Source organism: Papaver somniferum, chromosome 10 (assembly GCF_003573695.1).
Source record: "Papaver somniferum cultivar HN1 chromosome 10, ASM357369v1, whole genome shotgun sequence".
Lineage (NCBI taxonomy): Eukaryota > Viridiplantae > Streptophyta > Magnoliopsida > Ranunculales > Papaveraceae > Papaver > Papaver somniferum.
The window spans coordinates 41,181,159-41,253,247 of record NC_039367.1 but is presented as its reverse complement, the minus strand read 5'-3'; the positions used below and the strand labels follow the sequence as shown (position 1 = coordinate 41,253,247).

Sequence of the window (72,089 nt, the reverse complement as noted above, 5' to 3'; positions counted from 1 at the left end):
AGTTATGGTGAAGATGAATATGGTTGATATGAAAGTGCTCATATGGTTAACCACTTGGTTAACTACTGTTGAACCAACTAGGTGTAGACGTTTAGGAACGGTTACACAAACCTAAATGAACGTGCATTTCATTTGTGTATAACAAGCTAAGTTCGATCTAACGGTTGAAAGATATTAGCTTGAATCTAATCATGTTTTCATATAACGGTGAATATTGAATGCTTTGTTACCAAGGTAGCATTGATTGGAAATCCTGATTTGAAGACTATATAAAGGATAACTCTAGCAACTGGGAAACCTAATCCCCACACCTCCTGTGTGATACTAGTTGTATTAGCTAGAGTCGATTCTCTTTTAACCTTAGGTTTCTATCGAGACCCTGTTGGTTAACGACTTGAAGACTTCATTGGTATTGTTAAGCCAGACCCAACTATTTTCTCTGTAGTTGCGTGATCTGATTTAGTTATTTATATCTTATTGAGTACAATTGTAAAATTGGCTGGAGATTAATTTCTCCGATAGGAAAGATATAAAAGTAGTCACAAACATCTTCCTCTCATCGTTTGTGATTCCGAAATATCTTGTTTCGCTAGTCGATTAAGATTATTGTGAGGTGATTGATAATTCTAGGCTGTTCTTCGGGAATATAAGTCCGGGTTATCGATTGGTTCCTGTTCACCTTGATTTTTCAAAAGACGGAACAAAACTCATAGGTATTTCTGTGGGAGATAGATTTATCTTCCTGTAGACTTTTCTGTGTGATACAAATTTATTTATTAAAGTCTCCGAATTTGGGTCGTAGCAACTCTTAGTTGTGGGTGAGATCAGCTAAGGGAATCAAGTACGTAGTATCCTGCTGGGATCAGAGACGTAAGGAGCGCAACTGTATCTTGGATCAGTGTGAGATTGATTGAGGTTCAACTACAGTCCATACCAAAGTTAGTTTGTAGTAGGCTAGTGTATGTAGCGGCTTAATACAATGTGTGTTCAATCTGGACTAGGTCCCGGGGTTTCTCTGCATTTGCGGTTTCCTCGTTAATATTATCTGTTGTATAATATTATCAGATTTTACTTTTAAGAATTAGCGTATGATTTTACATGATAACAATTAATACATCTTTATTTATTTTACTATCAATCGAATGCCAATGAGGGTGGTGGTTTGCGACCGGCGGACATTCTTCTTTATAATTGGGATAACAGTTGTGATGTTTGTTTGGATGTTACTGGGGTCTCGCCATTTACGGGGGTGGGATGGGGGGGTTTCGTGCCTTTTATCCTAGTTTGACTTTGAGCAATGCCATTGCTTGCAAAAACAAAAAATAATTTGACAAATGCTTAGATCAAGGTTATGTTTTGACACTTTGGCTTTTTCGACGCTCGGTGATCTAGGGGATGACCTGGTGGATTTATTGAGAAGACTGCATAACCATTTGTCTAGATTGGACCTTAAAGAAATGTAATTTCATTTTTCACAGATTAGGGATTGTCATTCAGAAAAGGGTAGAAATACAGTTTGTCGCTAGAAATTCTTCCAGTTTCTCAAGTAACAATTCTGGTTTTATTGATAATTTAATATCTCTCGTTTATCGAATGCCAAAAATCATAAATTTAAAACATCAATTTTATATTTTTAAAAATATTTATTTACTACGTATAATTATTTATTTATTTATTTTTGATAGAAATATTAAAATATATTAACTAGCAAATGTAGTACAACAAGTTTACAATTTCATTTTGCAATGTAGTCAGCAACAAAGTTATGTTTTCTATTTATGTACTTCACCTGAGCTTGGTGTAATTCTTGCAGGATTGTCTTGACTTCTTATAAAGTGTCTTCCGCTGTCCAAGGGGCTTCCTTGCTTACCTTGTTGATGTTGTCTGCCAAAGCTTTGCAATCGGTAACTATGGAAACACTTGACAAAAATGTTCTCTTGTAGCCAAGTTGTTGCCTTTACCAAGGTGAAAAAGCGGGGGTCTAACAACCACACCCAATATTTCGCTTAGCAATCTGTATGGACAAACTCCAATATAATTCCAAGAGAATCAACTAGACAGTCAGACTCAATCAATGGAAATATATCCAAGAGTTATATCTCTATTTCTCAATTCAATCCACAATCAAACAAATAGGAATTTGCGAGCCCGATTGAATATAAAAATTAACTGGGACGGTATCAAACACCAATATCCAAGTGTCAATCAATTTAATCAACAACCAAAGGTTGGATTCATAACTAGTTGAACTTATGCACAACCTTATATAAATAAATATAATACGGAAAAGAAATAACACAGACACCAGAAGTTTTGTTAACGAGGAAACCGCAAATGCAGAAAAGCCCCGGGACCTAGTCCACATTTGAACACCACACTGTATAAAGCCACTACAGACACTAGCCTACTCCAAGTTAACTTCGGACTGGAATGTAGTTGAGCCCTAACCAATCTCACACTGATTAAGGTACATTTGCGCTCCTTACGTCTCTAAATCCCAGCAGGACTCTAACACTTGATTCCCTTAGGTGATCTTACCTACAACTAAGAGTTGCTACGAACTAAAGTCGGAGACTTGATAAACAAATCTGTCTCACATAGAAAAGTCTATTGTATAGATAAATCTGTCTCCCACAGATAAACCTATAAGTTTTGTTCCGTCTTTTGATAAATCAAGGTGAACAGGAACTAATTGATATACCAAACTTATATTCCCGAAGAACAACCTAGAAATATCAATCACCTCACAGTAATCTTAATCGTATGGAAGCGAAACAAGATATTGTGGAATCACAAACGAAGAGACGAAGATGTTTGTGACTACTTTTTATCTTGCCTATCGGAGATTAAATCGCGAGCAAATCTTAGAGAAGATAATACTCAATCACGATAGAAAACAACACGATCAGAACACGCAACTACTGAGAAAATAGTTGGGTCTGGCTTCACAATCCCAATGAAGACATCAAGTCATTAACCTACAGGGTTTCGTGAAAAACCCAAAGTTAAAGGAGAATCGACTCTTGTCGCAACTAGTATCTCACAGGAGGTGTGGGGATTAGATTTCCCAATTGCTAGAGTTCTCCTTTATATAGTCTTCAAATCAGAGTTTTCAACAAATGTTACCTTGGTAACAAAGCATTCAATATTCACCGTTAGATGAAAACCTGATTATACTCAAGCTAATATCTTTCAACCGTTAGATCGAACTTAGCTTGTTACACACAAATGAAAAGTGACTTCATTTAGATATGAGTAACCGTACCTAAACGTGTACACCTTTGTTGGCTCAACAATAGTCAACCGAAGTTAGCCATATGAACACTTTCATATCAACCATATTCATCTTAACCATAACTAGTTCAAAGGACTCAAATGAAATTAGTTCTAGAGTGGTTTAATTGTTTATATTCTCATAGAAGTATAGAAGACATAATTGAAGAAAAATCGATTTTGATTCACATGAATCAATTCATGAACATTATAGCAACGGTTTGCAAAAGATTGCATTCCTTATTATATAAATGTGTTAGTTCATGAACAAACCGATTTTGGAACATAACCTACTCAAGTATGCAAACGGTTACGCATACCTAAGTAGCCGGACTTAGTTTGGGTTCGCCAGTATGCGAACGGGTACGCATACCTTCCAAACTCAGCAAAAATTCCCGGATCCGAACCTCACTCCAGTACGCGTACCGGTATGCGTACAAGGTTCCCAGACTTTCCTTAAACCAACAAGTAAGCATGCGGGTATGCATACTATGGCTCCCGGACTTGGATTACATATATGCAAGTACGCATACTATGATTTATCCAATCATGGTTAAGTGTTTTAAACTCCATTTCAATCATTGAAACATTCTCGGAAGACGACAATAGCTGTCTCACACAAACTATTAGCTTCAAAGCAATTTTCAAGTGATCGAATAATCAATACGAAACATTCCGAGTCTACATCAAATGACTGCCTCACACAAATCATGTAAGATGTTACTAGGCGATTTTCACATGATCATCTTTTGACTTTCATCAAGAATATAAGATGAACTTGGTTAAAGCGAAAGCTTACCAACACATATTTCGAGAAATATGTAAGCGAGTTAAACTCAACTCGAAATATCAAATTTGTATAATTGAAGTCTATATAGCTATACGACTTTTGAGTGATATATGAGTTCAAATCTCTCCCCTTCGTAGTTCTTCGTCTTCAATCGATGAACGCCATTAAGTCTAATGCTCAACTACACTTTCTATCTTAATCCGAGACTTTGCTATAAGTAGACTAGAAAACTTATAGTTTTTTGGCAACTAAACTTGACAACAAGCTTGAGATAGAAACGCTTGCGAGTTCAACCGAGCAGTGCTCTAACAATCTACCCCTTTGTCAATTTTAGTGACAAAACTATCAATACATATGGAATATAAAATAAATAAACTTTGTAGCTCTCAATCCAAATGCTTGATTTCCTTGGTTCTTCAACATTACTCGAAATCTTCATCACTTCCAAGTACTCTAGTGATTCTGAATGTGTTCAACTCAGCATCATATTTGTTGAAGATCCGTAGTTATAACAATGAAAAAACAATTGTTCTCAATCATTATTATACAGTGTCATAGTATTATTACAACATCAAAGTCCAATTGTATTACAACTTTGACAACAATACTGTGGTGATATGTATCACTCCCCCTTAGTCAATACTTCATCTCACATGAAAACCGCCCCCCCTTACATAATGATTCGCAAACCATATGTATTTGTAGTGTGAACTACACATTAATTCTCCCCCTTTTTGTCAATAAAATTGGCAAAGGTACGAAAATTAGTGGGATCCTAATGAAATTTCCATAGAGATACTTCATGACCAAAAGAGAACATATCAACTTTGTTTAGATGCAATCATATAGCCCAAACTAAATGCATTCATCAAGGAGTTAATAAATATACAAGAAAACTCCTACAATATTCCACAGCCGCACTCCCCATAAAGATTAGGCAATTAAGCACAAGTTCAAATAAGAATTCTCCCCCATGAAATGTCATTCCCGGTAGAACAACAAGAGCGACCTTATTTTCACAAGAAAAGAAGGATTTCTTTGGACATTAACAAATCACATGAAACATGAATTTGTATCCAAAATACTTAATTAAATTAAACACAGGAGAACTCATGATTAATTTGTTCGAAAATGCTCAATAAGAGAACTTACGGAGCCACATAGTACTTACACAAGAATGTGGATTAGGGAAAGACCAATACTGCGGAATATTCAAAGATTCATTCTATTTTTCATCAATATTTGCATAGAGACATGTAATAGACTTAATCTTTGTAGACAAAAGTTCATCCTATCTTCCATAAATATTTGCATAATGACATAATAGGTTTAACTTTTGTTTGTCAAAAGTTCATTCAATCTTTTATCAATAATGACATATGAGAGACTTAACTTTTGATGTATATGGGACAATCATAGTTCATGTACGTAAACACACATATCCCATAACAAATTGCAATATATGAAACCATAAAGATTAATACTGCAAAAATCATCTTCCAGATAAACTTTAGAATTTAAATAAAAAAACATTGCAAGATGAAAATCGTTGGAAATAGCTATGTGTACTCAACAATAATGGCTATTCCAAACCCTAGTTATCCTTCTTAAAACACAAGAATAAATTCTCATAATAAGTTTCCTGGACATTAAGACCTCTAAAAACTTCTTTATCGTCCCCGAACTCCTTGTTGTCAACAGCCATAGGAACATAAGGTTCATGAAGAAAGGAGTCAATTCCAACAAACCTTCTAGATTGATGCCGAACCAAGGCCTTCTGAATTTCGAGAGTCCTCAAAACAATAGCCTTTATTTGTTGAATCTTCTTTCTTTTTTCCTTCAACTCTTCAAGAACCCCAGAAAATTTCTGTAGATTAGAAGGAACAACTCTTGGTTTCCTCACATTCCTCTTTTTTGTTTTCAAAGTTGAAGGTACATGAGATTTATATTTTTCCTTCATGATTGATAGCTTAACAATCACATTAACATCTTTTCCATCAGAAGACATAACGCTTGGATTCTCCATACCAGTATGAGATTGTGAGAGGAATTCACAAATCAGACTCAACAAGCATTCTTGTGATAAAAATAGTTATCAGAGAAGACGAATTGAATGTAGTGTCACCGAATCTTTATACATTAAAGGATTCACGTACACACAACTCACAACCCTAAAGAAGCCAGAATTGTCGATTTTAACCCTCTTTTATTGCTCAAACAAAGTAAAGTCCTTTCAATATCAATTAGATATGAAAAGATGGAAGAATTCCAAAAAAGGTGAAAACAAGACCAAAAAGAAGAAATATGAAAAATCCTTTTCTCTTTTCCTAAAGCCTGAAGTGTGGAAACCCTTGTCTCTTTTTGAACCAGGCACATGAGACAAGATACACAACCAACAAATTTAAGTTGTGCTAGGGTGAACAATAATTTGTCCACCATAACCTTCTTGAATGGAATTATTAGAACCCTGTTTCACAGACTTTTTAGACCGAATTCTTTTCTCTAGTGGTCTAATTTTTTCTTTGGAAATTAACTTCTTTGGGGAAGAGATGAGATTACATACCTCAGACGATTTCTGAACAAGTTTGAGCTTCTTTGCTAATCGATTTTCTCTTCGTTGAAGTTTGTTGACATATCTTGTCTTATGTTTGCACTTGAAACATTTGGAGAGTTCATGACCCTTGAGAGTACAATAAGAACATGTCAATGTGGAGGATGGTTCAGACATCATGGTTGTGCAGGCTGCTAGACAAATGGTAGAACCTGAAAGATTAGAAACAGAATTTCCAGTAGACAAAGAGAAGTCCATTTTATCCTCCATATTGGTTGAAGTTTCTCTTGGAAGAATATCGAGCTTGATGTACGTATTGCTACAATTATCAAAATCAATATTTTCACAGAGGAGTGCAACACTTGATTTTTCGTCTTCATTAGAATCATAGTGACCATACATTTCATCAAGAGTTGCAGCAAGACCTTTGTTTCTAGTGTCTTTCCTGCGATTTGGACACTCATTTGCAAAATGACCAAAACCTTTACACTTGAGGCACTGTGGCATATCCTCATCATCTGTATCGTCAGCATCCCTGTTTTTACGAGGAACACGATTATGAGTTTTAACTGATGACTTAGTTTTATCTCTAGTGAACCGTTTACTTCTCTCCAAAAGAAGATCTCTAAACTTTCTTGTGATCAAAAAGACTGACTTGTCAAGATCTTCATCTGATGAATCAGTCTCATAAGGATCATCTTCAGAGATGCCAACATTTTTACTTTTATCAAGTAATCTAGTGTTCTTTTGTGCTATGAAAGCAATATCCTTTCCAGATTTGGATACATGCTGAAAAAGCGGGGGTCTAACAACCACACCCAATATTTCGCTTAGTAATCTGTATGGACAAACTCCAATATACTTTAGAGAGAATCAACTAGATAGTCAGACTCAATCTCAAGAAAAGTATATCTAAGAGTTGTATCTCAATTTCTCAATTCAATCTGCAATCAAACAAATAGGAATTTGCGAGCCCGATTGAATATAAGAGAAAAAACTTGAACGGTACCTAAGACCAATGTTCAAGGATCAATCAATTTCAATCAACAACCAAAGGTTGGATTTACCAATTTATCGACTCAACACACAACCTTTGATATTTCAATTAGATAACAAAATATAATGCGGAAAATAAATAACAAAGACACCAGAGGTTTTGTTAACGAGGAAACCGCAAATGCAGAAAGACCCCGGGACCTAGTCCAGATTTGAACACCATACTGTATTAAGCCGCTACAGACACTAGCCTACTCCAAGTTAACTTCGGACTGGAATGTGGTTTAGCCCTATCCAATCTCACACTGATCAAGGTACAGTTGCGTTCCTTACGCCTCTTGAATCACGCCGGATTTTGCGCACTTGATTCCCTTAGCTGATCTCACCAACAACTAAGAGTTGCTACGACCCAAAGTCGAAGACTTGATAAACAAATTTGTATCACACAAAAAAGTCTATTGTATAGATAAATATGTCTCCCACATATATACCTATGAGTTTTGTTCCGTCTTTTGATAAATCAAGATGAACAGGAACCAATTGGTAAACCGGACTTATATTCCCGAAAAACAGCTTAGAAATATCAATCACCTCACAATAATCTTAATCAATTAACGAAACAAGATATTGTGGAATCACAAACGATGAGACGAAAATGTTTGTGACTACTTTTCAATCTTGCCTATCGGAGAATAAATCTCGAGCAAATCTTAAAGAAGATAGTACTCAATCACGATAGAAAACAGCAAGATCAGAACACACAACTGCAGAAAAAATAGTTGGGTCTGGCTTCACAATCCCAATGAAGTCTTTAAGTCGTTAACCTACAGGGTTTCGTGAAAAACCTAAGGTTAAAGGAGGTGTGGGGATTAGGTTTCCCAGTTGCTAGAGTTCTCCTTTATATAGTCTTGAAATCAGGGTTTGCAATCAATGTTACCTTGGTAACAAAGCATTCAATATCCACCGTTAGATAAAAACCTGATTAGATTCAAGCTAATATCTTTCAACCGTTAGATCGAACTTAGCTTGTTATACACAAATGAAATGTACCGTCATTTAGATAAAGGTAACTGTACCTAAACGTGTACACTTAGTTGGTTCAACAATAGTTAACCAATGGTTAGCCATATGAGCACTTTCATATCAACCTTATTCATCTTTATCATGACTAGTTCTAATGACTCAAATGAAACTAGTTAGAGAGTTGTTCAACTGTTTATATTCTCATAGAAGTATACAAGACACAAAATCGTTTTTGATTCACTTGAATCACTTCATGAACATTATAGCCACGGTTTGCGAAATATTGCATTTATTATTATATAAATGTATTAGTTCATGAATAAACAAAATTTAGAACATAACCTACTCAAGGATGCAAACGGGTACGCATACCTAAGTAGCCGGACTGAGTTTGATTATGCCAGTACGTGTATGGGTACGCATACCACTTTACACTTCCAAACTCCAGCAGAAATTCATGGAACTTGAATTTCCGCCAGTACGCGTACGGGTACGAATACTTGGTTTCCGGACTTCCAACAACCAATCAATACGCGTACGACATACCATGGTTCCCGGTTTTGGACTTTACACAAATGTGAATACACACTATGTTTATATCCAATCATGGTTACATGTTCTAAACCCTCATTTCAATCATTGAAAATTCTTGGAAGACGAGAATATCTGTCTCACGCAAACTATTAGCTTCAAAGCAATTTTCAAGTGATCGAATGATCAATACGAAACATTCTGAGTCTACATCAAATGACTGTCTCACACAAATCATGTAAGATGTTACCAGGCGATTTTCACATGATCAACTTTTGACTTTCGTCAAGAATATAAGATGAACTTGGTTAAAGCGAAAGCTTGCCAACACATATTTCGAGAAATATGTAAGCGAGTTAAAGATAGCTCTCAATCATTGTTATGAAGTGTCATAGTATTATTACACAACATCAAAGTTCAATTATATCACAACTTTGACAATAATACTATGGTGATTTGTATCACTCCCCCTTAGTCAATACTTCATCTCACATGGAAACCACTCCCCCTTACATAATGATCCGTAAATCGTATATATTTGTAGTGTGAACTACACATTAATTCTCCCCTTTTTTGTCAATATAAATTGGCAAAGGTGCGAAAACTAGTGGGATCCTAATGAAATTTCCATAGAGATACTTCATGACCAAAAGAGAACCACATATCAACTTTGTTTAGATGCAATCATATAGCCGAAGCTTAATGCATTCATCAAGGAGTTTATAAAGATACAAGATAACCCCTATAATATTCCACAGCCGCACTCCCCACAAAGATATGGTAATTAAGCACAAGTTCAAATAAGAACTCTTCCCCATAAAACGTCATTCCCGCTAGAACAACAAGAGCGACCTTACTTTCACAACAAAAGAAAGATTTCTTTGGATATTAACAAATCACATGAAATATGAATTTGTATCCAAAATACTCAATTAAATTAACCACAAGAAGACCCATGATTAATTTAATCGAAAATGCTCAACATAAGAAAACTTACGGAGCCCACAGTATTTACACAAGGATGTGGATCATGAAAACCAATATTGCAGAATTTTTAAAGATTCATTCTATTTTTCATCAATATTTGCATAGAGACATGTAATAGACTTAATCTTTATAAACAAAAGTTCATCCTATCTTCCATCAAATTTGCATAATGACATAATAGGCTTAACTTTTGTTTGTCAAAAGTTCATTCAATCTTTTATCAATATTTGCATAATGACATATGAAAGACTTAACTTTTGACCACGTATGGGATAATCATAGTTCACGGACGCAAACACACATATCCCATAACAAGTTGCAATATATGAAACCATAAAGATTAATACTGCAAAATCATCTTCCAAATAAATTTTAGAATTTAAATAAATAAATTTTATAATTTAAATAAATAAATCTAAAAACATTGCAAGATGAAAATTGTTGGAAATAACTATGTCTACTCACAATAATGGCTATTCCACACCCTAGTTATCCTTCTTAAAACACAAGAATAAATTCGCATAAGAAGTTTCCTAGACAAAAAAAATCGACAAGCTAAGAAACAAAGAAAAACTCCTAAACCGTCAAATCCGAACAATAACTGAAATCAAAGACCACTTCCGGAATCTCCATGATTCTTGAGTCCTTTGAGCTTGTGATCGACATCATCCACTGCTTTTTCAGAGAAGATATCCTAATTGAGAAGATCTTTAACATGTGTCTTCATGAGAACAAGGTCTGAATTAACCCTTTTCAAATCAGTTCTCAACACAAAAAGATCCTTCATAGTATCAACGAGTTGCAGTTTTGCTTCCTCAAAGTATTTAAGAAAATCATGAACCACTTCAACAAAAACCATATCCTCATTATCAACATCCTGATGAGTATAGGCATAGTAGCACGAGGCTTTAGGATTTTGATCATCATCTTCTACTAGGGTTCTTTTCTTCCTCCCTTTTGACTCGAAACCAATACCTTTATCAAGAAATCCTCTTGCAAAACCACCAGTGCGGGAAGGTTAAGACATTCTTGACAAACAGACAATAACCTAGAGTACGTGCACGTGACTCAATAGGTTTGGTATTTAAATGGTTTCATAGGGAATGTAACTTTTAGGTTTCTAAAGATAGTTCGTGACAAGTAAGATATGGGTACTCGTACAAACACAATCCGAACCCAACAAAAAAAAAAAACTGAAACAAAAACGTACCTTAAGACTCGATAGTACTTTTGCTACGTGATTTTTTTGGCTTAATAAACTTTATATCTCCACAGAGAAACAATTTAGAGCACAAGAGTAGCAGGAAAATTAATTGCAACGAATACTTCTTTGAAATTAAAACAAAAAGAAAAACGAAAAACTTCTTGAGACCCAAACAATACTTAGGCAGCGCTGTCTAGAGACAATAGTTTAGCTACGGACGATAAGAAGATATCTTGACTAATTAGAAAGCAAATACCAATAAGTATACCTGACCATATCTCACTCAACCAGGATTTTTGTGTATGAGAATTCAACCTTGTGATTTAATTAGCACAAGTATGAGCTATAAGCTCATTAAATGAACGGTGTTCATGGTTGAGTCTCTTTTTCCTTCCACTTCTAGGAAAGAATCCTTTTTGATGTGAAAAATTATCATAAAACTCACTGTCATCAAAATATGAGAATAGTTAGAATCCTTACCAGAAGAGATTTGTGTGGAGGATTTTGACAGCTTGCTGATAAGATCCTTGTATCCTTCAATTATCAAATTAAGGTTGTCCTTCAAGTCTCCACTTTTGCTTCTATCTACATGAATCTTTTTCACATCTTGAACATCATCCTTCTCATTAGGTTGAGGAGGATCTTTCTGAACTCTCCTTGACCAAATTGAATTGGAATTACAATTTGTCTGCACATTCGATGAGCAAGTAGAACTGACTTTCCTGGTAGAGTTCACAGGGTGAGTACTAAAACTGATGGGTTTAGACATCTGAATGTCAGTTGCACCTTGGAGTAGTAAATCTAAGGTGTGTTGAAGACGAACAAGAGAATTGTTATTCAATCTAGACTTTCTTTTCCGTCCAACATGTCCTTTTGAATCGCAAAAGAGACACACTTTCTGATCACATGAGTGATTAGAATGAACAGGAATGCCACCGTTGCTAGGAGATTTCTTCCTTCCGAGTGATGCGAAGTATCCTTGATTAGAGGAAGACCCAAGCACCTCTTTTCCAATAGGAAGGGATTCCGATTTTACTTCTGGAACTGAATCTCTTACAATTGAGACAGAAGCAGTTGGTATAGTGGACTCTTTGGAACATCCTTGAATAGAGAGTTTACTCAAAAGATGTTCAATTTCCAAAGCATCCTTTTTGAGGTTTGCCTCGAGTAAGGCTCGTGATGAGAGAACATCGGCGAATTCCTTGCCAGGAGCCTTTATTTTAGAGTCATGATATTTCACTATACCGAGAAGAACATTGACATTATTTTTCAACCGATTGATTCTATTATCCTAGATTCTAACAAGATTTAGAATCAGTTTACTCTCTTCGGCTGCTTCCCTCTCATCATCAGAGTCAGACTCGTTTGAAAGGTAATCGGGAAAACACTTGTCAGTGCACGTATGTTTCGTTGAAACAATAGTTTCATCTATATTTGAGATTGAAAAATCTTTCTCTTTAATAGATTCCACAGAAACAGAACTTTTATTTTTGGTGATGCGATTTTCAGAGATAACATTATTGTCCATAGATCCAAATCGTTATAAACACAGACTTATAAGGTCTCAAATGTGTTTGCATGCTCCGATACCAATTGACAAAGCGGGGGTCTAACAACCACACCCAATATTTCGCTTCGCAATCTATATAGACAAACTCCAATATACTTTCGAGAGAATCAACTAGACAGTCAGACTCAATCTCAAGAAAAGTATATCCAAGAGTTGTATCTCAATATCTCAATTCAATCTGCAATAAAAAAATAAGAATTTGCGAGCCCGATTGAATATAAGAGAAATAACTTGAACGGTACTAAAGACCAATTTTCAAGGATCAATCAATTTCAATCAACAACCAAAGGTTGGATTTACCAATTGATCGATTCAACGCACAACCTGTGATATTTCAATTATATAAACAAATATAATGCGAAAAAGAAATAACACAGACACCAGAAGTTTTGTTAATGAGGAAACCTCAAATGCAGAAAAACCTGGTACCTAGTCCAGATTTGAACACCACATTGTATTAAACCGCTACAGACACTAGCCTACTCCAAGTTAACTTCGGACTGGAATGTAGTTGAGCCCTAACCGATCTCACACTGATCAAGGTACAGTTCCGCTCCTTACGTCTCTGAATCCCAGCAGGACTCTGCGCACTTGATTCCCTTAGCTGATGTCACCCACAACTAAGAGTTGCTACGACCCAAAGTCGAAGACTTGATAAACAAATCTGTCTCACACAGAAAAGTCTATTGTATAGATAAATCTGTCTCTCACAGATAAACTTATGAGTTTTGTTCCGTATTTTGATAAATCAAGGTGAACAGGAACCAATTGATATACCGGACTTATATTCCCAAAGAACAGCTAGAAATATCAATCACCTCACAATAATCTTAATCGTATGGTAGCGAAACAAGATATTGTGGAATCACAAACGATGAGACGAAGATGTTTGTGACTACTTTTTATCTTGCCTATCGGAGATTAAATCTCGAGCAAAACTTAGAGAAGATAGTACTCAATCACGATAGAAAACAACAATATCAGAACACGCAACTATAGAGCAAATAGTTGGGTCTGGCTTCACAATCCCAATGAAGTATTTAAGTCGTTAACCTACATGGTTTCGTGAAAAACCTAAGGTTAAAGGAGAATCGACTCTAGTCGCAACTAGTATCACACAGGAGGTGTGTGGATTAGGTTTCCCAATTGCTAGAGTTCTCCTTTATATAGTCTTCAGATCAGGGTTTGCAACCAATGTTACCTTGGTAACAAAGCATTCAATATTCACCGTTAGATGAAAACCCGATTAGACTCAAGCTAATATCTTTCAACTGTTAGATTGAACTTAGATTGTTACACACAAATGAGAAGTGACTTCATTTAGATATGAGTAACAGTACCTAAACGTGTACACCTTTGTTAGATCAACAATAGTTAATCGAAGTTAGCCTTATGAACACTTTCATATCAACCTTATTCATCTTAACAATAACTAATTCAAATGACTCAAATGAAACTAGTTCTAGAGTTGTTCAATTGTTTATATTCTCATAGAAGTATCCAAGACACAATTGAAGTATAATCGATTTTGATTCACATGAATCAGTTCATGAACATTATAGCCACGATTTGCAAAAGATTGCATTCCTTATTATATAAATGTATTAGTTCATGAACAAACCGATTTTAGAACATAACCTACTCATCAAGTATGCAAACGGGTACGCATAGCTAAGTAGCCGGACTTAGTTTCGGTTCGCCAGTATTCGCGTACTTTCACTAAACCAACCAGTACGCATACGGGTATGCACACTATGGTTCCCGGACTTGGATTATATATATGCAAGTAAGCATACTATGCTTTGTCCAGTCATGGTTAAGTGTTTTAAAGTCCATTTCAATCATTGAAACATTCCCGGAAGATGAAAATAGCTATCTCACACAAACTATTAGCTTCAGTGCAATTTTCAAGTGATCGAATGATTAATACGAAACATTCCGAGTCTACATCAAATGACTGTCTCACACAAATTATGTAAGATGTTACCAGGCGATTTTCATATGATCATATTTTGACTTTCGTCAAGAATATAAGATGAACTTGGTTAAAGCGAAAGCTTACCAACACATATTTTGAGAAATATGTAAGCGAGTTAAAATCAGCTCGAAATATCAAATGTGTATAAATCGAAAACTATATAGTTATACGACTTTTGTCTCAAGTAGTAGATAGAGTAGAAATAGACTTTCCGAGTGATAGATGAGTTTCAGTCTCCACATACCTTTTGTTGATGAAGTTCGACAAGCTCTCCTTAGTAGTTCTTCGTCTTCAATTGATGAACGTCGTGAAGTCTAAATCTCAACTACACTTTCTATCCTAATCCGAGACTTAGCTATAAGTAGACTAGAAATCAAGATTTATAGTTTTGGCAAACTAAACTTGACAACAAGCTTGAGATAGCAATGCTTGCGAGTTCGACCAAGCAGTTCTCTAACATAAGGAATTTGTTTCCGCATGAAAAGCTGAAGTAGCCCACTCCGAACCCGCCGATATATGCATGAAAGTCTCATGATCCACTGAGAATAGTAAAAAGGTGTAACCCCAGAAGAATCTTATTTTCTAAAAGATGCATCAGTAAAGATTATCCAATATGTGTTTATGTCGGACCAACTATTCCTAACTAAAGTACCCTTCTTCTGGGTAATTTCCTTTTGGACAACTTTAGTAAGAGTAGAGTTTAAGTGTCTATTTATTTGATTCATTAGTTTTGTTGGCTCAGGATTGATTTTTTTCGAAGACTACTGAGCATCTATGTTTCTAGATGAACCATAGGATTGTTGCTATCTTTTCCGCAAATTGTGTTAATTTAGGGTCGGATAACCAACCTCTAATCCAATCATTAATCGAGATTGTGTTACTCCTAGTATTAATTGCTTCTAAAGATAAACCGAACCAAATTGCTCTAGAAAAAGGACAAGATCTAAAAGATGTTGTTCAGTTTCCTGTTCCTGAGAATTGCACATCTGACAATGAGGGTATATATTTAAATTATGGGCACCAAGCCTGGAAGGGGTGGGGAGGGATTTTTGCGATAATCTCCACATAAATAATCTTATTCTTGGGATATCTTGTATTTTCCAAAAAAATTCCCAGTGGAAGTCTGTTAAGTTATCATTTTCTTGATCTTGGTAGACTAAAAAGTTGTAGATATTCTTTGCAGTGAAATTTTCTGAATGATGATGCTTCCATCTGATTTTGTCTTGATCTTGTCTGTTCGGCGTTATTGCTTGAATTTTCGCTCTGATGTCTGGATCAAAGTATTTGTCTAGTTTTTCTTGATCCCAATTATTATCTTCCTTTATCATCTCCTGAACCAATTTTGGTGCCGGCTGTTATATATTGGTTGGTTGGGTGCTTATATCAGCATTAGGTATCCATTGGTCCTCCCATATTTTTACAGAAGCTCCGTTTTTTACTTGCCAGACAAAACTACCCTTGATTAGGTTTAAACCTTTTTGAATACTCGTCCAGACCCAGGATAGTGGTGGAGTTTAGAGGGCAGGAGTTTGGGAAGTATTTTGCTTCTAGGAGTTGGACCCAATTGATCACGGTCCATAATTAGCCTACTGGCCAGCTTTTTGAGGAGAGATATATTGAAATGGTGTGTGTTTTTAATTCCTATCCTTCCTTAATAAATAGGCTTGCACATATTGGTCCAAGCTCTAATGTAACCTCATGTGCTCTTGTTCTTATCCTTATTCCACCAGAAATCTCTTTTGATTTTATCCATTTGATCGAGTGTGTCTTTAGGTAATGCAAGGATTTGCATTTGGTATGTGGGGTAAGCTTGAAGGACAACTTTTATTAATACTATTCTACCAGTCTGAGAAAGGAGTTTAGATTTCCAGCTTTGAAGGGTAGCATAATACTTATGAAGGAGAGGTTCAAAGTTTTCTTTCATGTTCTTGTCGAAGAAAAGAGGGGTACCAAGCTATCTATCCTTTTTTGTCAGTAACGGAAGCTTTAGAATTTTTTCTATGATTTTTCCGTGTTTTAGATGAATGCGTGGACTGAAATAGATCCCAGATGTTTGAAGATTAACCATCTGCCCAGTAATTTCGCCCAGTCTTAATAAAATATCTAGCAGATTTTTTGCTTCTCCTAAATCTTCTTTCGTGAATGGAAAGCAGTCATCGGCAAAGAAAATGTGAGAAATATTCGGGGCATGTTTATTTTTTTAAACCCCGATAATTTTTTATCCGCTACCGCTTTTTCTAGGAGCCTGGATAGGATTTTCATGCAGATTAGGAATAGGTATGGGGATAATGGGGAGAACCATTCAGAAGGATGGAAAAGGAGGTGGTTGAAATAAATTGCATTATAAGACCTATCCAAGAGTCGATAAAACCGAAAGCAATTAGTGCCGACCCAATAAATTTCCACTCCACCCTATCGAAAGCCTTTGACAGATCTAATTTTAGTGCAAGATGACCCTTTTTAGCTTTAGGAATTTTCACAGAGTGGATGAATTTGTGGGCTATGATAATGTTGTCAGTGATGTGTCTCCCCGGAAGGAAAGCAGATTGATTAGGGAAAATTAACTTATTCAGGATGGGCTTTAACCTGTTTGCTAGGATCTTGAATATGATTTTATATATTGTATTACTTAGGTTGATGGGTCGAAAGTCAGCTGAAGTTTGAGGTAGCTATTTTTGGGATAAGGGTTATATAGGATTTATTAAACTCTAGGTTAAGAATTCCAGTTCAGAAGAAATCTTGAACAGCTAAAATGACGTTTGTGCACAGAATCTCCCAATTAGCTTTGAAGAAACCTGGTTGAAACCCATCTGGACTAGGGGCCCCCATTGATTCATGTTAGAAATGGTATTCCAAATTCCTTCTTTGGATGGGATGTCAATAAGAGAAAGGTTCTCAACTTCTGAGATGCAAGGCTTTATAATATCAGAAAGTGCTCCCTCGAATATATTATATTGAGAAGTGCCTATCTGAGAGAAGTGATTAACTAGGAGTGTATTTATTCGATCCCTTTCTGAAATCCAGAGCCTAGAAGGTTCTCTAAGGGAATTAATAGCATTGATCCTTTTTCTATTGGAAGCTGAGTCATGAAAGTATTTCGTATTCTGATCATATTCTTTAAAGAACTTATCCCTTAATATCTGATGGTAGTAATCATTTCTGATTGCGTACGACTTTCCAAGCTCAGCCTGGAGATTTTTTAATTTTTCTATATTTGTAGAGATATTTCCTGTGCTATGAATACCCTCTATTTTATTATAATAATTTAAATATTGTATGTAATAACAAATCAAAATAGAATGATCCAAATTTACCTAGAATCAAGACTTTTGGTGAAACATACGTGTAGTGTGGTATATTATGTTGCGCTTCATCCATATCATGTGCTGTGCCAGCCGATGTGCTTTGCCCTGCTTTAGAATGTTGTGTTCATGCTTGCGCTGCACCTTTTACACCTCTACAGAGCATGTATCCATCAAAAACTGGAAACCAAACATTTTTATTTTTACGAAGCGCGGGAATGGAATTGTATTCCCAGAATATTGATTCCGTTCCCTCCAACCAAACACAGCAGGGTATTTGTTAGCACTGTAGGAAACGAAAAATTATGATACTCAAGGAGTAATTGATTAATTACTTGAGCCATGTATGCGCAAGTCAATTGATTGAGAGTTTGAGACCAACGAGAAAGTGGGTACAAATTACTGACACTTGTGCAGATAAATAAAGATACGCCAACACGAACATTGCCTACATATGTTGGAAATAGCTATACATTTATTAGTTGTTTTCAGACCACTATATGGCAGCATTCCTCGTATTTCTCCTTCATTGAATTAACTCACTTCTTTTCAAGCTTCAAGCTGGTTTCTACCCTTACTGGTCCCCTGCATTTGATAGAGTAATACAATTGCATTAATCTTCCTCTCATTTCTTAGGAAAATATACACAAAAGCTGAAGTATGCAGTATCCAAAAGCCAAATGATCGAGCTTTTAACCTAGCTGCTCAATTGGAAGCTGATATATGCAAACATGATATTGAAATATTAGTCTGTTGACTATCAAGCTGCTTGCAGTTCAGAATTGTAGCTCTGTTTTGTTTTGCTTTGCTTTGCTATTAAGTGCAATAAATGAAGAGTGCGTACAATTACCTCATTTTGTTGCTTCATTGCATAAGCAAGTTCTTTCTCTTGAAGAACCTCAACATTCAATGAGGAATCCGGAACCATGAACGGAAGGGCACTACTAGTACTCTGTCTCTTAGCTGAAGTGGATTCTGCAGTAGAGTGTAGATCTAGTCCACCAGTACCAGACGTTTCAGATTCACAATCATTACTTTGTATTTTATTGGGAGATGGTCTCCCAGCTTCCACACACAATGGTCGTTTTCGAGAAGCTGAACCATTCTTACAATTTTGAAATGATGGCACCCTCTGATCGGACAAGCTAGTGGAGTGGGAAACATTCTCCTTCAGCACAACAACTGGAATTTTCCAATTTTCAGCTCGATCCATGTTGTCCATGACAACTTCTTCCATCCCATTTGCATTAGCACTTCTTGCAGTCGTTTCTGCCTGACATGTCGTGGATAGAGCATCCGCTAACCTTTCCTTTGCCAAATCTATGTCGATAATAGGCTTTGGGTAGTTTAATCCCAACTCTACCCCTGCTGCCCGCAGCACCAACGAAGGAGCATTCCATGGATGGTGAATCCACTCAGAAGGCATTCTTGCAAGTTCAGGTAGCCATTGTCTTACATATTCGCCTTCTGGATCAAACTTGCTACCTTGAACCTAATTCCCAGAATAGAATCAGAATTTCAAAACTAGGAAAATGAAATACCATGGAGCCTAATATATCATGAATTCATGCACATGCACAATCATCCAATATAAAAACAACAAATGTCATCTGCCAAGGTTCAAAGGCAAACCTGTGGGCAGTCTAGCCGGTTAAGCTTGTGGCCATCAGGTAAACTTCCTGAGATGTACTGCCAACCAAGAATATCACTTTCCAAGTCTGCATCCAACAGCGTATCCCAAAAGTATTTCATTCCCCATGTCCAAGGTAGTAGCAAGACTTTCACAAAGAAACTAGCAGCAATAACTCTGATTCTGTTGTGCATCCACCCTGTTGCCCAAAGCTCTCTCATTCCAGCATCCACCAGCGGATAACCAGTCTTACCCTGTCTCCAAGCCTTAAAATCACCATGTTTTGAACGCCAAGGAAAAAATCTCAAGTTGTTCATTAAAGACCTCTCTTGAGTAAAAGGGAAGTTGAAACAAAGGTAACGTGAATATTCTCTTAGCCCAAGAGACCTAAGAAAAAGTTTTACATTCTTTTCACCAAGAAGATTCCCTTCTTTTGCCCATATAATCTGCTTCATCCGTATACATTGGAAAACTTTCCTCACACTCACTTCACCAAAATGGAGGTACGGGGACAAGAGTGAACTGGTTACTCCTTCTAACCTCACCCTACTGTTGGAATAGTCAATAAGATGACGATCAACAAATTCAGCTAGAGTTTTATCTGCATTGGTCCAACCAGGGGACCATCCTTTGCCTAGCAAAGCGTTGCTAGATTTTTCTAATTCATCTTCAAGACCCAATTCCTCAATTGAGCAGCCATCAACAGTTCCTGTCAGTAGGGAGGCAGAAAAGTAATACGAGTTGCAGTAAGACATCCTATGTCAGGAATTAGAAACTCATTGAAAATATACAGCTCATAATTAGATATTTTAATTATAATACTTATCAGAACTGACACACATAGTTTAAATAAAAATCCAATTTACATGAATTATGTATACAAATAGAGTTATATTGTTTATGTGGGTGCCTCCACATTATCTCTATCAGTAACTAATTTTTTTTTTCTTCTGAATATTATTCCATTCCATTCGCAGGCCGGAAACTCCAGAACAGATTGGGCCTTACATTAGTTGTCTTCTGAATTGGTTTACTGAACCGCAACTATGGTTCCTATGGTAAACCTAGGGTCTTCAGTCAAAGAAAAGGATGATGCGATTTATTTGTTTTCAGTAACTAAGTATAACAACCTGGTCACTTTAAGAAATTATGAGGGACTAGCCTGGTATACTGAGATTTAGCAGATAACACATATATAGGGTCTGTGTGTGATTCTCAACACCAGGAAATTATTTTAGGTAGCAAATACGTTCTTCACCACATCCTTGACACACTAATCATCATAGAAATGCTAGGGTACTTATCTTAAATGTCATGCTAACCAATTGCATTAAACATAAATGGGTGTGTCTGTACCTTAAATACGGATTCATTGCCTGTTGTCAACAAAATAATATAATACGTATGACTGTTAGTCTGTAACAAACCTGCAGGTGGAACCAGTTTCCATGGGGGGAAGACAGAAGCAGGTTCAATAGACAAATTCACGCACTTATCCCAAAAAGCATTGAAGGTTGTAAAGGCATGTCCTTCTTCATCATACACTTCCCATGGCTCATATAATAAATCCCCTTTAAAGCTTTGTACACAAATGCCGTGCTCTGCCAACTTCACTTTGATGGTGTGATCACGAACTAGTGATACCGGATCTATAAAGAACAGAATCACACGCTTGAATCATGCATATGTCAAACTCAAACAGAAGACACACTGTTTACTTGGAAAAATAGATTACGAATTGCCATTATAAACAAAAACCGACAAGTTCACTCACCTAGAAAGTTAGAATATTCATATAACAGGATGGTGTTGGGTTATGTATGGTGTTGTCAAAGTAATCAATGACCATTCAACATACGAGGTTGCTATGGTGTTTACATGTAGTTTAAATATTATTCGAGCTTCCGAATTCGCAAGCCATAGGCATATTACAAATAAGTTACTGACTAGTTACACTAAATGATAGCGTAAGAATGTATCTGATCCCAAATCCCATTTCTACATAAGTCACGTACAGTCATATTCAGCACAAACTAATTCATATAACCCACACGGCCAATATACGCTTTCAAGTTTCCAAATCAAAGAAAGAAAAGAGATCAGAAATATACCATAAAGATGATTATAAACAATTTTGGTTGCCCCAACTGCTTCAAAGCACCGCAAAAGAGCTGAAACAGTACTTTCTGCTTTAATGAAAACAAGTGAAACCCCAAGGGACTTCAAAGATTGATTTAAATGAACAAGAGATTGTTGCAGCCACCATCTTGACACACGACCTGGATAGAATTGTCCTTCTTCTTTAGGACACCATATATAAACAGGAAGGACCTGACCATCTCTAGCTGCTGCAGCTAAGGCAGGATTATCATCTATCCTTAAATCCTTCCTAAACCAAACTATGGTCTTACATGTACTACTCATACTCACTATCTCAGACTCCCTAGTGGTCAAATCTCAGATCCAACAAAAATAGACGCTCAATCGAGAATTCTGCCTTTTACTCATTAACATGAAACTTCAATTTTGATCAAACACCATAATTCAAGCTATCTGGTTGACACTTTTTTTCAGCTCATTTTAGGTGAATATACTAATAATAATAATTATTATAATAATATATTGAGAAGAAGATGAGATATCATGTGCTATGAAATCTAGAGACTATTAAAAACAGACAAAAGAATCAATTTAACTATTTGTTTTTTTTAATTATCCAAAAGAAGTAAATTTTCATCATCAGTATAATCTAGTAAAAACTACTCCAGATTTTATAATTCTAACTTACCGATTAACGAAATGAAACAATAGTATACAGAACAGATCAAGCACTAAAACACACAAACTAGAGGAGAGGAGTGTGGGAGAGTTTGGACACAGAAGATGACTTTCTGAAACTTACATTAGACTTATCTTGTACTACGTAGGTTTACGTAACTATCCTAATTTCACGTGTCTTTTCGTCACACGTGGCAGAACTGACGGTTGTGCCATGCTGCGATTCAAATCCCTGATCAGTAGGATTAAAGATAATGGACCCAAGTAACCAACTAAGACAAAGCCCATTAATAAAGGGACTTTTGAGATATCTTTCGTTCGCAGTTGGCCACAGATTTAAACCCAAAGTTTACTTTTAGTAGAACCATTTTTTAGGGACCATGGTTTTTTTTTTGGGGACCATGGTCTTTATTAGGTCAACCTTCCTATATTTATAAGAGGTAAGTACACATTTATCCTTTACTTTAATTTAAATTAAAACTAACCTAATAACTATATAAATCTAATCATATATATCTAATATAAATGAATCTATTAACTAAAATCAAAATCAAAATCAAAAACAAAAATAGGGGGGAATCGAAATTTTTTAGTTTTGAAAAAAAAAAGAGTTATCCTCTTCTTCTCTCTTTGTTTGACGTTCCTCGTTCGATTGAAAAATGAGTATTAACCATCAAAATGAGTTGAAAATGGAAGTTGCAGAGAGAAGTTCGGCTATGAATTATGTGAAAAACTTTGTCGAACTAACCGAACCTAGTGGAAATGATGAACATGAAGAACAGTTTGGATATTTCGCAAAAAAAAAATTCCCAACCGAACCTTAGTTCGGTTATGTCGCAAAAAACATTTCCCAACCGAACCCTAATAGTTTGGTTAGCAGCAAAAAACATTTCCCGACCGAACCCTAATAGTTCAGTTAGTTGCAAAAACATTTCCCAACCGAACCTTAGTTCGGTTAGTAGCAAAAAACATTTCCCAATCGAACCCTAATAGTTCGGTTAGTTGCTAAAAACATTTCCCAACCGAATTTTAGTTGGGTTACATCGCAAAAAATGTTTCTTAACCGAATTTTAAGTTCGGTTTGATCGTAAAAAGTTTTAAAATTTTTTGTAACCGAACTATTTAATGGTCACACCAAATATAGAGTTCGGTTTGATCGCAAGGAAAAATTTCAATTTTTGTAACCGAACTTCTTACTGGTAACTAATCATTACTAATCATACTAATCACTAATCATTAAGTTCATTTTTGGTCATAAATTTGGGTAACCAAACTTAATCGCAAAAAAATTTAAAATTTCTCGCAAAGAAAATTTTCAATTTTTTGTAATAGAACTTCTTAATGGTAACTAATCATTACTAATCATACTAATCACTAATCATTACTAATCATACTAATAACTAATTAATCATTAAAGTAACACATTTTATTAAGGAGGGTAAGTTTGGTATAAAGAAAAACATTTAAATAAGGGGTGACTTATGATTACTTATAATGTCTTGCCTAAAATATAATCATGGTCCCCCACAAAAAAACCATGGTCCCCCAAAAATGGTTCTTTTACTATTGCTTTCATCTGAGGAGGAGAACTGTGGAGTGTCTCACCATCAAAACACCACGTAGAAGATGCTTGAGCAACACGAGGATAATAAGACGAGTGCAAAGTGGCTCATGTTAGAAAACTTCACGACATTATGCATGCATTACAAAACAATCCCTACTCTGCCACTCACCTAGACACTTTTACATAAGATTCCAATCTTTATATCTGGCAACTGGTTCTATTCTTGAGACTCCCTCTTGGAGTAACCTAGATAATAGGGGAACAAAAATCCCTTCTTTGAATCCTTCCCAGATGCAAGTTGATGTTGAGAACCGACATGCAGAAGAAATCAACAACAATCAATCACATGCAATGGCGGGAAATCAACATGCAGTTGTTAATGGTGCTTTTAATGAAGATTCTGCTACAATTTCTGCACCCATGGTGATATGTACTACAAACCAAAGCCAGCTGGAAAGGAGTTATTCTCAACGAGTTGACTCAGTGAGTCAACCAGTTCCGTTAACAACAATTGGGTGTAACCTACAAGGTACGATTCAAGTCAAAGTTTTTCGTGGCAGAGAGTTGGAGTCGATAGAAACTAGAAGAGGAAAAAGGCTGAGAATGGAGAAAGGGGAAGGAAGTAACCCTAATACTAATTCTTCTAAACTAGGAGGAGACGATCATTCACACATCTCTTAGATTATGTTGATAATCCAAATCTAGAAAGGGAGATTTCTTTGATTCCTACTTCTTCTTCTCTAGGAAATGATATAGATCCAAATCTCCTTAGAGCTTATCTTCAGATGGGTGAATTCGATATCTCGATGGATAACTATAACTCAAACAATATAGATCCAACAATTATTCACACAACTAGAGGGGGAAAAGGTCCGATTCAGTCACTTCTTAAAATCTATAAGCAAAATCAGATGAATCAATTTTCCTCTTCTGTTGTAGCTGAATCATCGGAAAATACCCACTTAGTCTTAGATAATCAGAGTTGTTCTCCTAGTTCTTATCAATCTTATCATGGGACTGTTTCAGAGCAAAACTACAGAAGGGCTTTTGGAAACAAATCACCCAGCACTGGTGACCAGGTAATCCTCCTAAACAATTTCTTCTTTATTACATCACTATCTCATTTTAGAAAATCTCTTACTTTTAATCTGAATTTGGTTTATTACTTTAGTAAATACTCTGTTAATGGTCAATCTAGCATAATGAGGATACTATCATGGAATGTCCAAGGTTTCGCTTCAGATGATACTAGGAATCATTTGAAATATATAATTAGGGATCACAATCCGGATATAATATTTCTATGTGAAACGAAGATTAAAGAAGAAAAGGCTAGAGCTCTAATACAGACACACGCTTACCCAATTTCTATTATAGTTAGTTCTGTTGGTAGAGCTGGTGGTTTGATTTTGCTGTGGAAGGATGGATTTCCATGTGATGTGGTGTGTGTTAAAGATAATATGATTCATCTACTTGTTACTTCAAACCCTGCTAAAGAGGAATACCTGTTAACTTGTATGTATGTCTCTACAAATGATGATGTTAAGAAGAAGCAATGGGAATTTTTAGAAGACCTAAGTCACAATATTTTGATGAAGCAGGACTAGTATATTTGGGATTTATAGGAAGACATCATACTTGGACAAATCGATCAAATGGTAAAGGATATAAAAGAGCAAGAATTGATATAGCACTTCATAATGATAAGTGGCTACTTCAGTTTCCTGACTCCAAACTATATCATTTGCCTTTTCTTGGGTCTGATCACTGTCGGATTCTCCTAATTTCAGAATCAGATAAACCAATAATTAGGAATGCCTGGAAATTTTATAAATGTTGGTTATCAGATCCTTCATGCTCCAGTATTATTGCTCAATCCTTGAAAACAGCTGGATTATGTTTTAACAGCAAGATAAATTCTACCAGAAAAGATCTAGCCAAATGGAAAAAAAATCATTTTGGGGATATAGACAGACATATAACTTTTCATAGAAAACAGTTAGATCACTATCAATCTCTGCCATATAGTGATTATAACAATGCTCAAATACAGAGTAACATAGATCTCATTAGGCACTGGAAAAAAATTGAGTCTGAATTTTGGCAACAAAAATCGAGGGATAAATGGGTTAAGGAGGCAGATAATAATACTGCCTACTTCCACTCGATGGCAAATAGGAGGAGAGCAAGAAATAAAATTGTAGCTTTACGTAATTTAAATGGAGTCTAGCTGACAAAGAGAGATAATTTAGAAAGTTTTCTTACCACTCACTTCTCTTCATAGCTACAACTACAACTCCACAATTACATGATTCCTCGTTTCATCATATTCAAGACAGTATTACCATAATGGATAATATGTCTCTTATGAGTATGCCATCAGAAGACGAAATCAAACAAGTTGTCAAGAGTTTAGCTAGTTGGAATTCTCCGGGACCTGATGGGTTTCCTGCTGGTTTTTATCAGTCTCAATGAGATATTTTTTGTTTTGATATAGTTGCTCTAGTTCAGAGTTTTTTTTGATCAGAAATTACTTCCAGAGTATCTTAATGAAACAAATATTTGTCTTATCCCTAAAACTAATAACCCATCTACCCCAAATGATTATAGGCCTATTGGGTTATGTAATAATAGCTATAAAATAATATCAAAATTGTTAGTTAAAAGGATGCAACCCCTGATGGAGAAAATAATATCTCCAACACAGGTTGCTTATGTTCCAAATCACTACATAAATGATAATATTATTATAACACATGAATTAATACACTCTACGAAAAAAATCAAGAAGTAAGAAAGGTCTAATAGCTATGAAATTAGACATGTCTAATGATAGGTGTCCTAAACACCTTAATATTTATCTATAGTTTATGCTTTTTTCGCGAGTTTTCTTGTAAATTATGTATCTTATGATTGATTTTGAGTTTATCATGTGTCATGGAATCATTTGGAGCAAAAGAAGAAGAAATCATCCAATTTGGGAGAAAAAGGCAAAGCGCCATTTTCACAGGCAAGAGATGTTGGGAGCCAAGCCAAAGATAAGGGACAACCAACCAAAAGTCTAAAGAGAACCGTTAAAAGCAGATATCAATTTCACTCAAGGCCACCCTCATCAAGTTGATGGGTGTCATCTGTCTGATAGATATAGTCCATAACTCTAAATCTGAGAAATCAACTTTTCGGGAGAGAGTTATCTACTCATCTGTCTTGAAGGCTCTGAGGATCGGGCGAAACCGAGTTAACTCAGTTTTCAAAAATTTGAATCTTTTCCTTCCGCCATGAATCACAATCACTGTTTTTCAGTTATTTGATCTTTTTTGTTCTCTTTTCCTTCTCTTTTGTAGCTTATGGTTCTATCTGAAATGTTCTTTGTTTATCTAAAACTCTTGTAGAAGGTTTTAGTTCCTTTGTTCTTTTTGTGAGTCGAATTTTTTCGGGTTTTCTTTATTTGTAGTCTAATGGGGTTTTAATCTGTTTTGCAGGTTTCCCATAGTTGTCTCTGTGTTGTTCCCAGTGGTGGTATTTGAGATCAAGTTGATTCTGAAGATTGTCACAGTAGTGTTTGCTTATAATAACAGTAGTGTCTATTGATTATCCTCATTATTACTGTGAGTTAAAAGTCGTTTAATCTCACTGGTATTCCATTCTGTTTTTTTTATCCCTATTCCTAGTTCTAAAGTCATAAGAGTTGTTCCTCTCAATCATGATATCCATTAGATCTACGTTCAACCTGGTAACTCAGGAAACTAAGCTTCATGAATCGGTCAGAAGTCATTGCCGAGATTATAACTTCATAAGTGGGAAAGTTTCAAGAAGTTTGAAATTCAAAAATATTGTCAATTTAGTCAAAACGGAAAATCAGCAGTATAATATGCAAATATGGAAACAGAAAGATTTCTGTATATTACAAAGGTTTTATAACCCAATTAGGCATCCAACTCATATCATAAACCCTAAATCGCACAGAACTCTTGTGAGGCAATCTTATATTCTCAAAACTCAGTGCGGCACTATGTCTTCTCAGGGTAACAGACAAGTCGAAAATATCAATTCAAGAATGCAATCTGCAACTATTGTTCCTGATGTACCAAGACCTCTAAGAAGAATTGTTGCTTCTGCTCAAGTTGCATCTGATGGAGCTGATGAGTACTTATTCTGTCTGCTTGGAAAAATCATCTTCAAAAAGCCATTGGATCATGAAGATGTGAAGAAAGAAATTAACGATCGTTGGAGAAGTTACAAGAGATATGATATAATCACTAAAGGAACGAATCTGTTTCTTTTTCATTTTCAAAGGGAAGACGCAAAAAATGGAGTGAAGGCCAAAACGTGGGATATCCTGGGTCATCTGCTGGCTCTTATTCCTTATGATTCTAACGTACCAATTAAGGATCATGTTTTTGACAATCATATATGGTGTGTCAAACTAAGGAACTTAGGCAACATCATTTTGAATGAAACTTTGATTGAAGGCTTATGTAAAGATATAGGGAGGAAAGTTACTCCAGAAGGAAGAAGAAGGCAACCAAGAGGAAGTGTGACGAGCACAGTGTATGTAGAAACCAAGCTCAAGGAACCTCTGAGAAGAGGAGGTTGGGTGGATACTCCAAATGGTCAGAGAAAATGGGTTATTTATCATTATGAGATGCAACCATATAAAATCTGTAAAGAATGTTGGGTAGTAGATCATGATGAAAAATCTTGCAAAAGATTGGCCCAAGAACAAAAAGTGGAAGCAATGACAGATCAAGAATATGCGGTATGGAGTCAGTCTGAGGAAGGAAAAGCTTTTTTGGCTAATTACTACACCAGTGAAGATGCAAATACGATGGAGGATGGTAGTGAACATGAGATGGGTGCTGTTAGTAATTCTTCTAATACTACTGCTACACCTGTGGCCCAAATTGGCTCGACCCCTAATTTAGGGATTGAGAATTCTGAACTGAGGAAAACCAAAAGAACTAGAGAGGAGGTCTCTTCTGAAAATCCTAATCCTCATACCCTCAATCCAATCAATACTCACAATAACCCTATTTATCAAGCTGAGGACAACAGTGAGTATAGTGACATACCTATGGAGCATATGATGGAGTACCAGCAGTAATGGTGAGGAAAATTGCCCAAAAGCAATTGATAGCTCAACAACTGATCTCTCTGGGACAAGCACACATAGTCGCTATATGAATCCTGCCAATATTCACCAGTTTTTTATCATCATCCCTAATTTTTATTTAATTTTGAAAAGTATTTTTAATTTAAGTATCTTTTGGTTTGTGTCGATTTTCTATTCAAGATTTTTTGTTACTGTCTTTGGTGGTATTTTTTATAATCTTGGTTCTCAATCTGATATAGTAGATAAATTAATCGAATTTAATCTATTATCTCAGGGTTATATTCATAATTTGTATAGTATCTACATTAAGGACATTTCCAACATGAAAGTTCTCTCTTGGAATGTCCAAGGTTTTGGAAATAAGTATACTAGATTTCACCTCAGCGACCTAGTTAAGGCTAATGATCCTGATTTGGTTTTTCTTGCTGAGACAAAAAATAGTGATAAGAAAATGATAAGGTTCACTCAAAAACTAGGGTTCATAAATTACTATTTTGTTAATCCTATAGGGGTTGCTGGTGGTGTTTTTCTGCTTTGGAAAGATGGGATTGTTCTTGATGTTATAGATGCTAATAATAACTTCATAGTTTGTTATATGCAGATTGATGCTAGGAGTGATAAATCCTTAGTCATTCTTATGTATGGTGCCTTAAATAGTGAAACCATTACTGCACAATGGGATTTTCTTTATAATATGGCTAGTTCTTATCACTGTCCTTGGGTGATAGTTGGTGACCTTAATTTTATAACAGATAAAGAAGATAAACTAGGTGGTAACATACCTGGACAAGCTGATCTTGACTTTGTTAATGGTCATCTAGATAACCTGAACCTGAGTGATGTTCCCTTCATAGGTAATCCCTATACTTGGTCTAATAAAAGAAGTGATTCTAGTTTGATTCTGGAAAGGTTAGATATGGCTTTTTGCAATGGTGATTGGCTGAATTTTTTCCCTAATTGTGTGGTGTACCATCTTATTCCTCATGCTAGTGATCATTGTCATATTATGTTTGTTTGTGATAGAGAGATTAATGATACTAGTAAACCTTATAGATTTAATAAATGCTGGTTTTCTGACACTTCTTGTGCTGATCTTATTAAAGAAAATTGGAAAACTCAAGATAATGGTTCTTATGCTTTCAAGCTTACTAGGTCCTTAAAAAATGTTAAATACATTTTAACTGACGGGAATCACAATAAGTTTGGAAATTTTCAAACCCAAATTAGAGATGTGTAGTCTCAAATCATTAATTTAAACCAAAGAACTAGTACTGGGGATAATAGTATTAGACTTAAGGACCTTGAGTCTAAACTGGACTATCGGTACCAAGTCCAACATGATTATTACCTTCAGAGAGCTAAGGATAATATTCTCATTTTTGATGACAAGAACACTAAATATTTGCATGACAAGGTTAAGTATAGGAAAAGAAGAACTCAAATTGAGTCCCTTCAGTCTGCTGATGGTACTTGGTTTACTGATAGGAGGAGTATTGTTAGTGATCTTAGGAAACATTTCTCTACTATTAGCAAAACTACTAATCCTCCTGATTGTGAGGACTTTCTCTGTGATATTTTACCTTGTATTTCTCATGAAGAGAATGATATGCTTATTAAAATACCCACTAGTGAGGAGATTAGGAATGTCATGTTTCAAATGCAACCATAGACTTCCCCTGGCCCTGATGGTTACCCTCCGGGGTTTTATCAAAAAATGTAGACTGTTGTTGGGATGACACTGTTAAGATGGTTCAAGCCTTTTTCCATTCTAAACACCTATTAAAACAACTAAATCATAGCTTCATAAGTCTTATTCCTAAAACTAATGCCCCTAAACATCCTCAAGACTTTAGGCCCATTAGTTTAAGCAATGTTGCTTATAAACTTATTAGTAAGTTATTAGCTAATAGGCTTAAGAAAGTTATGGAAAAATTTATAAGCCCTTATCAAGCAGTTCTTTTTATCCTCTAGGCAAATTACTGACAATATAGTTGTGGCCCATGAACTAGTTCATTCTATGAGGAAATGTAAATCCACTAAGGGTCTAATGGCTGTTAAATTGGACATGTCAAAAGCCTTTGATAGAATTGAATGGAAGTTTTTATTATCTATTCTTAAGAAACTTGGGTTTCATGATGATTGGTGTTCTATGATTAACGAATGTATCTCTACTGTCTCTGCCTCTGTTCTCCTAAACAGCTCTCCAGGTGATGTTTTCTACCCTACAAGGGGTCTCAGATAGGGAGACCCCTTGTCTCCTTACCTTTTTATCATTGTTATGGATTGTCTTTCAAAACCTTTAATTAAATCTGAAAATGAAGACATGTTACAAGGAATAAAAGTCATTAATTCTAGCCCCTCTGTTAGTCATCAGTTTTTTGCAGATGACTGTCTCATTTTTGCAAAGGCAAATATACAAGGTGCTAGGCAGCTGGATAAAATTATTAAAAGTTTCATTAAGTATAGTGGTCAATCCATTAACTATGAGAAGTCAGGTATGGCCTTTTCCCCTAAGATGGATAGTCAAGTTAAGAGTCAAATGGCTAGTGTCTTGAATATTAAAACTCTTGGTCTTAAGGACAAATACCTAGGAGTCCCCATCCTCATTCAACATAACAAAATGGAAACATTTGGGCACTTACCAGATAGATTTCTAGATAGACTGTCTAGCTGGAAAAGTAAGCATATGAATCAACCTACTAGGACTGTGATGGTTCAGTCTGTCTTAGGTACTTTAGCATCTCATCATTTGGTTGTCTTTCCCATATGCCAAAAAGGCTCACAGACAAACTTGATGGAATTCAAAGAAATTTTTGGTGGAACAAAAAACATGGTGGTAAAGGCTTGTTTGTTAAAAAGTAGGAGTCTGTAGCTAAGTCCAAAGACTTAAGAGGTCTAAATATAAAAAAAAAAACAGCTGAGCTAAATAGTGCTCTCCTTGCAAAACTTGCCTGGAGAATGCTAACTGAAACTGATGCTGAATGGGTAAAAATTTTCAGTTCCAAATACTTCCCAAACAACAATCCTCTCCATGCTAGTAGTGCAGATGGGAGTTGGATTTGGAAAGGAATTGTTAGAGGCCTGGACATCATCAAAAAGTACTATTGTTGGGAGGTAGGTGATGGTAAAAAGATTTCTATTTGGAAGGATATTTGGGTTCCAACAATAGCCACTCCCCTCTCTTCTAGATTTATGTCTAGTAATATGTTAACTGTGGATCAACTTATGGCACATAATAGTAACAGATGGAATGTAGAAGTTCTAGAAGCTCTGTTTGATAGTAATACTGTTACTGAAATATGTAAAATTAGAATTCCTCTAAGTGGTGAGGATAGATTGATCTGGAAGCCTACTGACAATGGTCTTTTTACTGTGAAAAGTGCTTACAGTGTTGTTGATGAAGCAGGTAATATACAAACTCCAGCTGATGGGCCCATTAATTTTCCATGGAAAATGTTTTGGAAACTGAATATTCCCAAAAGAATTCTGCATTTTCTTTGGAAATGTGTCCATAACTGCTTACCAGTTAGGGAGAGGCTAGCAAGCCATATGCACAACATAGATCCTAAGTGTCCCTTATGTAACAGGGAAACTGAAACTTTGGACCACCTATTTTTGGAATGCCATGTGTCCAAGGAAGTTTGGGATGCTATGGAGGTAACAAATAGTAACATAACTTTAGGACACAATTTGTTGGACTAGATAACTAGCTGGTTCAGTAATGGTAGTAGTGACAATGCTACCTTGTGTCATACCAAGTTGATATGTGTTACTCATGTTTTATGGCATGTCTGGAAAATGAGATGTGCAGTAGCTTTTGATAATGTTCAGGTGCAGGTAAATGTAACAGTTCAGCAGATAAAGAAATCCATCTTGGAATGGAATGAAAATGTGGCTAAATTAGCTGTTAAACAAAGTTAAGTAATAAGGAACAGGCTTACTGTGCCACAGACAGTTCCAGCTATGGGCTATCATAAAATTAATTTTGATGCTTCTTTCATCAAAGAAAATAAAAGTATGGGATCTGGACTAATCATGATCAATGATGCAGGTATCTTTAAAGGAGCCTGGTGCATCCCAACAGTAGCAGAAGATGCAGAGCAAGCAGAAGCATTGGCGTTATTGGAGGCAGTTTAAACAACAATAAGGAGTAGAATCACAAATATCCATCTGGAAGGAGAGTGCACTAATGTTATCAATGCTCTGAATGGAAAAATTGGAGTTGTTAAATGGCAAAATAATGCTATCATTAGGGATTGTGCTGAGTTATTAAAGTTCTTTAATAATTGGGTGATTACATATGTACCCAGAGAAACAAATTGCGCAGCAGACTTGCTTGAAAAAGATGCAGTTAAAATGGCATCTTCATCTTTTTGGATTAGTGGAGCCCCTGAGTGGCTAAATTCTCTTCTTGCAGAGAAACTTCATGTACCAGAAATTTGATTATGAATTAAATTTATCTTTCCTAATAATAAAATAAAATAAAAAATAAAATCAATTTCTCAGTCTTTTTTCCCCCAACTCAATTTCTACTACTGTTGTCCGAATTGAGAAGGTAAATCAGAGAGATAGGTTCCTGAAAAATGAAGAGATTTGAGGGGGGTTTACTTCAATTTGTACAGGAAGTTGTTGCTAAAGAAGAATCCGAAGATGAGAGGTTAAACAAATCAGATGAAGAACTAGGGTTTGCTGTTGAGAAAATGGGCTTTAGTTTGAATTCATGAAGAAGAAACAAAGTCTGTTGTCACCGAATCTTGAGAATGAAGGGAATGATGATCTTCAAGGGTATTTGAATTCACAGAAGAAATGGGTTTCTGTTTCTGTAGGTGGCTGGTGAGAAAGGGTTTGAATAGAGATGATGGAGATGATGCTATAAAGGTCAGATGGATGAGTTTTTAGACAAGTTACAGCTGAAGGAAAAATTGAGCTCATTCTTGAGTTGATATGATATGCAAGGAAGATCTGAAGACCAGTTGCTGCTGCAGAAATTGTAGTTGGTGATTATGGGTTTGATTTGTTGTCATCGAATGGATTAATTGGTTAAGAGGAAGTCGTGTAGCTGCTGCCATGAACGATTGAGCTGAGATGGAAATAAATTTAGGGTTTTGTTGTGGAATGAACCATTGAATGGATACAAGGGATAGTGGAATTGAATCTGCAAGGGGGTTTGAACTGTAGATGCTTCTTAGGGTTTGAGTTCTGCTGCAATGAAGTAAAGGAAATGATTGAACTAAGTCGATGGTAAGATGTGCAACTGTGATGGGAGATTGCAGGTGGAAGTAATGATTTTCATGGGTTTATGTTGCTGAGGCTCAATGTAATGCAAAGCTGGGGATGAAGCTTGGGTTCAACTCGAGCCTGAAATTGACAGTAAAATGGTTGGATTTTGAGTTGATTCAGGGAAGGTTTGAATTTGCTGGCTGAGACAATGAAGCCAAAATGGTGGCATACTTGGGTTGGCAGCAAGTGGAAGAAATGCAGTTGTTGAACACTGATTCAGTTGAATGGTTTACTGGGATTTGTGGTCCAAAGGCTAGTTGTGAACTTGCAGTCTCAGAGAGAGGTTTTGGTTGAAGATACAGATGGTTGTGTTGTGCGCTGCAATGGAGGATGAAGGGAATGAATGGCAAAGATGGGTTTTGGTTAGGGGTGGGACTTGGGTTGGGTTGACCCGTCCAACCCATGCCCAACCCGAACGTTGGGCGGACATGGGCAACGTATTTCAGAACTTTGGGCAAGTTTGGGCATAAATTTTATAAACCAGCGTTAAATTTGGGCAAGTATGGACACAAATATTTCTAACCCAAGTAACCCGCCCAACCCGAAGAACTATGACATAGTCATATAAAACTAGTTTTTATAATTGGTACTAGGTATCACCTGGGGCTTACGGCCCCGACTCAACCTCTCGTGATAGTCATCAGTTTACATACATTAAAACAGACTACATCTTAATCAACGTATCCAAATAATTTTAAAAAATAAGTAAGCAATTTAGTTACTTAGACCCCATGATGTTCACATGTATTTCATAAAATAAATGTTGATATGAAAAATTATTCATAAAACTCAATTCGGATGATACTGTGAAAAAATGATTTCATATTGATATTGTTCTCCCTACATATGCCGTTCCAACTCATTTTATTTTATTTTGGAATCCATAGATTTTTTTGTTGTTGTGCCATATCCATACCATGGATTTTTTTTCTCCCTCCTACGGCCCGCGCTTGACCTGTTCGACTATTTTTTGTTGTATGATTTAACTCATTATTAGACTTAGTTCTGGAATCCAGTTTAAAAAAAAGCATGATTACTTTACTATAATAACCTCTTGAAAAAACTGTATAGCCCCATATAATTTCAAATTATTTTGACGATACTAATAGGAGGCTAATCAATTCGAAAGAAACAATAGTGGTTAGTCATCACTATAATTTCACTATCATTCGAGAATTAAAACTAAACACTAAAATGACCTTGTACCTGAGCTTAATACTTTTCTCCAAATTTTAGCGTAACCGGAGAACCTTTGCAGACATTGGTACACTCTAAACACGCGTTGATGTAAGGATCCAAATTTATACACAGATGGATACATTTGAATAGAAAAAAAATAAATTAAAAAGATCTGTTTTACAAAGAGGAATACAGGTTACAACAACACGTGGATATTTATTCTTAGATGTTTGGTAGCCAAAATCATGGATATCTCCGTCGTTTCCCAAATTCTTAGAATTCCTTCCTCTCTTATCTCTTCTCCGTCCAAATTTTACTAAGAAACTTTTAGCCCTAAAATTCCAAACCATCTGTATACATACACAGACAGAGAGCTCAATTTCTTTTTTGCTGAATCAAAATGTTGTTGTACCTAATCTCTTCATTTACATTATCTTTCTCATTTCCATCATTTTCTTCTCAAAGTTCCCCTAACCCTAACATTTCCCCAACATTTTCATCTTCGTTTTTCAAATTCGCCAAAAAAACTCAAGTAAATTAGGCTTTAAACGAATCTACTTTTCACTGATTCGTCATTAATTCATCATTCTATAATCTCCAATTATTTCGTATCCATGGAAACTTTTTTGCAACTTAGAATTGAAGTCCTTGTTTCAGTGATTGATTTCATTTTGTTTCTTCTCGCACAGAAAATTATCATTTTGTTGGAGTTTGGATATGTTTGCTCTAACTACTTATTTGTCAGGTATGTTAAATTTTGCTATTTTTTTTTTCAATTTGTTAATTTTGCTATTATAGCATGCACTATTCCCTTAGATCATAAGCAGATAGCGTGTTTGAAGTTTTAGTATGACCAAATGAACCTAAGCTATTATAGACATCAATCAATCAAAGATAGTATACATTTTGTCTTGGATACGGGTTTCTTGGGTCATAACCAATGCTGTTTTTTTTCTTGCATTTCCTGCACTTTTATAGACTATGAATGTTTGATGGTATATCAGACTTGTGGTCCGGAAATTTGATGTTTGAGTAACTTACAATCTAATCTCAATTAATCTTGAAACTTGTCAGCTTTCATTCCTGGAATCAATTCGTAAAGAAGCAATAAAATGGATACAAAGAGTCATTTGTTATTATACATTTTGTTACTGCTATACTTTCTGTTAGTTACCTATATAGATTACTCTCTTTTGGACGAATTAATTTTGTAAGATTTTCAAAATACGTCAAAATATGTATAAATCAAAAAATTATGTTTTTTCTTAATCTGATGTTACCTTTCTCAAAATATCTTATTAAATTTTGGTTTTGTACAGGTTGAAGAATCTAAGTAAATGAAGCCGAAACAATCCAGAGAATGGAGCTTTTAATTCTATCAACACTTGAATGGAAGATGAATCCAGCAACTCTTATTTCATTGCTTGATCACATTATTAGAAGATTTGGGTTAAGTAACAATCAAGATTGGGAATTCCTCCAAAGATGTGAACATATTCTTCCGTTAATAGACCGTTTGTGGTAAAACTAAGGTTATTTCTGTTTTCTGACTGTACTTTCATCATTTTTACGTTTCAGATTCCAAGTTTTTTCATTACCTTCCATCAGTTTTAGTTGCGGCAGTAATGCTAAATGTTATTGATGAGGTTGAAACTGAAAACCCAATGGAATATCAACACCAACACATGACTGCTCTTAAACTCACAAAGGTCTGTCCTTTTCATATCTCATCATTTTCCATAGAGGTTGATCTTCAATTCAAATCATCTAATCTGGATTGATTGAATGATCACATTGCAGGAGGATGTAAATGAGTGTTATCAGTTCCTAATGAAGTGGGCATTTAGCTGCAATTTCAATTAAACGAAAGTATGCTTTTAGTAGTTTTACTTATTGTTAGTATCTATGTTACTGAGGAGGGAGCTGATGAGTGTCAAGATTTGGCAGTTTCAGGTATGTAGGCTTTTATTTATTATTTTTTCATGCCATTCAAATAGAAACTCAATATTAAGACTTATCTTCTTAGGTGTCCCTAAAATTTTATCTATGTATCAAGAGGAAGTTGATTTTCTCCAATCAGCCCAAATTTGGTTTCTTCTATTTGTCCATTTATCACTTGTATAATGGCATTAAGTTTTGTTGCTCAATTACAGAGTTAAATTTCTTATTACAGGAAGAGAGAACTGTTAGATCAGGGGCTTTTTCTGCCGGTAGGGTGTGAATGTTGGCAAGTCACTTGAGAACCTCAACAATTGGCAAGAGTCTTTACTTCAGGTACTGCTACGACCTTTGGTTTATGACCTCTTCAAGGTATTAGTTTAAGCAAAATCGTTCTCTAAAGAGACAGTAGATTTTTATTTATTTTTGATAAACTTCTGGAATAATAGAAGATATACGGGAAATAAAATAACTTTCAAATTGAAGAACTGATGGATAAACTATTAGTTTCCTCAAGCTAGAACTGAATAAACTAAACATGAATGTAGAAAAAATGAACATTAAAGTCAATAGTTATGCCAAATCAAATAAATATGAGTAATTTAAAGTAAAACTTCTGGATAAACAATGTTAGTTGTTTCAAGTTTTTCAGTATCCTCTCCTAGTAGCATTGTTATCCTATTTGCAGCAGTGCATCTTGACAAAGCTACGTATAGTTAGCCATGGCCGAATACGTGAGTTCTCCCTCCTATGATCGGGGCTCAACCTCGTCATCCGAAAGACCACAGAATTCATCGGAACCATCTGATGTAAAATCTTCATTAGCAACTGACCTGTACACGCCAACAAATTTACACATAGTTAGTGGTAATTAATAATGAAGTGTATACCTGAGCATTATCAGTTGCTTAAAGTAGAGTGATTGCAAAATCAAAACATGCTTGCTATATATGTAATAGTCCTCAACTTGTTTGCACGTTTTACTAAATTTCAAGTGATAATTACCCCCATTTTGAGTCCTCAACTTGTTTGCTATATATGTAATAGTCCTCAACTTGTTTGCTCAACCTCGTCATCTGAAAGACCAAAGAGTTCATCGGAACCATCTGATGTAAAATCTTCATTAGCAACTGACCTGTACACGCCAACAAATTTACACATAGTGTATACATGAGCATTATCAGTTGCTTAAAGTAGAGTGACTGCAAAATCAAAACATGCTTGCTATATATATAATAGTCCTCAACTTGTTTGCACGTTTTACTAAATTTCAACCAAGAATTACCCCCATTTTGAGGAAGATTCGTGTTTTAGTACTCTATGTTTATGCTCCGTTAAACCTCTTATCAGGTGATGAAAAGAACGGTCATTTGAGAAAACTGAAGAAAGTTGCTGAGAACAACCTTTGTGCTGCCATTGTAGAATGCGATGGAGTTTTCCACGTTGCGAGTCCAGTTCCTGGCGATCGCGTAGCCAATCCTGAGGTATGCGATTTGCTTACACTAAATTCTATTTTACCGGGGGCTCTATCATATGTTCCATAAAAATAAAAAGGATGCTTTAACTGTTACATTCTCAGTCATTAGTAAGCTTATGTCGTAGGTGGATACCAAGACCACCGTAATGGGGACACATAATGTTGTAACAACATGTAGTGAGGCAAAAGAGGGTAGTAGTTGTGTCATCTGTTGCTGCTGTTGTTACGAACCCTGTGTCATCTCTTTTGAGGCAATGTACAGGGGAGTCTTGGTAATGCCTAATTATTACCTTGTTTTTTAGACCTATAAAGAACTTATCTGGACATTATTTTACCAATACGGACTGAACCACAGGAATCCACATGAGTTCAAAGCTCGCAAATTCTACTTTTTTTTTTTTTTTTGAATTAGAAGCAAATATAGATAAACATAAGAATTATAGAGATGAACAATTATGCAAAAGAGATGTTACGTTTGGATATAAGTTGATTCCATGGGCTCCATGGATGCGTCGTTGCCCAGAATGTTTGAACTCCCCTGTACCAAAATGCTTGAACTCCCTATACATTGATATACAATCAATTAGATATTCTCAGCTGTCTAGGCCCGTGAATGATATGTTTAGGTATTTACCGGACTATCTGAGCCATCAATATTGTGGAAGTGGTTTGTGTAGCATGTGCGCCTCCGTTTGGTATGGGTAGCCTATAACATATACAGTTAATTTTGTCAGCGTCTAGTCTAGAAATCTTGAAATAATAACACATGTTGTATACCTCTTTGATCGATAAATCTCTCTTATGCCGAGTTTTATTCTGCGGACCTACTTGCTGGGAAACGGGTTGATTCCGATTAAAATACCAAGAAAATAATGCCGTTAATTTAAAGTTAATTAGTACTGTTGTAGATATGATTTTTTTTTTTGTTAATTATGTACTAATGTATGTATCCTGGCAAGATGACTGCATATTCATGAACACATCCGGCTGTCTATTGTCCATTATTTGTAGATGAACTTTATCTGTATAGCACCACTAAAGACTATTTTTTTTTATTATTTTTTTTCTTGTCTGAGAATCTGAGAGGGAGGAATCCAAATAGAGCTACAAATTAGTATTACTGCTAATGTATGAAAAAGTCTTACTGCTAAAATTCTTGTGTATAACCTTCACATTAGTATCAAATACGATACTTTCACTTATCATTTATAAAAAGATTATCTAATCTGAAAAACCCCTAATTTTTTTATAATTTTTTAGGCCACAACCCTGTAACCGCAATTGAAGAGACCGATTTTGGAAGATCCACAAAGAATAGTGCGGCTGCACCATTGATTCAGCTGTTTTGGCTGTGAATCATTGTGTGAAAAATGAGAGATGAATCTTCTGGTAGTTGAATTTGAATCCGAGAACAACAAGAAATGGTGGATGAATTATGTAAAAGACGGTTTATTTCAAGGGTTCCGTTGAAGCAGATAAGGCAGAAAAGAAGAATCATCAATGGGTTATGTAAATGGTTATTAATCTGTGTAGGGGTACGGCGAATTGAAGAATTAGGTCATCAATTGGAAGAACCGAAGATGAATTAGGGGTTTCTGCTGCTGTAGCTAAGAACAGATATCTTAGGGTTTGAATTGGTTTTCTGGCTTCATGTGAAATCTCAGAAGACTAAGTTGAGATTTGGGTTTTGTAGTGGTTGATAATGGAAGAGATGATGCCAAAACATGGTGGTGCTGTTCTGGTAAAGATGTAGGATGGAATTGCAGTTGGTTGAGGTTCTGATTGTACTCGAATTGGTGAAGCTGCAAAGGAAGATTACAGGGAAAGATGGAATGAATCTGGAAGAGGTTCGCCAATAAATATTCCTGTGCTTTTCAGGATCTGAAATTGAGGTAATTACCTTGTATGATTATTCTAATTAGTTCTATTTTTTTGATTCTTTGAGTACATGTATCACGTGATTTAGTCGACCATTACATTGAATTTGAGAATCAGTCATATAAATTTGTATAATATGAGCTGTAATGTATAAAATATTTGAAATTATATTTTTAAAATTTACATTTACGTAATTGTAACATCATATAAAATAGAAGACCCGAGGGACTTTAGTGATATAAACTGTAAAAAATGGATTTGAGTATAAGTGTTCAACCTAAATAAATGGATTTAATGTTCAACCTTTAGTGATCACATCAATAGATTGCCTATACCTAGTAGCGATTCCAACTTCATGTTCCTGTAATGATTTTGTATTTTTATTGAAGTTATTTCTATCCATTCTTACTGTTAATGTCTAATACCTTCTTAAACTCTTACCTGTTAATCGGTAATGATTTACCAATGCAGATTACAAAATGTGGGTGGTAATTGCTGACACAGCTGCATGAAACTGCACCATTAACAGTTTAATGGCGACCATCTTCTAGAACTTAAATTTATATTGCATCATTGATGTGTGCATATTGTCTACACATATATTTTTAGAACCTAGCTTAGGGGTCGTGGCACAATCAGGTTTTGTTACGTAGCTGGGGTTGCTGATGTTAGTTGCTGGGTTTGATTTGCAATTCATATTTTACCAATTTCTTGATTTAATGTATACTACTATTACTTTACAATGTTTGCATACCTCGTCTTAAACACTTCCAGAAATATCGCTATTTTGCCTGTGAGCCTAATTGACACATAAAGATGAAAAACATACTAAACTAAAATATAACCATCCTGGCAGCTAAATATTTGTTTTACGTAATTCTTAAGAGAATGACTCGTCTAAATAGATTGAGTAAAGTAGGTTATAGTTTGGTGCATTTTCGTCTTCCTTTTCTTTTCCATGGCATTTGACTCGCATGTATGTAGTAATATAGAAGAACATTACCGCTTTGCTTATGTTACTATCTTTGTCGTGATCATTTGCCTATGTTTAAGCTTTTACAGTCAGCTTAGGAAGTACTCGTTTTATACTTTTGAGTGAATTTGTTTTCAAGTATGAATTGAATGTCTTGGTGAAAGCTTGTTTGTAGACGAATATAGGGCAAGTAGGGTTGTGATCTTAAATATAAACAACTACAAATCATTTCCATGGTCATTATTTGGACTGATGGTAAGACTTTTGAAATTGAATGATGCATCGTTCAATATGAATTTGAATATGCACTTTAACCAAGATAATTAAAGGAGATGACCATTAGTTAACCAAGACGGGCTTTATAATCCAAGAGATAAATTATAAGACACAGAATAGATTAATTGTATATAAGATCATCGAGGAACAATAGAGGATACTGGAAATGATATATCTTTAAAAATGTAAGTTTGTCTGTGAATGAACTGTGAACATAAATCACATAAACATGGGTAATAAACATGAAAAATACATTCTTTTAATCCCACCACAGCGATGTGACCATCAATTGCTTCTACATGTGTGACTGATATCCTTTCTTTTAAAATCATAATATTTATTTTGTTATTGTTCTTCAAGGGAAAGAGTATAAGATTTTGTTATCAGGCACAAAGAAGAAAAGGGATTTACTCAGGATGTAAGAACCTTCGATGCAGTTGAATGTATACTTATGTACCTGTATGATTAATCCCCTAAGCAAGAACACGCTATTCTTCTTTTTCTTTCCAGACCTCTTAATTCCTGCTTTGTTTCACTTCTGATTCAATATATTTTTAAAATTGTATATATACTGTTCAGCCATGATAAAACATTAATTAGATCTGCAATTGGTATATTAATATATTTTTAAACATAGTAATTCATGACACAAATTCTATCCTTGAATTTCATAGTAATCCTTTATTATTAGAATGTTCTCGTTAATTTAATGTTGCCTTCGTTGATCATGCTTCTGTCATAACAGCCCCTTTGGGTTTTTCAGTTAAGCCTTCCGTCCCTTCACAGTCAAGAACCGAGCCATTCACCAGTGTGTTCACCACTATCACCAGGTATGATGTCAGTTTGTATTATGTCTTTGAGCTTTATTTGTTTCCTTCACTGGAATGCTCATTAATGTTCTATCATGACTTACTTTTGTAACTGATTGACTCAGGGCCTGCTCTTCCTGCTAATGCATACCTTCAAGCTTCAGGTTCTTTGGCGAGGAAGCAAGGGCAATATTTCCACCAGTCGTTCAAGCCAGTGAGTTTGTCACCTCCACCTCCTAATCAAGGTATATAAAATCAAATTCCATGTTACTGTAGTTATAACGTAATGCTTCTGTTTTTTTTATTTAGGGAGTTTTAAAGTTTGATCATACTTGTAGATTAGTATATGGCAATGGCATGATGTATCACATCATACCCTGTAGTTCATATGTATCTGAGGCTGACCTTTTTTTTTACAATGTGATGGTTGAGTTATCATTTGTTTTTATTACTGAAATTCAGAATAATAAAAATAGTTGTTGATATGCATAAAAATTTAAAAAAAGAGTAATCCATCCCAAAATTACATAAATGTTCATATGTGAATTCAATATATAGCTCTACAATAAAACCTCGGGGTAGACAATGTTTGTAGTTGAAAGTTCCTTTGTTTCATTTGGTAGTAGCACGGTTATTCTATGTGCGGCAGTGCATCTAGACAATGCTACGTAAAGTTGACCATGGCTAAACACAGGAATGCTTAGATCAATTCCAACGTATTTTACTGACTGTCCTTGTGACTTGTTGATCGTCATAGCATAAGCAGGACGGACAGGAAACTGACGCCTTGTCAGGTTTATATTCATCTCTGACACAGATGGTTTGAAATTTATCCTTGGGATAAATACAATTTCTCTGGTCTTTTCGCCAGTTATAATCTTGGCTTCAATTACATGCTGTCCACATCTAGTGACCAACATTCTTGTGCCGTTGCAGAGGCCTTCTGTTGGTGCAAGATTTCTCAACATCATGATGGGGCATCAACTTGAATGGAGGCATTCCAGGTGGATTTAAATTCTGCAGGTTTTCGCTGGAAAAGTGTGGAATATTCCCAGCATCATCTGGATTTAACTTGTCTGCAACAAGGTATGTGTACATATCTGCGTCTAATTTTTTCGTTGCTTCAGCATTAATCTTCTTCACGTCATCATTACGGGCTGACAGTAAAATACGCTCAGTAAATCGTTCTGTAGATACCCTTTCTTTTGTTCCCAGCCAGGGGTAAAGACTGGTTATGAGTTCAACCATTTTCTCGCATCTATTTATTGTGTTTGGAAGATTAACAGTTGCTTTTGGATTATCACCAACCTATCATTTATATCCAACAGATTCATATATAAATCAGAGCCATGTGCAAGGATAAATGGAACAAAAGCATGTGAAAAACAAAGTAAGATTCGTACCTCTACCAAGAACTTTGCAAAAGATACACTATCAGCTTCAAGCGCATCCAGCCTCATATTTTGGTGCAGCGCCAATACAGTGACGTCATTCCAAAGTACTGATCTCCTCAGACATGCTGCAACCACTTCTTCGCGACATCCACCGGCTACAACAGGCAATGTCTGCCTAAAGTCTCCTCCTAGAACAACGGTAATTCCACCAAATGGTTTTTCCTTATTACCAATATCACGTAGAGTTCTATCAACTGCTTCCACACAAAATCTATGTTGCATGGGTACTTCGTCCCATATAATCAATTTTACTTGTTTCAGCATTTTAGACTCTGGATCTTGTTTGTCAACCCCAGAAACACTGTTTTCGGCAATTTCAAAGGGAATCTTGAACGTCGAGTGCGCTGTATGACCTCCTACCAGCAGTAGTGAAGCAATGCCAGACGAAGCAGCAGTTAAAACTATGTTCCCATCCCTGCGGCAGCTATTTGCTAATGTGTTATACGGAAATGTTTTACCGCTTCCCGCACTGCCATTTAGAAAAAACAGTTTAACCTCACCATCTCTTACCGAATTAAACACGGCGTTGTACGCTGATGTCTGTGCAGGATTCAACTTCCTGATGCTCTCTTCGACCTCAGCATCACTCACTGCAAGTTGTAGACACCGATACTCCCACATATACTTGTCACCAACAGCATCACTCCATGTTAGTTTTGATCTTGGCATGTCCTCAAAATCTTCGAGCGACTTGCCAGATTCACGCAATTGTTCATCCAAAAGGTATAACCCATAATCAAATATTTGCTCATCTGTTGGCTTCTTGATATTATACTTCATGCGTAGTTTAGAATGTAAATCATCGCATATGTGTTGCCTAAACTTTGACCACAAAACGTTTGGTTGATTAGGATTGCAGTCACAAAGAATTATCTTGAAAAGTTTTCTTAGTTGAACCCCAGTTTTCATCACTGCTGCCTCTCCTAAACACTTAGACCATTCATTGTCATCTCCTAAAATTCCTAATGCGATGCATGCTCCTTTAAGCGTACGATGCAGTTTCCTAGAATCAGCATCCCCAACAGTTTTCAGTTTGTCAAATGAATCTGCACCGGCTACAACTGTTAGTAATAACCGCAGGTAATACAATTCACCGACATTAGGACTGATGAAGTACATCCTTGCAATTGCGAAACCCTGTTTCCTTTCTTTTCATTCTTTTTTGTCCCATACAAAATGTTGTGGGAACTCTTGACAAGTATATGCTTTGGCTGCCGGATGCTTGCAATAATACTCAAAGAACCCCATCAATGTTGACTTATAGTTATTTGCAGCAACAGTGACCATGTCCATTGACTTAGTTGCATCATAAACAAACCTCTGTTGGTTGGGAAGATGAATAGCCAAGCGAACTACATTAGATTCTTCCTGATGCATTGAGTGCCCATATAAACGCCACGTAGCCTCAGGTGCCCCAATATATCTTGCATCAATGTATTGTTGTACCTCATCACATTCACCGACAATTAGTGTTGCACGATCGTGTCCTTCATAGATATATTTGTGTATATATTTAACATCCCTTACACCCCCACAGATTTCAACATTAATGTGGCAATTGAACATCCTTGACAGATAAGGATTGTATGGAACCACATTTGTGTTGTTCGCTTTGAATGCAGTTCGTACCAATACCTCCTTCCCATTATCGCGGTGACGATATATTGGATATCCGCCTTCGTCCATACTTGTACACTCGGTATGTTTTTTTCGGATAACCTCTGCTGCATTTTCCATTTTTCATGCACATGGAGTCCACACCACATGGACCATGCACCATGCATTTTCTGACAGTATCAAATAAAGCTGGATCTGTTTCTTCACCTGGAAATTCGGCACTGACAAATTTATCAACCTGTTCAACTGTCTTTATTTTTTCAGGACCATCCAGGAATATAAGAGCATGCATATGAGGTAAACCACGTTTTTGAAATTCAATGGTGTACACATGAGCAACCACCTTTCCGAACACATTCCCTTTCTTTATTTCTTTCATCAACTTGTCTCTATTTAATTCGAATACACGTGCTATGAGATCTGGACGATCCGACGCATATTGACGTGGTTCAAGCGCATTTTGAATTTCAGGCCAACGCGGATTCGGGGTCATTGTTAAGAAGATATCTGGATGATGATTAAACCGGGTAATGACCATTGAATCTTGATAAATCTCATACATATGCCTAGGACCACCTCGATGGTAATACATATGGCTTACCCAAGTCTTCGGGAGTTAGCCCGGATTCCGCCGAGGCCTTTATATGTTCATACGAATCTGCTTGCAGCTTATCCTGGTTTATCTTAAGACAATACAGACGGTTCTGTTCTGTTGATGCCCAAGCGTCCACCAGGTATTGTTAAAAAAGTTTTTTTGCTCTTAGTATGGTAGAATACTCGCTTTGGCGCTTAAATAGACGAAAACTGTGAAATTGTTTCACAGTTAAAGGTTTAGTAGTATGTTTTCCTGTTTCAGGGTCCAGCTGCTTCATATCAGGATGCCAACCCATCTCGCCGTATGGAAACAGTAAAACATAATGCAGGGGAAAGTATGCAGGGTGACACTCTGAAATACGTTTGAATCCATTTCTCCCCTTGCGGTGAAGTATTATATCTCTGAAGTCAGGCTTCTGAGAACCATCTCCGGGTAATATTACAGAGATTTCATCGGCCGTTGGTAGGTTATAACGCCTTTCATCTGTAGATTGCTCGTAGTACATGATGACTTTGACACTATTGTCTGTGGAGTCAGCATTGCTCAGAAGTTCTCGTGCCTGGTAATATTTATCGCAAAAAACATTATGTTCTGAGATAATTTTCTGGACCTTTTTAAGAACTTCTTTATCCAGCTTGGGATTCCGTGTTGCACGAACAGCCAATGCCTGATCTGGGTCATAGAAATACAGCTGATGATACATTGGGTCTTTACCCTCGTCTGGTAGTAAAGTTCCGGAATTATGTCGAAGTTCACCATGAATTGCAAAACCTTTTGGGCCCTTCCCCTTCAGGACCCTCTTATCCGGTTTACAACCGAGACTGGTATAGGCGTTTGAAGCATTGTACTCCCGCATGTGATCTCTGTAAAACCTCGACTCGGCATCGTCTCCTTCAAGTAAATCCATTAGTTCTTTTGGAGGCTCCAGCAGCGCAGGGAGTATTACTTTTCCTTTGCGGAAACATCTTGAAAATTTTGGATTCTTCTTGGATGAGTCGGTTGTCCTCTCATCAATCCAATGCAGTGCTCCACATGAAGAACATTCTATATCCATTTCACCAAGGTAATGACGAACAGACATACGCAAATTATTTTTTTGGTGTTCAATTCTGTCTATACCATCTTCCTCCTCGTCCGAAAGACCACAGAATTCATCGGAACCATCTGATGTAAAATCTTCATTAGCAACTGACCTGTACACACCAACAAATTTAGACATAGTTAGTGGTAGTTAATAATGAAGTGTATACATGAGTATTATCAGTTGCTTAAAGTAGAGTGATTGCAAAATCATAACATGCTTGCTATATGTGTAATAGTCCTCAACTTGTTTGCACGTTACAAAATTTCAACCGAGAATCTTTCCTATTTCAGTACTCTATGTTTATGCTACGTGAATCCTCTTATCAGGTGATCTATTAGCTGCTGAGAAAACTGAAGAACATTCAACTCTTTAAGGTAGAGTTGCTTGATTACAACATCCTATGTGCTGCCATTGTAGAATGCAATGGAGTTTTCCACGTTGCCAGTCCAGTTCCTGCCTATTGCATAGCCAATCATGAGGTATGCAATTTGCTTACACTCAATTCTATTTAAACGGATGCTTTAACTGTTACATTCCTAGCCATTAGTAAACTTATGTCGTAGGTGTATACCAAGACCACTGTAATGGGTACACATAATCTGTTGCTGCTTTTTTTACGAACCCTGTGTTGTCTGGACATTATTTTACCAATACTGGCTGAACCACATGAATCCGCATGATTTCGAAGCTCACAGATTCCATGACATTTTTTCTAGAGATGAACAATTATGCAAAAGAGATGTTACGTTTTGATATAAGTTGATTCCGTGGGCTCCAGGGATGCGTCGTAGTCCGAAATGTTTGAACTCCCCTGTACCAGAATGCTTGAACTAACCTGTACATTGATATACAATCAATTAGATATTTCCAGCTGTATGGGCCTATGAATAATATGTTTAGGTATTTACCGGACTATCTGAGCCATCAATATTGTGGAAGTGGTTTGTGTCGCATGTACGTCTCCGTTTGGTATGGGTAGCCTATAACATATACAATTAGTTTTGTCAGATGGCAAACAATTTGATTTTATCTAGTCTAGAAATCTTGACATGTTGTACACCTCTTTGATCGATAAATCTCTCTTACGCCGAGATTTATTCTGCGGACCTACTTGATTCTGAGTAAAATATCAAAAAAATAATGCTTTTAATTTAAAGTTTATTAGTACTGTTGTATATATGATTTCTTTTGTTAATTATGTACCAATGTATGTATACTGGCAAGAAGATTATATATTCATGAACACATCATTATAAAAATAACAAATGCAGAGAATGTGCAACTTCTATCGAGTATGCATCTGTCCGTTGTTCTGGATGCCGGCTACTCTGAATAAGTTGTTTCTGCTTATTTTTCTCCCATCGTTTCAGCTGGGCCAAGGACCTTTTATTACAATGGTTAGGATCGCTTTGATTCTGTTTAAAAGACAAACAAAACAATGCAGTTAATTATGTACTAATGTATGTATACCTGCAAGAAGACTGCACATTCATGAACACATCAAATAAAAATACCCAATGCTTTACATTGGATTGCAGAGAATGTGCAACTTCTACCAAGACTGCATCTGCCTGTTGTTCTGGATTCTGGCTAGTCTGAATAAGTTGTTTTTTTTTTCCCATCGTTTCTGTTGGCCTAACGACCTTTTATTATTCAGGTTAAGATCGTCGTGCTCTTGGGAACCTACTTGCTGGGCAACGCTTTGATTCTGAATAAAAGACCATCAAACAAATTGGCTTGTGAGAAGAAAATTTTGATGCTGATGTAAATTAAAGTTAGGGTTTATAAATTAAAGTTAGGGGTTTTACCGAGTATGCGTCTCTCTGTTGTTCCTGCCTTTTTTTCTCCCATCGTTTCAGCTGGCCCAAGGACCTTTTATTACAAAGGTCAACATCAACGGCATCTATATGTTGTTCTGCATCTGTATGTTGTTCTGGATTCTGGCTACTCTGAATAAGTTGTTCCTGTTTTTTTTTCCCGCATCGTTTCCGTTGGCCTAAGGATGCTTTACTGCTAACATTGAGATAAGCACCTTTTGGTGCATACTTGCTGCAGGAACTGATTTAAAACTGATGGAACTGTTTTTATTGTAAAACTGGGAGGTGCTTCGTATAAATCAAGAACTGATAGAATTGTTTTTATGGTAAAACTGTGAGGTGATATATATGGTAAATCTCGTTTTGTGGGAAGTCTTGTTTAGTTATTTTTTTTTTCTCCCTTCGTTTTAAATAAGTGTGCCCCCTATTATTCCCAGTCGTCCAAGTCAAACGAAATCTGGACGATAATGACCGTAAGATGAACCTTTTCGGCCAATCCTGTCCGCTCTTTGACTCTTTTGATCAAGGAGTCAATTACCACGTCTTTTTGTAACTATGATCATTATTTATTTAGAGTAATTTTATTTTAGCATTTATCTTCAAATCTAATAATGAAAATATAAATTATATCTATCTCATTAATCATTCAATACAAAAGAAAATGTTTATATTATTATAAATATTCTGTAGTTATTTGGAAATGTAAGATAATTGGAGCAATTAAATCTTATTATTACTAAAATTGTTATTATCATATTAAAAAATTCGTATGTCTGGCGAAACTTGGGCCAACCCGAGGAACCCGGGGAACCCGACAAACATAACTTGGGCGGACTTGGGTAGTACCTCCATGGGTTCCACGGGTTCGATGGGCAATCTGGACAAAGGATTTCTAGCTCGGGTCTGTCTCGGCCAACCCTTCTAACCCGCCCAACCAACCCAAGTCCCACCCCTAGTTTTGGTGGATGAATTAGGTGGAAATGGTTCTTGTAACTGAATCAGAGTTGAGGCTATAGATTGGTGGTCACTGCCATGAGAAGATGGTTGTGTTAACTGCAAGTGGTGGTACAAAGTAATGGGACTGAAATTGTTTGAGATGAAGAGGATGGGAGTGTGCAGAATGATGCTGTTGCAAATGAGCTGGCTAGGCTTGTAACTTGCAGGAGGTTGTGTTGGTGGAACTGTTTAAGCTGTTACAATGTGGCCATGGTGCATAGATTAGATGGCTCAGGTGGTGACGCTGAAGGCTAAGCAGAAGGAGAAGATTTTGTTGCTGTCATGCATCTGAAGCTGGAGTCGTAGCTGCTATTGAAGCAACAAAGGAGCTGAGAAGATTGAAAGCATGGAGTCACTGGTGCTGTGTGAAGGCTTAGAAGAGAAATTGGTTGTGCAGCTGAAATTACGGGCGAGTATGAGATGTAGTTGATTACTGAGTTGCAGAATCGAAGATGCAGCTGAAAGTGGAAGCTACATCCAACAGATTGAATGTTTGAGCTGTGAGAATGCCTGAATTGCATTAGATGAATGATTAAGAATGTGTATGTGAATGAAATATGCAGAGAGGCTGTAGAAATGACCTGGAATCGGCCAGAATTCCTTTATGGTGAGTTGACTCACCTGACCCGGTTTGACTCAGAAAATGACTTGGATCCGTTTAGTCTGGGCTTGGCTAATAGGCTCAGAAACGTATTGGCAACGGGCTAACCTGGAATGAGAAGAGAAAGTATTTAGCCGAGACTTTTCCCTGTTGAAAGACGGCTTTTATCTTTGCTTTTACTTTTGTTCTAGGGTTTTAGAAACGTGATAGATTTTCTCTTCCTTCTTGTTATGAACTCCATTAACACAAGTAGATAATTTATTTTTATTGGTTAAAGATGTAGTCGGATTTTGCAAGCATGGTTTTTGATATGATGAATTAGTTTTCTCTCCATATTATCGATCACTTTCTACGGTTTATAATAATTGCATGATTGATGTATTGCAATATGATTGAATGTTTGTTTGGTTGAGTCTAGAATTGATTGAACATACATCCATATCTATATCTAATTTAGGGTTCATCATCGAGCGATAACCTTGAATACGAGTAGCATGATGTGATTACGGTTTGTAGTGATACACTCTTGTAATCATATGTAGAAATTGACCTTTGTCCGTGCATGACAATTGCATTGATTAGCCTATTTCTTAAACTTAATGCTCCTAGGAATTGAACTTAATTAGCACAAGGCGTTAGGTTATTCTTTAGGTAGAATTCACACTCGCACCTCTAATGTGTTTGTTGATGAACTTAGGAAATTGACGGAGTATTCTTGCTATAAGGTATTCTAGGGCTTTTGATGATAGCGATATTAAATGCTAATTCTAATCATACATTCAATATTTGTTGACAATTGAAGATGAAACATTTATCCAATATTTTCACATCCTTGCTTTGTGTGATTTATTTATTTGCTTTCCTTTTATTTTAGTATACTTTTATAAAAATCAGAAAATCCCCCTTGTTACTTATAAGAAACCATAACATATTGACAACCCAAGACCTCTCTGTGGGAATGATCCTTTCTTGCCCTTGCTTCATTATATATTTTGAGTAGTAAGAAAGCGTAATTATTTTTGACGCCTACGACAACGATCAAATTTTGGCGCCGCTGCCGGGGAGGCAGTGGTTGTCACTTGCTTTTGGTTTCTTATTTTTGTTTTTAGTTTTGTTTTTTATTTTCTGGTTCTTAACATAGTTTTGAGAACTCTTGTTTCAGGTACCAATTTCTATGGAATGAGCATATTGGAACAACGGATACGGTTTTCAACCTCCTAAGCACTATGACAATTGCCCACCATCTATGGGATACAATCAAAGCCAATTTATTGGCTATGATGCATATCCTAGACAACCTTACGGTGATTTTCTTACGTACCAACAACAACCTTGTAGTGGGTATGCAAGTCAAGCACCAAGGTGGATAATTCTACTTCTAATTGGCTTTATTCGAGTTGCATGCAGATTTTGAATGGATTACAAGACATGCAACAAAGACTAGAGAAACTTGACCGTAATAGAGAGAATGTCGCACAAACCAATTTCTGTAACACTTTTTCTTACTTGACTCCTGATCGTAATTATGATCATTCACCCATTCAAAGGGAAGAGTCATCAGAAAGAGAACCTATTGTAGCCAATGGTGGTAAGCGTGTGAACGTCAGGAAACTTGCACAAAAAATAATACAAGTTGGAAGATGATGGAGCCTCGAAAGAGCTTGTCGATGAAATTAGTAGGACCATTCACATGGAGCTTAAACGGCGTCGTGATAAAGGTTGGGAAACTGACGACGATTCTTATTATGGTGAGTCTGAAAATGAAGATGATTGTGTTGAAAAGGATCAACCTTTGGAGATATTTAATGACATTAGTGTAGTTGACTAAACTATTGATATTTATAATGATCAAACACCTATTCAAAAGGTACATGAGTATGATGAAACTAGTGTTCTACAGAACTTCCTTGCAACAAGGTTTGAGCCTAATGATGACGAGTGTGTTAAGAATGTGACCGATTTGACCAATATTGTGGAAGACCCAATTGATCTTGCAAAGAATTGTAATGACGATGTTTATGTCGAGACTTTGATTAAGGCAGAAACGGACGAAGAATGGTTGCAAAGTTTGATAGAGGACCATGATATACAAGAGGTAAGTAATTCACTTGAGTTTTTCAAGGATGAAGAGGATTTCGTGCTACAAGAGATTGTGCGAGGTTTGTCTAACCCTTTACATATTGATTCTTCTCCTTTACCTCTTATTGGTTTGGATGTATGTGCTTCGAAAACATTGTTAAATGACTTTATTTCTCGGTATCCACCATTAGAAATATTAGATTCTCATACTATGCAGGTTTTGGAACAAGAAACCGTGGAAATTCCTGAATTCTATATTCTTTACTCACTTCCAAGTGTGGACAAGAATAAGTGTGGGGGAAACTTTTATCGGTTCATAGCTTCATTTCTGTTTTATATTACTAATATTTGTGTGAAGCTAGTGTTTCCGAGCCAGGTGCTATGAGTGGATCCCCAACTTTTCAGATTATTGGTGTATGGGGAATTTGTCTTGCAAGTCGGGCTGACGATTTTAAACCAAGCGCTAAGCAGGAGGCAACCCACTGGTTTTGTGTATCTATCTCTATCTTTTTATTTCTCAAGTCTTTTATCTTTATTTTCTTATTTTGGATATTTGCATATCAAAACTCCACTTTTAGAGATTTTTGAACAATTTTGAATAAACACTAGCCTTTCTAAGTAGATGGAATTTTTTCTTGACGATGAGGTATATATTGGCTGAGTTGGGATTAAATGCCAACTAAATAGCTTGTTTAGTGTTTATCCTCTATTGTTCTGAAATAGCTACGAGTTGGAGTATCGGTTTTTATTATGCATTTTATTTTCTTATTGTGTATATATATCATGTTATGAATTTCCCATCTTGAACTTTACTTTGAATGATTAAATTTTACATTGAGGAAAATGTAAAGTTCAAGTGTGGGGGAGTGTTCTCATAGAGAGTTTTTAGCCTTGTTAGTTTTCCTTTGTGTTTATAAGAAAAAAAAAGTAGAAAAACTAAAAAAAAAGAAGATAAACTCCTAAGTCTAGAAACTTGTGCCTTACACTAATGGAAACATCGTGGTTGTAGGAGTTGAGGAACTCATTAGTAGAATCTATTCATATGAAAATAAATAAAATACAAAAACAAATAACATGATAGTTGTCACCATATCTCGGAGTCGTCATCATATCACGTTCTATTTTTATTTTTTCATATTTATCTATTGTTTCTCTAAGTGATTTGGTGGGGCATCAGCATCGAATTGTTATCACTGCTAGGATGAAATAGAGTGATTGAGTTACTAAAAAAAAAAAGACCCAACCAATTTGACCAAACGGTGTACATAAAAAAAAAGATTGACACTTGGATAGCAATATGTGTGTGTTCTCCCTGTCTCCGTCGCTTAAACAAGTGTGGAATGCAGGATCCATGGGAATTACCATGTAATCTGCTGACAAGAATCATGCGCTTGGATACAAAAGATCCAATCATGTTGTCGATTTTAAAAAAAAAAAAATTGAAAAAAAAAGAAAGGAAGAAAAAAAGTAAATACTATTATTATCGTGTTGAATAAAATCAATCACTGGTTCCCTTGTATATGCCAGTGAATTGATCTAGAATTAAGTTTGTCGACCGCTGGTTCCCTTGTATATGCCAGTCGTCTTGATATTAGTATTCATACCAGTAGCTCAATCCAATATGATTTTTAGGTTTGTTTTGGCAGTGACCTTCAGACAGATATGGGAAACACCATTCACCTTAGTCAACAATCCGCCACCATCTACTTTCTATATCCATCTTCTTAATATTTTCATGTGATTGTGGTTGATTCGATTCCGAGTATTGTGGTTGTGTTCAATTTTCTGATAAAGCTATATTACTAATTTATGAATTGGATTTGAAAGTGGGTAATTCCTCTTGTAATCATTGATAGTATGCCAAGTACAAAATGTTTAGTGTCATTATTAGACTTTTCACAGGTAGCTAGATTTTGGAAGAAAAGGTTTTGTAGGTACACCTCTTGTAAACCTTCACGAGACTAAAACTCGTCCACTAGGGACACCTAGGGGTATAAAGGCTTGTTATTTATGCTAAGAGTAACCGTAGCCTCGACGACACAGATTTGTATGTATGTTTTAGAATTGTTTTGTTTGATTTGCTCGAGGACTAGCAAAGTCTAAGTGTGGGGGAATTTGATAGGTGTCCTAAACACCTTAATATTTATCTATTGTTTATGCTTTCTTCGCGAGTTTTCTTGTAAATTATGTATCGTATGATTGATTTTGAGTTTATCAGGTGTCATGGAATCATTTGGAGCAAAAGAAGAAGAAATCATCCAATTTGGGAGAAAAAGGCAAAGCGCCATTTTCACAGGCAAAAGATGCTGGGAGCCAAGCCAAAGATAAGGGACAACCAACCAAAAGTCCAAAAAGAACTGTTAAAAGCATATATCAATTTCACTCAGGGCCACCCTCATCAAGTTGATGGGTGCCATCTGTCCAATGGATATAGTCCATAACCCAAAATCTGAGAAATCAATTTCTCAGTCTTTTTTCCCCCAACTCCATTTCTGCTACTGTTGTCCGAATTGAGAAGGTAAATCAGAGAGATGGGTTCCTGAGAAATGAAGAGATTTGAGGGGGGTTTACTTCAATTTGTACAAGAAGCTATTGCTAAAGAAAAATCCGAAGATGAGAGGTTAAACAGATCAGATGAAGAACTAGGGTTTGCTGTTGAGTAAATGGGCTTTAGTTTGAATTCAGGAAGAAGAAACAAAGTCTGTTGTCACTGAATCTTGAGAATGAAGGGAATGATGATCTTCAAGGGTATTTGAATTCACAGAAGAAATGGGTTTCTGTTTCTGTAGGTGACTGATGAGAAAGGGTTTGAATAGAGATGATGGAGATGATGCTATAAAGGTCAGATGGATGAGTTTCTAGACAAGTTACAACTGAAGGAAGAATTGAGATCATTCTTGAGTTGATATGATATGCAAGGAAGATCTGATGACCAGTTGCTGCTGTAGAAATTGTAGTTGGTGATTATGGGTTCGATTTGTTGTCATCGAATGGATTAATTGGTTAAGAGGAAATCGTGTAGCTTCTTCCATGAATGATTGAGCTGAGATGGAAATGAATTTGGGGTTTTGTTGTGGAAGGAATCAGTGAATGGCTACAAGGGATAGTGGAATTGAATCTGCAAGGGGGTTTGAACTGTAGATGCTTCTTAGGGTTTGAGTTCTGCTGCAATGAAGTAAAGGGAATGATTGAACTAAGTCGATGGTAAGCTGTGCAACTGTGATGGGAGATTGCAGGTGGAAGTAATGATTTTCATGGGTTTATGTTGCTAAGGCTCAATGTAATGCAAAGCTGGGGATGAAGCTTGGGTTCAACTCGAGCCTGAAATTAGCAGTAAAATGGTTGGATTTTGAGTTGATTCAGGGAAGGTTTGAAGTTGCTGGATGAGACAATGAAGCCAAAATGGTGGTATACTTGGGTTGGCAGCAAGTGGAAGAAATGCAGCTGTTGAACACTGATTCAGTTGAATGGTTTACTGGGATTTGTGGTTCAAAGGCTAGTTGTGAACTTGCAGTCTCGGAGAGGGGTTTTGGTTGCAGCTACATATGGTTGTGTTGTGCGCTGCAATGGAGGAGGAAGGGAATGAATGGAAAAGATGGGTTTTGGTGGATGAATTAGGTGGAAATGGTTCTTGTAACTGAATCGGAGTCGAGGCTGTAGATTGGTGGTCACTGCCATGAGAAGATGGTTGTGTTAACTGCAAGTGGTGGTACAAAGTAATGGGACTGGAATTGTTTGAGATGCAGAGGATGGGAGTGTGCAGAATGATGCTGTTGCAAATGAGCGGGCTAGGTTTGTAACTTACGGAAGTTGTGTTGGTGGAACTGTTTAAGATGTTACAATGTTGCCATGGTGCAGAGATTAGATGGCTCAGGTGGTGACGCTGAAGGATAAGCAAAAGGGAAAGATTCTGTTGTTGTCATGCATCTGAAGCTGGAGTCGTAGCTGCTATTGAAGCAACATAGGAGCTGAGAAGATTGAAAGCATGGAGTCAGTGGTGCTATGTGAAGGCTTAGAAGAGAAATTGGTTGTGCAGCTGAAATTACGGGCGAGTATGAGATGCGGTTGATTACTGAGTTGCAGAATCGAAGATGCAGCTGAAAGTGGAAGCTACAGCCAACAGATTGAAGGTTTGAGCTGTGAGAATGCTTGAATTGCATTAGATGAATGGTTAAGAATGTGTGTGTGAATGAAATATGCAGGGAGGCTGTAGAAATGACCTGGAATCGGCCAGAATTCCTTTATGGTGAGTTGACTCACCTGACCCTGTTTGACTCAGAAAATGACTTGGACCCGTTTAGGCTGAGCTTGGCTAATGGGCTCAGAAACGTATTGACAGCGGGCTAACCTGGAACGAGAAGAGAAAGTATTTAGCCGAGACTTCTCCCTGTTGAAAGACGACTTTTATCTTTGCTTTTACTTTTGCTCTAGGGTTTTAGAAACGTGATAGATTTTCTCTTCCTTCTTGTTATGAACTCCATTAACACAAGTAGATAATTTATTTTTATTGGTTAAAGATGTAGTAGGATTTTGCAAGCATGGTTTTTGATATGATGAATTAGTTTTCTCTCCATATTATCGATCACTTTCTACGGTTTATAATAATTGCATGATTGATGTATTGCAATATGATTGAATGTTTCTTTGGTTGAGTCTAGAATTGATTGAACATACATCCATATCTATAGCTAATTTAGGGTTCATCATCGAGCGATAACCTTGAATACGAGTAGCATGATGTGATTATGGTTTGTAGTGATACACTCTTGTAATTATATGTAGAAATTGACCTTTGTCCGAATTGTCATGCGCATTGTATGACAATTGCATTGATTAGCCTATTTCTTAAACTTAATGCTCCTAGGAATTGAACTTAATTAGCGCAAGGCGTTAGGTTATTCTTTAGGTAGAATTAGGGCTGCACATGGGCGGATTTGGGCGGGTATTATCAAAAACCAACCTCGCACCCATAAACTGCGGGTTTTTATTTTCATAACCAATCCCGCACCCACAAACAGCGGGCGGGTTTTGTTACCCGCCTACTATGGGTTGGACGGGTTTGGGTTTAAAGCCACTAAGGATCCTAATTTTTCTCCGAATCATAATGCATCTCTAAACTTTAAAATACTTCAAGGCCAGTAATTATACAAAGTCTGATCCTATAATCATTCTCCACTAAGGATCCTAATTCCTAACCCTAGAAAGTTCTTTAGTGCATGTCTCTCATTTAACTAAATGACTGAGAAACTTCCACATCATTTTCACTTTAATAATTTTATTGCATCGTTACTCTTTAGCTTAAATGCCAATATGGTGGTGAAGGTCTAATGGTAAGTTGCAACTACAAGAAAAATTATGTACACACTGTAATAAACCAAATTTGGGCACAGCCGTGGTACGTATGCGAATGGGCACAGCTGTGGTATGTATGCGAATGCAAGCAATACATTTTTACTTTAAAAACAAATAAACAAGTGGAGCAAAACTAAATTCAAGCCATAAATCTCCACATGATCTTTTATCTTTATTCTCTATGGGTTTTTCGGACGGGTCTGGGCGGATATTGTCTAAAACCAACCTCGCACCCATAGATAGCGGGTTTTTATTTTCATAACCAACCTTGCACCCACAACAGATGGGTTCGGATTAAAAACCCACGGGTTTAGAGGGTACGGGTGGGTTTGGGTATGATGGGCGGGTCTTGTGCAACCCTAGGTAGAATTCACACTCGCAGCTCTAATGTGTTTGTTGATGAACTTAGGAAATTGACGGAGTATTCTTGCAATAAGGTATTCTAGGGCTTTTGATGATAGCGAGATTAAATACGAATTCTAATCTTACATTCAATATTTGTTGACAATTGAAGATGAAACCTTTATCCAATATTTTCACATCCTTGCTTTGCGTGATTTATTTCTTTGCTTTGCTTTTATTTTAGTATACTTTTATAAAAATCAGAAAATCCCCCCTTGTTACTTATAAGAAACCATAATATATTGACAACCCAATACCTCTCTGTGGGAACGATCCTTTCTTGCCCTTGCTTCATTATATATTTTGAGTAGTAAGAAAGCGTAATTATTTTTGACGCCTACGACAGCGATCATCTAAGTCCTTTAATCGACTAGAATGGCCTTTTTTGGATAAAATGATGCAGTTCATGGGCTTCAGTTCGGATTGGAGAACACTAATTCAACAATGTATCACCACAACTAAAGTTTCAACCAGATTGAATGTCACTCCATGTTCTCCTTATACTCCATCTAGAGGATTAAGGTAGGGAGATCCTTTAATGTTAATGTACCTGTCATGTGATACATGTTTTGTGAAGTGATGGAATGTTAGGCTAGAAGCCTTGAAGCATTGGATTGATTGAGCAGTGGGGAGAAACTAGTGCTCACTAGTGACTGTGAGCAAACTAGTTCTCTTCCCACTCTAGATGTATGCCTAGGCTCTCTTGTTTTGTCATTTGTTAGTTCCTCAACTGTTGTTTCAATTCTTTGTCAAGAAGTGATGGAATGTTAGGCTAGAAGCTTTAGAGCATTGTGTTGATTGAGCATTGGGGAGAAACTAGTGCTCACTAGTGACTGTGAGCAAACTAGTTCTCTTCCCACTCTAGTAGTATGCCTAGGCTCACCTTCACCATCTCACCTTCACCATCTCCCCTGCCCTTGGCTAAAACAGCCTTGGTTTGTTCCATTTCCTCCATTGTTTCCTTGTTACTTTTGTTTTCCTCCACTGTCATTGATGTTCTTTGTTTTGTTTTCTTTGCTATTTTGTTAGTCTTCTTTACTTCATTGTCTTTGCTTCTTTACATTTTATTTATTGCATTGTCTTTGCTTCACTGCCATCTCTTCTTTCTTCCTTGCCTTGTTCTGCTGCCTTGTCTCCCCCTGCTGCTGTTTTCTCCTTGCCTTGCAACCCTGCTGCTGCTGCTGCAACTGAGTTTGGCTCACAGCACAAGCCAGTTCAGCCCACAGTTAACTCAAAAGGTTTAGTTATTCATTGAAACCAAAGGCAAAAAGCCCAGGTTCAAAGCCTAGTTCAAGTTAAAGGCTCAAGGCCCAGCACATCAAAATACTTCCAAGCCCAGATCATTTCAGTATCCAGCCAACTGAGCCCAAGGCTCAGTTCATTCCAAAGCCCAAAGGTCAAGCCCATCTTACTTTCACTTTGAAAGCCAAAGCTTAATCAAAAGCCTATTGTTATCAAAACCCATTAGTACTCAAAGCCCATTGACCATTCAAAGCCCAACAACAATTTAGAAACCCAAAATAGCTACACACTCCAAAACACACCCAGTCTCTGTGGATCGACCCGTACTTGCACGAGCTACAACCGACGACCGTGCACTTGCGGTATTACTGTAGGCCCGTTTTCATTTCGCTTTAATTTTCACGCCTTTCCGGGGCCAACCAAGTTTTTGGCGTCGTTGCCGGGGACCATTTTGTATTTAAATATAATATCTTTGAGGCCTACCAAGTTTTTGGCGCCGCTGCCGGGGATTGGTGATGTGTTTTTCTTGTTGTTTTATTAGCTATTTTTTCATTTCACTGCATAGCATTTGCATCTGCATCTGCTTCACTTCATTTGCTGTTGGACCTGCTGTTCTGAACCTGTTTTTCCTCTGCTGGGACGCCACCAAGGAAAAGAACCAAAGCCCAACTGGGTTTTTGCAACAATATCAGAGCAGCTGGGCTGTGCTTAAAAGGTAACCCATTTAAGAGAACCCGAATTGTGGGCTTCCAATTTTTAATTGTGGGCTTGTAATATTAAAGCCAATTTTTGTGCTTTTTATTTTCTGTTGGGTTTGTAATTAATTTTTGTGGGCTTGTTTGTTTAATTTGTGGGCTTGTTTTTAATTTTTGTGAGCTTGTTTAAATTCTTTCATTGGACTTGTATTTTGGACTCTGGGTTTAAACCCAGCTGAGCTTGTAACCGATTGTGGGCTTGCTTCCACTCAAGAGTGGACCTCGAAACCAAAGTTTTAAAACAAACGTCGGGCCTTAACCAACTGGGCCAAATTAAATTTTCAAAATTAAAACTTAGTGTTTCGTGGGCCGCAGCCTTCCTCCCATTCCATTAGAGGACCAACAGTGGGCGTGCTCCCATTTCAAAAACCAAATTTTATTTTCTTCATTTTAATGTTTAAAAAAAAAAAAAAAAAGAGAAAAAAATATATCAGAAAAATACAAAAAAAAAAAATCAAGTATTTATCAATTCCATCATCTCTTGTTCCAAAAATAAAAAGAGAATAGTCAATGTAAATAAGAGTCATGTAAATAGTCATTTTTGTTGTTTCATTGTAATAAGAAAGGAAGGGTGTATGCCATTGATGTACAACGCGAGTAATTGTGAAATACCTCCAACTCATTCACAATTCTCGTAAAGTCCGGACAGCTAGCTAGATTTCGACCTCGGTTCTTATCCTGAGAAACTATCTCTTGGTGATTAGTAGTCATAACTTCAGATCTTTCTTTACACATGTGTAGATACACTTTACACTCTTATCACATGTCTTTTTTTTGTTATCAGTGCTAGGATTGTGCCTTTGATAGCTAGATTGACATCTCCATTTTGCTATGAGCTTAAACTGTTTTGCACATGTCACATTTGATGGAATCTGAGCTTATATTTTGACCTAGAACTTTGTAGGTACGTTCTAAGCAAACCTTCACGAGACTTCAACTCGTCCACTAGGGACACTTAGTGGTTTAAAAGGCTTAGTGCATACGCTAAATGCATTCGAGAGACCAGCGACAGTGGTATAGTTAGGATTTCCTTAGTTTTGTTTTACTTGAGGACAAGTAAAATTCAGGTTTGGGGGTATTTGATGAGTGCCAAATATTGTATTTATTTATCCCTTTTTGTTGGCATTTAACTCATCTTTTATGCATTAATTCTACATTTTATCCCATATTCTGTATTTTCATTGTTTTCAAGAATAAATATTTTTATTAATTAATTTTTCATTTTTAGGTAATAAATAAAGTCTGGATGACTTGCGGAGCAAAAAGAGCAGAGAAGTAGTGAAAAGCCGGGAGAAATCACGCAAGGAAGCCGCGAAGAATGGTGCGCATGATGAGTGCTAAAAAGTGCATATTTCTATATATTTTTGTTGGCATTTAACTCATCTTTTGTGCATTAATTCTACATTTTATCCCATATTCTGTATTTTCATTGTTTTCAAGAATAAATATTTTTCTTAATTAATTTTGCATTTTTAGGTAATAAATAAAGTCTGGATAACTTGCGGAGCGGAAAAGAGTTGAAGAGTAGTGAAAAGCCGGGAGAAATCACGCAAGGAAGCCGCGAAGAATGGTGCGCACAACCTCATTTTCTACACACAAAAACGCCTCCGTTCTCAGCCATCAGATCAGTTCTCAGAAGCGTCCGACGGTCGCTCCTTCATAGAGCATCAAAATCTGAAGTCTCTGCCAAGCACCACAGCGCTGAAATTCCAAGCCTTCAGATTATATGGTAGTTGAATCCAACAGTTGCTCCCTTGCTGTTCATCAAAGTTTGATATCTCCGCCTTACACTACAGCACCTAACCTAATCTAGCACCGTTCGTTTCGTTGTATCCATTCATCCGACGGTCGCTCCTCGCTTGCCTCCGCATCACCGTCCGATCTACCTACCAGCTCCACATCCCACGGCTAAGCTTCGCGGAACATCAAAATCTTTATCCCTGCCTCACACCTTAATACCCAAATACCTAATACCCTTCTTCCCAAAACAGTCGACCCTCACCTTCTCCCCCTTTCTTCTTCTCCACAGCAGAGCCTTACCCTACCACCTGCTCCACCATCTCTACCACCTCACCTCTGCAGCGCCATCACTTCTTCACCATCATCACCCGACACCACACCATCCCCCTAGCCGAGTTGCTTTAACTCCTCTCACCAACTGACCTAGGTGAGGGTTGATAAAACACCTCGAATTAGGGAGAAATTGACGCAATTGGAGACAGAGAAGGACCGAGAGAGAAGAAAAGAGGCATGGGTCACCACCAATTCAGCGGATTTGGTGAGCAATTTCGGAATTGAAAATACCTAATTTCTAATTTTATGGTTTGAAAAAATTGGGTATTTGTATGCTATAAATAGAGAGTGTGTAGAGCAATTTCAGGGTGTTCTTGGACTAGCCAAGTAACCACCCAATTTGGGTTAGGTTCACTTTTAATTTTCAATTTCAACTTCAAATCAATTTAAATCTTTAGGGTTATGTTTAATTTGTTCTCAATTCTGTTATTTTGTGCTGTTTAATTCTTGTTGTTATATTTCTGTTTAATATTTGCTGTTTTTATAATTCCATGACCTGTTTAATTTCTGAATACCATGTCCTGTTACTTGATGTTTAATGCTTACTGTTCCTATTCTTCTTATGTTTTGCTCACTGTAATTCCTGCTCTTGTTCTGTTTAAGTGTCCAGTTTAGTGTTCTGTTTAGGGTTCATGTTTAGGTTAATATTTTTCATATCCTGTTTGTCTCCTGTTAAATGTGCTCCTGTTAAAATTGTTGTTCCTGTTACATGTGTCCTGTTAATGTGTGATGTTCCTGTTGATGTTTGTGTTCATTGTTAATGTCATGTTAGTGTCATGTTAATTCACTGTAAATGTTTAGTGTTAAGTTTGTGCACTGTGAAGTGATGGAATGCTAGGCTAGAAGCCTTTGAAGCACTTAATTGATTGAGTAATGGAAGAAATCAGTGCTCATAGCAAGCTGATTATCTTGCCATTCCATTTTTGTGTGCTTAGGATGCACTGATTTGATTGAGCATTGGGAGAAACTAGTGCTCACTAGTGACAATGAGCAAGCTAGTTCTCTTCCCACTCTAGATGAATGCCTTAGCCTTGCTCTGTTAGCTTCACCATCTCCCTTGCCCTTGGCCTTAGGCCTTGGTTCATTTATCTTGTTCACACTGTTTTCTTCATTGTCATCTTTCTTTTGCTGTTTAGTTTTTAGTCTGTTTAATCTTTGCTGTTTTTGCCATTCTTTTGTTCTCTGGTTTGCTTCCAATTTGGCCTAGAGCCACTGTTTACACTCCTCTTTTGCTACTAAGCCAGAAGCCCTTGTGCTGTTGCTTTTGCCCTGTTGTTGCTTCCCTACCCTGCTACTCAGTGCTTGTGCAGCTGCTTTCTTTGCACTGCTGTTGCTGCAGCTGCCTTTTCTTCCCCTTGGCTTGTTCTGCTGTTGTTGCCTCACTGCTGTGCAGTATTGCTGCTGCTGCTGCTTTCTTTGCTCTGCTGCTTTCTTTGCCCTGCTGCTGCTGCTGCAACTGAGCTTGGCTCACAGCAATCCCAAAAGCCCAAGCTCAGTTCTAAGCGCAATGTCCATTGTTTGTACAAACTAAAGCCCATTTCATTAAGGCCCAGCCACAGTTTAGGTTAAGGCTCAAAGCCCAATTCAGTCAACTGTGGGCTTAATCAAAAGCCTAATTCAGAGACCAAAAGCCTGAACTCAATCAAAGGCCCAAAGCCTAGTGCACTTCAAGACCAACTGAGCCCAAGCTCAGTTCATTTCATTGTTAAAAACAAACCCATTAGACCCAATTTACTCAAAGGAGAATCAAAGCCCAATAATAGCAATTTAGGAACCCAATTAGCTAGAAACAACAAAACACTCCCGATCTCTGTGGATCGACCCGTACTTGCACGAGCTACAACCGACGACCGTGCACTTGCGGTATTACTGTAGGCCCGCGTTTCACTTCGTTTCATTTTTATACCCATCTTTGAGGCCTGCCAAGTTTTTGGCGCCGTTGCCGGGGATTGGTGCTGTGTTTTTCTTGTGTTTTTTATTAGCTATTTTTGCATTTCACTGCATAGCATTTGCATCTGCATCTGCTTCACTTCATTTGCTGTTGGACCTGCTGTTCTGAACCTGTTTTTCCTCTGTTGGGACGCCACCAAGGAAAAGAACCAAAGCCCAACTGGGTTTTTGCAACAATATCAGAGCAGCTGGGCTGTGCTTAAAAGGTAACCCATTTAAGAGAACCCGAATTGTGGGCTTCCAATTTTTTAATTGTGGGCATGTAATATTAAAGCCAATTTTTGGGCTTCTCTTATTTTCTGTTGGGTTTGTAATAATTTATTTGTGGGCTTGTATTTGTTTAATTTGTGGGCTTGTATTTAATTTTTGTGAGCTTGTTTAATTTGGACTTATATCTTGTATTCTGGGTTTTTAAACCCAGCTGAGCTTGTAACCGATCACGCTAGTTGAACTCGTTAGTGGGCCGAGTACCCAAATTCTAGGCCGAGATTTTGGACTCAATTCCACCAAAAGTTTTCAACCAAGCGGAGCCAAAGCAAACACAAAAGGCTTGCACAGTGGGCTTGCTCCCATTCAAAAACCAAATTTTATTTTCTTTTTCTAAAAAAAAAAAAAAAAAAAAATTTACTTTTCTCCCATTCAAAAACCAAATTTTTACTTGCTCCCATTTTAAACCAAATTTTTTTCTTTATCCCATCTTAAACCAAATTTTTTTTATTTTACTCCCATTTCAAAACCAAATTTTCAAATGTCTCCCACCAAAACCAAATTTTTCCCAAAAATCCAAACCCTTTAAAAAACCAAATTTTGAGCTTTGTAAACTCTTTACTTAGCTTTTGAGCCAATCATGAATAGATCTTTTTCTACAGTTGGGGAGTACAACAAATCCCTTAGAGAACTTGCATATGGACAAACTTCACGTTATGAACCTTCCACGGACCATGATGTCAATAGTCATAGGAATTATTATGGACATTTTCAAAGTCCCGAGCCGCAATACATAAACCCTAATGACTATTCATACATGCATCATTCATCGCAATGTGAAAATGAACATTTTGCTAGTGCCTCACTCACACAATCATCACTTATGGATCAAATAGAAGCTCGAATCACAGCTTTAGAAATGCAATCACATGAGGAATCTGTCACATCTAATTTTCGTAGGCAACCTGAAATCTATGCATGTCCCGCATGTGGTGGTTTAGACCACCCTGTTGAGAATTGTCATATTTTGCATAATTTTAGGCAATCTAGAGAAAATCCAATGTATGAAATGCCCATAAATTGTGAGAATGGTAGTCATTGGGACCATAATCAATCCTTTGAGGGTTGCGATCAATATTTTGTAAACCCTAATGACCATGCACACATGTACCATTCACCACAATTTGAACATGAAGAATTTTGTACTCCCATGAATTTAGACTCCACCACAGAAGCTTTAAGACTCTGTAAGCAAGACTATGATAGATCTACATCACGAATTCATGCACATTTAGATCAGATTTTGCTTCACCGACAAAAGGAGGAAATTCATGAGGAAATGTATGTTGTCCCTAATGAAGTGTCTAGTCCCATTCATGTAAATAATGTTGAATATGAACCTAATTTAGAGGAACATGAATCGACTAATGACACCACCACTGTTAATGAGGACCAATATGCATGCTACCATGATGATGATTATGATGATTATGATGATATGTTAGAAGAACATGAAAATATTGTGGAACCTGTTGGTTCAAAACATATGGCTTCTCGCCCTCGACCTTCATGAATGTTGTTTTTTCTAATACTCATTGTAATTCATATGATTTTGATATTGACATGGGATTCGTACAATTATTCTGTGAAGATGAGCATGACATAGGAATAGTTGAATCTTCTGTAGACACTAATATGCATGAAAATATATTTGATGTGTCTGATTCTCTACCTAGGTCACATTGTGATTTTCTCCTGATTTGCCGATGCATGAGAATAAATTTGTTGATGATGTTGATGATTCTGATTGTGACTTGCAATTTGATTGATGATTGTGAGCATGATGTGACATGTGTAGATGATTTAGGAGATTTTGATTTGATTAATAATGACGCACCTATTCTCCTAAGTCCAATCTGTTGGCCTTCCACCCAACCTAGATTTGGTTTGTACCAATATTGTAAAACCGATTTTTCTGAAAATTCCTAATCTAGGATTGGAACTGTGTGCTTCCCAAGTCCTCTTGGACTATTTTGCTTCAAAATATAACACTTTTAAAGAGCCACAGTTGGAATGCATTTCTTTGCCCATCCCGAAAACAGTCCATTTGAGTTAGACCTTTTGAATCCTGAACCCCTAAAATTAGATTTTGTGCTTAAAAGTAAACCTGTTGAAATTTAGGTTTAGGGGTGATTCATTCGGTTTTTCACTCTCACTCCCATTTAAGTCCAATTTTAGTGTTTTGAAACTTTCTATGTCTCTACACTTTTCTTTTGGGTTGATCCTCAACTCTTTAGACTTGTGGTGTATGGTGAATTTTTGTATATAATCCAGTAGATAAAATTTCTTAAAAACCCTTTTGTTCCTTTTGTATATATTTTGCTAATCCAATATGATCTCGGCTGAAATATGTTGGATTTTTGCCTTGAATAACGGAGTTTTAATTCTGCTTTCGCCGAAATCGGGTATTCTCTCTCCTTTTACTCTACTCAGCATGTCCCTTTCCATATGTTGCATTTTAATTCTTTCCATATTTTGAAACATTGAGGACAATGTTTAGTTTAGGTTTGGGGGTATAGAGTAGATACCATGATAATTTGCCATAATTGAAAACGAACTCCTTCTTCTTTTTGAAAAAATTGAAAAATTCCAAAAAAATTGAAAAATCAAATTCAAAAAAATTAAAAAATTGAAAAAAATCAAAAAATGGAGCTCATTTACCTTGAAATGTTGACTCTTGTGCAAATATGTATTTTTATTAGGAGTCTTAGTCTAGATATTTAGGCACCCTGATTCTAGCACAATTCACATAGTGATAAGAAATTTGCACGCGCACGATCTACCAATACATGTATGGCCTCGATCTTCAAGGTGTTTGATAGGAAGTTACGATTGCCAATCACTTTAGAATACTGAACGAAACTTGACTAGCTTGTTCTTTGGTTGGTTGGGATAGAAGGTGGAGGTTACATTAAGAAAGACAACCATCGAATTTAACTGGGTGCATCAAAAAGGGCTACCTCTTGCAAAGTGTCATGTAATCTTTTGTTTCTTTTTGTTATGTATCAAAAGTGTTTCCTTGTTCTAAAAAAAAAAAAAAAAAAAAAAAAAAAAAAAAAAAAAAAAAAAAAAAAGAGAAAAAAATATCAGAAAAAAAAAATACAAAAAAAATCAAGTATTTATCAATTCCATCATCTCTTGTTCCAAAAATAAAAGAGAATAGTCAATGTAAATAAGAGTCATGTAAATAGTCATTTTGTTGTTTTATTGTAATAAGCAAGGAGGGTGTATGCCATTGATGTACAACGCGAGTAATTGTGAAATACCTCCAACTCATTCACAATTCTCGTAAAGTCCGGACAGCTAGCTAGATTTCGACCTCAGTTCTTAGCCTGAGAAACTATCTCTTGGTGATAGTAGTAGTCAACTTCAGATCTTTCTTTACACATGTGTAGATACACTTTACACTCTTATCACATGTCTTTTTTTGTTATCAGTGCTAGGATTGTGCCTTCGATAGCTAGATTGACATCTCCATTTTGCTGTGAGCTTAAACTGTTTTGCACATGTCACATTTGATGAAATATGAGCTTATATTTTGACCTAGAACTTTGTAGGTACGTTCTAAGCAAACCTTCACGAGACTTCAACTCGTCCACTAGGGACACTTAGTGGTTTAAAAGGCTTAGTGCATACGCTAAATGCATTCGAGAGACCAGCGACAGTGGTATAGTTAGGATTTCCTTAGTTTTGTTTTACTTGAGGACAAGTAAAATTCAGCGCACAACCTCATTTTCTACACACAAAAACGCCTCCGTTCTCAGCCATCAGATCAGTTCTCAGAAGCATCCGATGGTCGCTCCTTCATAGAGCATCAAAATCTGAAGTCTCTGCCAAGCACCACAGCGCTGAAATTCCAAGCCTTCAGATTAGATGGTAGTTGAATCCAACGGTTGCTCCCTTGCTGTTCATCAAAGTTTGATATCTCCGCCTTACACTACAGCGCCTAACCTAATCTAGCACCGTTCGTTTCGTTGTATCACTTCATCCGACGGTCGATCCTCGCTTGCCTCCGAATCACCATCCGATCTACCTACCAGCTCCACATCCCACGGCTCATCCTCGCTGTTCATCCAATTTGCTACAACCGCCCAACACCCGAGCAACCTAACCCTATACCCATCGCCAAACACTCCCCTCCTTCTTTCCATCGACTTCTTTCTCCCTCACCCTCTGCAACCACCATCACCCTGCCACAACCACCTTCTCCCTGCCGCGCCACCAAACGCCCTGCCACAACCACCTCGAGCTCACACACTGCCACCCTATCATCCTACACGTGATTGATAGCGTCCCCCATCCTTCTAGCCCTTTATCCCATCAACTTATTACCTAACCTAAACCCTAGGTTATGGGTTGATGGATTAACGTGTGCTAGAGAGAAATTGAAGGCATGGAGAGGTAGAGGAGGACAAATAGAAGAATGGGTCGAGTTTAATTTGATGTTGCTACATCAAATTAGGTAAAAAAATCAAACCCTAGTCTACTGTTAATTTGGGAATTTTTTTTGGTAGAACCCTAATTGTGTCTGTGGGGTATAAATAGCCTTGTGGGTGTTGTTGTAAAACTTTATGCTGGACTAGCCAGTGTCCAGAACTTTGTTCTGTTAATGTTCACTTTTTTGCTGTTCATATTAAGTTCTGTTCTGAGTTTCTCCATTTTTTTCTCTGTTCCTGTTAATGTGTGCTGTTAATGTTTAAATGTTCATGTATTGTTCTGTTGCCGTCTATCTTGTTGTTCACTGTGATGTTTAGTTTCTTCAATTTTCCTAGTGCATGTTCCTGTTGATGTTTGTGTTCCATGTAATGTTAATGTACCTGTCATGTGATACATGTTTTGTGAAGTGATGGAATGTTAGGCTAGAAGCCTTGAAGCATTGGATTGATTGAGCAGTGGGGAGAAACTAGTGCTCACTAGTGACTGTGAGCAAACTAGTTCTCTTCCCACTCTAGATGTATGCCTAGGCTCTCTTGTTTTGTCATTTGTTAGTTCCTCAACTGTTGTTTCAATTCTTTGTCAAGAAGTGATGGAATGTTAGGCTAGAAGCTTTAGAGCATTGTGTTGATTGAGCATTGGGGAGAAACTAGTGCTCACTAGTGACTGTGAGCAAACTAGTTCTCTTCCCACTCTAGTAGTATGCCTAGGCTCACCTTCACCATCTCACCTTCACCATCTCCCCTGCCCTTGGCTAAAACAGCCTTGGTTTGTTCCATTTCCTCCATTGTTTCCTTGTTACTTTTGTTTTCCTCCACTGTCATTGATGTTCTTTGTTTTGTTTTCTTTGCTATTTTGTTAGTCTTCTTTACTTCATTGTCTTTGCTTCTTTACATTTTATTTATTGCATTGTCTTTGCTTCACTGCCATCTCTTCTTTCTTCCTTGCCTTGTTCTGCTGCCTTGTCTCCCCCTGCTGTTGTTTTCTCCTTGCCTTGCAACCCTGCTGCTGCTGCAACTGAGTTTGGCTCACAGCACAAGCCAGTTCAGCCCACAGTTAACTCAAAATGTTTAGTTATTCATTGAAACCAAAGGCTAAAAGCCCAGGTTCAAAGCCTAGTTCAAGTTAAAGGCTCAAGGCCCAGCACATCAAAATACTTCCAAGCCCAGATCATTTCAGTATCCAGCCAACTGAGCCCAAGGCTCAGTTCATTCCAAAGCCCAAAGGTCAAGCCCATCTTACTTTCACTTTGAAAGCCAAAGCTTAATCAAAAGCCTATTGTTATCAAAACCCATTAGTACTCAAAGCCCATTGACCATTCAAAGCCCAACAGCAATTTAGAAACCCAAAATAGCTACACACTCCAAAACACACCCAGTCTCTGTGGATCGACCCGTACTTGCACGAGCTACAACCGACGACCGTGCACTTGCGGTATTACTGTAGGCCCGTTTTCATTTCGCTTTAATTTTCACGCCTTTCCGGGGCCAACCAAGTTTTTGGCGCCGTTGCCGGGGACCATTTTGTATTTAAATATAATATCTTTGAGGCCTACCAATGGCCAGTTGAATAACCCAGTAATAATCTTAGAAGATAAAAACAATAGAGACAATCAACAAGATAAATCAACTTAAAATAAACATATAAAAAGAATCAGAATTCCATTATGAAAAATCAGGACTTTGAAATCATCCCTAATCAGTAAAAACTAGCTATACACGGATTTACTAAAACCCATAAAAGTATATATATATATAGAAGAAGAAGAAAATAGCTTGGTTTCCCCCTACAGGGGTAAACCCTAAGATGAATAAAACCTCTCCTCTCTCTTCCTTTACTCTGTTTTTCTTTCTCTGCAAAAAGGGGGGAGAACGAACTGGTACGGTCTTCCGGAGAGCACGAACAGGAGAGTCATCGCAAAGCTGTTCATCTTGAACCTCAGATGGGCGTGCGTCTTTAACAGAAGATCCTGGGTGATACGAAGAAGATGATCTGCTGCACATGTTGAAGAGATAGAGTTTCTGCAAGAAAAGCCTATCAATGAATGGCGGTTTTAAACCCCGCATACATGTTAAAGAAAACCCTAAGAAAGACCGAATCAGCTACAACGGAGCTTATCCTGAGGTCTCAACGCCGACCAAGTCGTGCTTTTCTCCCAAACCCTAGTTTGACCAGCTCCACCTGGCGACGTTTATGCGGTAAATATGTATTTACTCTAGCTTGGTCATTTTAGTATACAAATTTGTCACCATTTCATGCCTACCCCACAAT

The 72,089-nt window shown here is 36.8% G+C and overlaps 1 protein-coding gene and 1 long non-coding RNA gene across 16 annotated transcripts; one reads left to right on the top strand and one right to left on the bottom strand.

Annotated features, from left to right (window-relative positions):
- Positions 1–18,508: 18,508 nt before the first annotated feature.
- On the bottom strand, positions 18,509–22,706 carry LOC113317529 (cryptochrome-1-like). The gene is made up of 5 exons (XM_026565664.1): positions 21,947–22,706; positions 21,263–21,484; positions 19,838–20,544; positions 19,056–19,697; positions 18,509–18,790 (listed from the first exon to the last, which is right to left on the bottom strand). Exons 1-5 carry the CDS (start codon positions 22,257–22,259, stop codon positions 18,755–18,757), a joined length of 1,920 nt encoding a protein of 639 aa, XP_026421449.1. The 5' UTR covers positions 22,260–22,706; the 3' UTR covers positions 18,509–18,754.
- A 13,065-nt stretch (positions 22,707–35,771) lies between these two features.
- Positions 35,772–50,039, top strand: LOC113319650. Of its 15 annotated transcripts, XR_003345715.1 has the most exons (20): positions 35,925–36,494; positions 37,069–37,198; positions 37,328–37,458; positions 37,550–37,702; positions 37,923–38,023; positions 39,038–39,171; positions 40,425–41,056; positions 41,514–41,523; positions 42,652–42,709; positions 43,037–43,121; positions 43,226–43,345; positions 44,037–44,186; positions 44,429–44,693; positions 44,816–45,277; positions 46,130–46,253; positions 46,436–46,468; positions 46,643–46,905; positions 47,028–47,829; positions 48,177–48,329; positions 49,508–50,039. It is a non-coding gene; the product is annotated as an uncharacterized LOC113319650 (long non-coding RNA). The 15 variants fall into 15 exon arrangements; XR_003345718.1 differs by lacking the exons at positions 41,514–41,523; positions 42,652–42,709 and adding an exon at positions 35,772–35,857 and having other exon boundaries at positions 36,439–36,494; positions 43,055–43,121; XR_003345719.1 differs by lacking the exons at positions 41,514–41,523; positions 42,652–42,709 and having other exon boundaries at positions 35,925–36,281; positions 36,439–36,494; positions 43,055–43,121.
- Positions 50,040–72,089: the final 22,050 nt, after the last annotated feature.

Excerpts from the sequence above, each read along its gene's own strand:
- LOC113317529 (XM_026565664.1), bottom strand. The coding sequence starts at position 22,259 with ATGAGTAGTACATGTAAGACCATAGTTTGGTTTAGGAAGGATTTAAGG. Across the intron at positions 21,485-21,946 it reads TGTTTATAATCATCTTTATG|ATCCGGTATCACTAGTTCGT; the intron begins GTATATTTCTGA and ends TGTTCTTTATAG. Across the intron at positions 19,698-19,837 it reads ACCGGCTAGACTGCCCACAG|GTTCAAGGTAGCAAGTTTGA; the intron begins GTTTGCCTTTGA and ends TCTGGGAATTAG.